Below are 68869 nucleotides of genomic sequence, written 5' to 3'. Positions count from 1 at the left end.
CATTACCCTTCCTGCAAACAAGCTGTTTTTTGTATAGACCAAAGCTAATAATTATGTTGCTTTTGTCCCGGCCACAGGACTGAGATATTGTTTATAACAGAATCTAAGTCGATCTTCTTGGATTTTCCAGGGATTTAATCATATCATCTATGAGAAGTAATATTGTACTTCCTTGACATTTTTAAAGACATTTTCTTTTTTATTTCTTTATTTTTTTTTAATTTTATTTTTAAGTCATCTCTACACCCAACATGGGGCTCAAACTTACAACCAAGAGATCAACAGTTGCACGCCCCACCGACTGAACCAGCCAGGTGCCCCTACAATTTTTATACCTCATGTTTTTTTTCTTCTCCAATTGCAAAAATATTAAGTACCGGTGATCACAGAAGACAAGCTTCCCGAGACTTGACTTCAGCAGGTAGGCTTCCCTGCCCCCCAGCATGGGGATGGCTTGGGGCTTGTACAGATGTATGGTTTCATGTTGAGAAAGTTTGGTCAAGAATGCACGTGGGTTCAGGCCTTCATGTTGTAACTGGAGTCATACTTACCGTCCGGCCATAAACAGTGATAACATTGAGCCACCCCGTGAGGCCATTACTTACAGGAATTGAACAACAGGCAGAGTAAGTTTGTGACCCTCAAGAGAAAGGAAATATGTGAAGTGAGCCCCATGTTTGCCCTGTTTTTTTAAATCTTGAGTTCCTTCCAAGCTACAGAGAGGTGGAGCCAGACAGTTCGGCCCCCTCACAGGCTGAGGAAGCAAGATCGGAGCTTGTTGCTGCTGGAGGGGGCAGTGGGCAGAGGACAGAGCTGGACAGGAGGGAGCGATGTGCCAGTTCCCTTGGGAGGGGCTCCCCCACACCCCGCCATCCTCCCCCACCAGCTGGACATCCTGCAGTTCAAGTCGGTTTGGAGCATGCTGAGACAGCCTCAGATCCCACAGGACTGTCCCCTGCAGACACCAGTTGCAACTCCAGGCCGTCCCCTGTGCTTCTGACCAACTGGCTGTAATCGGAGCTTCCCATGACCCCCACACCCCTTGGGTTCGATTAATTTGCTAAGTAGCTCACAGAACTCAGGAAACCAGCTTTTTAGAAAAGATATTCCAGGACGTGGGTCAACAGCCAAGTGAAGAGACACACAGAGGTCTTGTGAGGAGCTTCCGTCTCCATGAAGTCGGGGCGTGGCACATGTGGCACATGGATGTTTCGTGGTTCACCTACCCAGAAGCTCTCCGAAACACACCCTTTTGGGTTTTCTGTAGGTTTCATTACGTGGGTCTGCTTGATTAAATCCTGGTGATAGATTCAGCCCCTCCCCTCTCCCCGGAGGTCAGGGGTGGGAGGAAGCAGACAGCCCCTAATCACGTGGTTGTTCCCCTGGCAACCAGTCCCCATCCTCAGTGGTTTCCAAAGTCACCTCATTAACATAACAGAAGGCACCTTAGTAGTCAGATCACAGGGAATTCCAACAGCCCCAGGAGCCCTGTGCCAGGAATGGGGAGGAGCCAAATGTAATTTCTCGTTGTAAATCACAATACACAGCACGTGGGCATGGGGGTTCTCCTCAGCCCCCTGCCTGGGCCCCCGGCTGTCTTGTGCAGGGAAGGCCTCCAGAAAGCCCCACAGAGGTGGTGCTGTGGGCTGAGAGTGCTGGCGCAAGGCTGGGCGACGCTGTGTTCTTGCCCAGCTGGGGCACAGCGTCCTCCCCGGGCACCTCGGGCAATCCGGTGAGACCCCAGCAAGCCAGGCTTTAGGAATAAGAACCACACTGCAAAGTAGAGCCCAAACCTACGACTCAGAGCAAACCTGAAACAGACCGACCCTTCAAAGCACCCAGCCAAGCCTAACAGGACCAGGCAGTCCTCCAGGACTTGAACCGCCACCCAGAACAAAGCAATATTGTCTAAAAGAAGGCGGCATCTCTGAGACCCCTCTCAACGTAACAACCACAATGTCTAGCACGTAATAAACTCTTACCAGACAGAGAAGAAGCGGGAAAGGTGATCCATAAGCAAGGGCGGGAAGTCCATAGAAACAGATGCTCAGGTGGTCAGATTTGCAGACCAGAGCTTTAGAACAGCCGCTGGAGATGTGTCCAAGGATTTAAAGGTGCAAACGAACCCCGAGGGGAGGGGACAGGACATTGGTCACATCTCATTGAATTGCGTACTTTACATCTGTCCGCTGGAACACTGCTCTCCACTCAAGGGAACCTGGGGTCCTGGAGAAATGTCTGATGTGGGGTTGGTCAGGGGAAGTGTACGGGGGGCCCAGAGCCCCTTATTTGTAGAGAGTAAGGAAGTGCCCAAAGAATGAGGGGGATGGGGCAGCACAGGTCCGTGTGGATGTCCTGCTTGGGATGGCTGTCTCGGAGTGGATGGGGCAATATCCCTGTCGCGGGTGCTACATAATCACACATCTCAGGGTGTTGGGGTCGGGTCAGCAGCTCAAATGGTGCAGGAAAAACGCTTGAAACTTTTCTGTAGGTTTAACCCTGTTTTCAGGGGCGCCCAGTTGCCTCAGTCGGTGCAGTGAGTGACTCTTGATCTTGGGGTCATGCGTTCAAGCCCCACCTTTGGTGTAGAGAGCACTTACAACTTGAAAAATCTGAACCAACTAAATAAATAAGAAATTGTTCTAAAAATTTGAAAGAGCTGCCCATTTGACTATATGTAAATTTTACTTCAATAAAGGAAAATACGTGTTAAATTCTATCAGAGGCCTCTTCGAACACCTGAGGAGATGTTCACCACTTCTGTCTTGGGATTTATTAACACGATGAGTTATATTGACACGTGGTCTGTTAATGAACCACACCCTCACACGCACGAATAAACCCCGCTCGGTTTAGAGTGTGATTCTTTTCATGTGCTCTTTGATCCTGTTTACTAACATTTTGGTGCTGGGATTAATGAGATGGGTCTGTAATTTTACATTATTATGTTATACACTTGGAGTTCTGATACCACTATTATTCAAGAAATATTTTAAGGTAGGAAATTTCCCTTAGTTTTCTATGTTCTGTAATACTTTATGGAGTATTAGAGTCATCCTTTCCTTGAAATGTAAAGTCTTCTTACAAAACTGTCTAGTACTGATGGCCTTGTTTGAAAAATGGTCTGTGTTACTTGGTGCACTTAGATTTAAAAAAAAAATTTTTTTTAAGTAGGCTCTGCACGCAGCATGGAGCCCAACACAGGGCTTGAACTCACGACCCTGAGACCAAGACCTGAGCTGGGATCGAGTCCTTGGCTTAACCGCTGAGCCCCCAGGCGCCCTGGTGTCCTTAGATTTTTAACTCTCCTTGGGCCTCTGTTGTAATTATGATTATTAATTGTCATATTTTCTTAGAAAATCATCCGTTCCAACGTTTATGTACTTGCGTGGCGTTCATCAGAGCAGTTTCTTCACGGGGAAAGCAAATTCTGTCTCTGATGGACTCTCTTCTCCTGGTGAGGACTTCTGAGTGTTCCTCTACTTTGTTGTGATTTGTGTCCCCAGAGAATTCGCTCTTAGGATTATCTGCTACTTCCAACCACGTTCTCATTTTCAAATCCATTCATTTGTGCCTTTGTCTTTACTTCTGACTCTTCAAAAAAGTTTGCCCATCATCAGCCCCGCAATCAGCATGCCCGTCTCGATGCCAGCTCCCTCCTCCCCCCACCTGGAGAGGACAGACCCCCCCCCCCCCGCCACCCCAGGATGCCAGCGCCTGCCTTGCCTGTGCCCCTCGGGGCCTTGCTGACGGCAGCGAGCTCGGGGTCTTCGTGGGACCCCCGTCGGGAGAGCAGTGACCTCTTCCTCCCTTCCCTGCATCGTCGGCCCCTCCAGCCTCAGCCTCAGCCGCCCGGTGCCTGTTGGGGTCAGGTTTCAGTCAACCACCCTAGAAGAAAGTGAGCGCCCTCCAGCTTCTGAGTCCAAACCATGGAACTCGGAATCCCTTGTAACTGCACGCACCTCAAAACTGTCTGATCGGTAAGCGGCTCTTGCCTCGCTGGCGTGGGACCCACAGGCATGACCCCCCGCCTCCCTGGTCACCTGACTAGGTGTCACAGAAGCGACAAACCTTGCAAACCTTTTGATGTGTCCCAAATCAGGTTCATACTTCTCCGCCCGGGACGTGCTGGGATCTGGCGCTGACTGTAGGTCTGGAAGCAGAGAGGGGTGGTAGACGGGGGCCATGGGGAACATCAGCACCTGCCCGCAGAGCAACCACACCAGGGGAGGCCCACGAAGGTCTTCGAAGGAGGCAGGGAGAGGCGGTGCCGGCTCAGCGCCGTTATCCTGAATCCCCCCCCCATGTCCGCCTCCCAAATCCGGGGTCCAGCTGCAACCCGTCTGCGCCCCAGCCTTCCCAGGGAGACCCGGGGCCGTCAGGCCGCCCCAGGTAACACTGTATCTTGTTTGGGAGCACGGACACGACGGCCTTGAGAGACGGAGATTCTCGGGGTGCTCTGGGGCGTGCTTGTTCTCCAACCCTGCCTTGAGCGCAGAATTCAAACACCCCAAGTGCATCATGTCATTTTCCTTCATCTGCAGCGTGTGTGGCCCTGAGCCCGTCCCCCCGTCCTGCCTGCTTGCTCGCATCGCCAACGCACGCCCTTCGCTCCAGTCACTGGCGCACTGTGTGCCTGGGCCCCGAATGATCCACCATCCGAAGTGCCTGGATTCCCACGTCTTCCTGCCGTCACGTGGACCCTCCCGGGATCGCCCCTGGACGGTCTGTCTGCGGTCACGGCCGGCACCAGCGCTGTAGGAGGCGGGAGTCCGTGGTGGCGGACCAGACTCTTCTGCAGGCAGAGAGGGAGGGAGTGAGTGTGCAGGGACAGCGGAAGCTCGGACCTGGGCCGAGCCTCAGACACGGCTCTCACAGGCCCCGGCGGTGTGGCCTGCTCTGGTGGCATCCACAGGGCCGCAAACCCCTCGTGGCTCCTCTGGGCCGGAGGGCCCGCTCCCCACATGCAGACGAGCCTTGAGACCGGCTCTGGCTGAAGGACCCGTCGAGGTGCCGTCAGTTTCTGCCCTCACACCCAGGGCAGCGGGCACCGCGGGGCCCAGCCTCGGCTGGCCGAGGAGCCTGGACAAGGACCCAAGACCGGTCAGCCGCCAGGTCCGTGGGTGAGGCCGTCAGAACCGGCCAGACCTCAGTGGGCCGGCTAGTCCCACAGACGCCCTCTGGGAAGCTGACCCCAGAGGGACCCCCTCCAGGGAAGGACGCATTCCTGGGTGCCCACGGGGGCCACGTGTCCCACCATACCCTCCAGCCAGCCAGACACGGATGAAACGCGCACTGTCCTATCCACCAGCTTGACTTTGTGCCCAACTCTGGAGGGAAGGAAAGGGCGCGAAGTGCGCAGCCCCCGGAGCCACAGAGATAAAGGCCAACGGATTCGACAACCTGTGACCACGGAAGAGCCACAGGCACGCTCGGACACGCTGTCCGCCACGCCTATCCCAAACCGATGGACAGGTCTGACCGTGGACCGTGAACACTTACGTTCAGCAGAAGGAACCACAGTTAACCCTGAACTTGGAGAAATACTTACAACATACGTCGTGGAAGAATCAACAGATTTAAGCACGTAAAAATGAGAAATATCTCGTAGCAAAAGGTACCACGCACAAACCCGCTGGGGCAACCCGCTCCACCAGCTCAGGGTCCACAGGCGGTCACACGTTTCTGTTCCCCTGGAGCCCCACCCACTCACACTGCGGAGACCTCTCTTCCCTCTGGCGACTTTCCACGGGAGCACAGCCTCAGCGCAGAGCGGCTGGCCTGTCCCACCGACGTCGCGAACGTGCTCGCTCCTGCCCCGATGCCCGCACAGCGACACCGCCGCCCTCCGAAGCCCGGGGGCTGGCATCAGCGGGGCCGAGGCGCCTGGAGAGCGCTGCAGGAGCCTGGGGAGCTGGCTGCGGCGGGGGACGTGAGAGGCCGTGTACGCCCGCACGCTGACGTGCTGGGTGTTTTGAAGGGTAACATGGCTAAGCCGTGAGGCCAGAAGGAGGGAGGTTAGTGACCGTGCATGTGTCGGCGTGGAGCCCGCAGGGGCGGGGCTGTCGGACCCACGTCCACACGGGCGCTGGAGCTGGGTTCCCGTCCGAAGCAGGCCGTGAGGGTCCAAGAGAGGACACAGGTGCCAAGCGCAGGTCTTTCCAAGGTAACGCACGGCCCTGAGAATGCTGTTTGCTCTGAACAGATTTGTGCCTGTTTGTCCATGTATCAGCTCATTCAGAGACCAGATCCACACTGAGGACAGCAGCGCCCTCCCAGGGCCTCGTGCAGGCAGCCCGGGGTGCTGCGGATGCCCGGTCAGCCCTGTGCTGGCCACGGGCCCTTGGCCGCTCCGTGACCGCTCCACCCCTTGTTCCTAACCTGCAGGGTGGGAACGGTAACGGTACCCCAACACGGCCGCCGTGAGTCATGGGGTCGGGGCACGAGGAAATGAGTCCCTCTGCGAGAGGGTTTGGAAGGAGGCCCTGCCAACAGTGAATGCCACCAAGCGTCTGCAATGTGACTAAACAAGGCTGGCCTGTTCCCTCGTCCCCGAGCGCTGGGCTCTGAGTCGGCCCCGTCTGGGAGGAGGGACTGAGGCTGCAAAGGGGCCAGAGTGCAGGAGGGGCGGACAGGCCCCCCAGCCCAGCCCTCCTCTCTGCACCACCTTGGGCAGTGCAGACTCGCGGGCCTCCTGCCCGGAGACTCTGACAGGGCAGCAGATGTCAAAGACTGCAACCTGACCCCGCGATGTCCCCCTCCTCGGGTGAGCACCCTGGGCGTCCCAGGGGCTTATGCCAGTATCCCCTTGAGACGGTGTCCCCCAGGCACGCTGGGGTCTGAGTTCAGAGTCTAGACAAACAAGGGGGGCTGGGGGCCTCAGGAGAGGTCATCACAGGGCAGTTGTGAAGCAGAGGGACAGCCACAGGACCACCCCCACCTCCGACACCAACCGCAGCCTGGGGTGCCCGAGACCACGGTCGGATTCGCTAGCTCACTACCAGGGCTGGCGGAACTCACAAGCGCGGAGACCCTCCAGGTTAGGGTTCACCGCGGGAACAGACACCCGCTAACGCCCAGGGGGAGGCGCAGGCCAAGGTTCCGACGGGTCCACAAGCCACGCTGTGCCATCCTCCCCGCGGAGTCAGGAACAGCGTTACCTGCCCGATGCGGACGTGTGCGGGTCTGCAGTACTGCCCGCCAGGGGTGCCCACCCGCGTGCTGGTCCAGGGTCTTTGCTGGCGCTCCGAGGTCCACTGGCCCTTGGAGCCACACTGGTACCACGCCACCCAAGGCCCCCACCTGAATCCCACTGTCAGACCAGCTGGTGTGGCCCAGACCCTCAGATGAAAGAAAGACCATCGTATCAGGCAGGACATTGCAAGGGCCTAGTGACCCACTGGGGGTCGAGGGCAAGGCCGGGCCTGCCTGGGCAGCGTTAACTCCTCTCCTACACACGGGTCAGTCAAAGGAAGGCTGGGCTACACAGGCAGGGAGGAGGGGCTGCTTCGGCTGGGCAGGAGCGGGCGGTGGGGGCTCAGATTTATTCAAGCCCACCTAGCGCTCCCACCCAAGCCCCAGGCCCCCGAGCTAACACGCACAAACGCCACCAGCTGAGGCTCCCAGTTCCGCCTCCGGGTACATGTGCCACCGGGCGCTGTGGTAAAAAGGCAGAGAGCAGCGAGTGTCGGCCACAGGGGGACAAACCGCAGCGGGACCCCCGTTGCCAGAAGGAACGCAAGATGGTGCAGCGGTCGGGCTGTGTCTTAACACATCCGACGCGGATTTCCCACACGACCGCTCGGCTCCTCTCCAGGCCTCCTCCCGAGAGAAACGGAAACACAGCCACTCAAACACTTGTGCGCAAGTATTCACAGCAGCTTGACTCCTCCCGGCTAAACACTGGAAACAACCCAGATGTCCACACCGTGAACGCACACGTGAAGCGTGATATGTCCGTGCCGTGGGATACGATGGGCATCTTGAAGGGATGACGTTCTGATACGTGGTGTATGGTGACCACACAGGAAGGGAAGGAGGCCGGACACCGGAGACCATGGGTGGCACGGAAAGGTCCAGGAAAGGCAAGTCTACAGAGACAGAGGTAGGTCAGCGGTGGCCCAGGGCCGGGTCGGGACAGGGCGCGACCGCCAGTGGGCACGAGCTTGCTTTCTACAACCAGGCTGGGTAGTGACTGCACCATTCTAAATTTATGAGAAATGATTGAACTGCACACTGAGAACAGTAGAAAGTAGGCCTCACTAAAGCTGTTAAAAAGGAAGAACCCGGAAGGAAGTTGGAGTTTCTCTGCTCTGACCTGCCTGCTTGGCTGCAGCGGGGACAAGCCTGGGCTGTCCGCTGGGTGACGGGACCTGCGGCCCAGCCAGTCCCAACACCATGGCGGACGACCCACCACCTCCCAGACGTGGGAGGGACTGTCCCAGCCGGCAGGCCTCTGGTGACCTGCCCGGGGAGCCCTGACCTCAGGAGCTTGAGCCCCGGTGGGTGGCAGCTCTTTACGTGGCTGCAGCTGACGGATACTCCACTGACAGAGGCAGGGAAGAATGCCTGGCGGGGGGGGGCCTCCCACCCCGTCGTCCGCTGGCATGAGGTCCTGACGACTTCAGCACCCAGTCGGGCGGAAGAACCAAGCCCAGGCCACAGGGAGGAGGCCGGCTCCACGTTCAGGGTTTGGTGGCTGACACCTCCCCCTGCCCTCCCCTGCCCGCTGCACCTGAGCAAGCCTGTGAAATCCGTGCAGCCTGTCCCTGGGCGCCAGCACGCTGCACTCACCAGCCCTGCCCCAACCCCCCAAAATAGGCAGAGCAGCCAACACCCGCTTCGCTCAGGCTGTGCGGACCAGCCATGCCGCCTGCCCTCCTTGGGAAGCGTTGCTGTGAGCTGCGGGTGTCCCAGACCCCTCGGTGGGGGCGTGCTGTCGGTCTTGGGCTGACCTAGCCCTGGGGGTCTTCTCTTGGAAGCAGTCAGCCCTCTGTGGTGCTCTGTGCCTCTCACACAGAAAGGGTCTCATTCTGAGAATGTGGACAGAACACAAAGCCCCCGGGACCCCGCAGGGCTGGTGCCGCCTGCCACAGCAGCCGCCACAGTCAGAGCTGGCCCGTCAGCCTCGGCCGTCCAGTCCCAGCGCCTCCAGGTGCCCAGCCCGGCTGCAGCCTGCTTCCAGGGACGGGGGCTGGGGCTGTGCCCTCAGACGCTGGTCCCTGTGCCCTGGGGGATGGCCAGAAGGGCCGGCATGGGGCTGGCCCCAGAGTCCCCGTCCCATCTGCCCCCAGCCATCCAGGCAGAAAGACCAACTCAGCACAGGAGAGAAGCGACAGCCCCAGATGTCCCTGCATCAGCTTCTGTGCTGAAGGACAGGTGACCCTGGGTTTTATCTTCTCTCTGCAAACACATTGGATCTAGGACGAGAGCTCCCATGAGCTCGTTTACAAAAACACTTGGTGGGTGTCTGGGGGGCTCAGTTGGTGGAGCGTCTGCCTTCGGCTCAGGTCATGATCCCAGGGTCCTGGGATCGAGTCCCGTGTCGGGCTCCCTGTTCAGCGGGGGGTCTGCTTCTCCCTCTACTCATGATCATTCTCTCAAGTAAATAAATCAAATTTTTAAAATAAATAAATAAACACTTGGTACTGAAATTTAACGACAACCACAAAATTGAAGGAGTCCAGGGGTGAGGCCCCGGCTCACCTGGTGGTCAGACTGGGCACGCCTCTACGGCCCAGCAAAGCAGACAACACAACACGCTTTCATTAAAGATAGCCTGATACCTCTATTCATCCAAGAAATATTTATGGGGTGTCTATGACATACCAGCTCCTGGTTCACACCTGAGGGCAGATCTTAGAGAAACAGCCCAAGTGCCCGCCCTTCCAGAGCGTGGGTTCAGAGGAGGAGGCCACAAACAAGTGGTCAAACTCAGCTATGAGCTCTGTGCGGTGCTGTGTGTGTGGTGAGATCTAAGCAGCATCCGGGGGCGGGGTGCTGTGGCCACGAGAAAGCTTGAAGGAGGAAGGGAGCTGGCAAGTGCAAAGGCCCTGTGCAGGCTGTTAGCAGCACACTGGTGTCGCTTCCGTGGAGAGAAGGAGGGGGAGCAGAGAGCGCCCGTGGACCACTGGAAGGACTTGGGCTTTTCTCTGGATAGGATAGAGAGCCACCCGAGGGTTTTAACATTTCTGAAGAAGGAGGGGGAGGAGGAGGAGGGGTGGCAGGGGAGGGAGAGGAAGAGAAGGAGGGAGAGAGCAGGGGACCCAGTGTCCTTGGACGGGTGACCGGTTGAAAGGACCCCAGTACGTCTGGGCGAAGCAACAGCACTGAGCACCAAAGACGGATGGGCCACTGACTGCCCAACCACTCAGATGGACATTACAGACATTACGCTATGTGAAAAAAAGGCCAATCTCAAAACATATGGTGGAATTCCAACGTCTGTAACATTCCTGAGATGACCACGCCGCGAGGTGGAGGACAGATCAGTAAGCAGGGTGGGGGAGGGAGGGTGTGAGTGGGGAGGGGCCGCAGGATGGCGTTCTTGGTGTTGGTGGTGGTAACCTTGGCTGCATCTCAATGGTGACGGTGTTCAGGTGAGTCTAACCGACGATAAGCTGTCACGGAATGCCACGTCAGTGAGCACCTGCACACCCCAGTGAGGTCTGAGATGCAGGCGATTGCGACATGCCCGCCAGCGGTCGGTATGGGTGACCCCTGACCCACGACAATGACCTAAGACAATGTCGCCACTAGTGGGGGAGGGGGGACGATGTGGAAGCAAGACCTCTCTCTCTCACTTTCTGCAACTTCTTGTGAGTTTATAATTATTTCAAAACAAAAAGTCAAAAAACAAAACCCAATCCCAGCAGGGTTTGGTTTTTTTTTTTTTTTTCCAGTAGAAATTGACAAACCGATGCTAAAATTCATGTAGAAATGCAAAGGACACAGAATGGTCAAAACAACTTCGGAAAAGGAGAACAGAGGGGGACAGCTCAACCTACCTGATTTCCAGACGTCTTATTATAATGTTACACTAATCCAAAAAATGTGGCTTTAGCGTAAAGGTAGACAAAATGCTCACCTGATTTTTCACAAAGGCGTAAGGGTGACACACTGGAGAAAGGATTGTCTTTCTCCTAAGCGGTGCAGGAGTGGCTGGCCACCCGTGTGCAGGAAGGTGAGCCTCAACTACATGTCTCATCACACGCACAACAGTGACCCAGTATGGATCATGGGGCTAAGGGCAAAACCCGGGACGACACAAGTTCTGGTCAAAACCAGGAGAAAACCTTTCCGATCTGGGGTTAGATGAAGATTTCTTAGTTACAACGTCAAAAGAATGATTATCTCTAAAAGAAGAAGTTAAATCAGACTTCATCAACATTAAGAACATCGGCTCTCATCAAAGAAATTAAATCTCGCCATTTACAATGACATGGATGGAACCAGAGCGGATTACACTGAGCAAAATAAGTCAATCAGAGAAAGACAATTAACGTATGATTTCACTTGTGGAACTTAAGAAGCAAAACAGATGAACATAGGGGAGGGAGGGAAAAATAAGATAAGATGAAATCAGAGAGGGAGACAAACCATAAGAGACTCTTAACTCTAAGAAACAAACTGAGAGCCCTTAGGGGAGGGGGGTGGGGGGACGGGGTAAGTGGGTGATGGGCATTAAGAAGGGCACGTGATGTAATGAGCCCTGGGTGTTATACGTAACTGACAAATCACTAAATTACCTCTGAAACTAATAACGCACTATATGTTAAGTAATTTAATTTAAATTTAAAAAATTAAAACTTAAATAAAAAACCTTAAAAAAAAAAAAGAACATCGGCTCTTCAGAAGACTCTGTTAGAAGAAAGACCATTCACAGACTGGGAGAAGTAAGTTGCTCATTGTATATCTGATGAAGAACTTATATAGAAAGCATTCTCAAAACTCAACAGTAAAAAAAACAGACAACCCAATAAAAAATGGGCAACGATTTGAACAGACATTTCACCCAAGAAAGTGTACAGGTGACAACCTGTGACAAGATGCGGAGCGTGGTTTGACCCCGGTGAGCCACGGCTCCCGCCCCACCAGGACGGCAGACCTCACAAGCGTTGGTGAGGATGTGGAGACGCCCGAGCCGTCAGACCATGGGAAAACAGCACGGCAGTTTCGGTAAAGCCATAGCGGAATGCTCACGTGACCCAACAATCGTACTCGTAGGGAGACTCCCGAGAGAAATGAAAACACACATCCTACAGAGATTCGCGCACAGCCGATAGTTGTGAGGGTCCACACTGGCACCGATGAGCACGCCCGCTGCTGGTTGTGAACGCGCTAACACTCGGCAGCGTGTCCACACACTGGAACACTAGTCAGTGATGAGAAGGAACGAGCGATTGACTCATACAGTGGGATGGATCTCAAAATAACTAAACTGAGTGAAAGAAGCCAAATGGAGAAAGAGGGCATCCTGAAGGACTGTGTGTCTGTAAGATGCTGGGTCTTGCAAACCCATCTAGGTGGAAGGAGGCTCCTGAGGGGCTCTCTGGGTCTGGGGGCTTACAGAGGCCACCAGGACCCTTTGAGGATGACGGCTATGTGCACTGTCTCCACTGTCATGGTGGCTTGGCAGGTGTATACCCTCGGCAGCACACACGGTGTGCACCGAGAGCACGTGCCATTTATTGTATGGCAAATGTAGCCTGATGAGGCTGTGCTTAAGAGTAAGGAATGTGTGATGGTCCCTGTACATTTTCATCCATAAATGAGCATGTCCTTTGTTCCTTGGAGAACCCATGACTCCGACAGCAGAACTGGGCAGGTCAAAAGCCTCTGGGGCGTCAGTGTTCCTGGATCCTGAGCAAACGATCAGCCCATGTTCAACACAGCTGCGTTCTGGGCCATGTCTCCATTTGGGGCGCGTCGAGGGAGGAGACCTGCTCTTCTGCGTCCAGTAAGGCCTGTGGAGCATCCAGCCACCCTCCTACGCCCTGCGAAGGCCCATGGTTATGGAGGTGCCAGGCCTTGCCACGTGACCCAGGGCCCATGGACCCAGTGGATCACGCTCGCATTCCAGGCGGCGCTCTGAGACTTGCCAGCAGCCCCCGTCCCCTCGTCACCACGCAGCGCCGGCGCTCATGTGGGTGAGGCTCGTTTACTTCTCCCCAAAAGTGAGCACGAAAAAGATGGGGAAAATGTGCTTAAATGCCCTTCTGGGGAGCTGGGTTACTTAAGATCTTATGCAAGTTTACCATCAGAAACTAAAAGAGAGAAGATACAAGGACTTGGAGAAAGGAAAGGGACCTGAACACGGTTTTCTGTGTTTGAGGTTCCCCGCCATGCACGACCCAGTGGGGTGAGTGACTTGTCGAACCGCGACACCCCAGTCCTGAAACCAATGTAACACCGTATGTGAATGACCCTGGAACTAGAATTGTGTGAAAGGGTGAGCTACCCTGGGAGTCTGGGCTTGCTGGATGGTAGCAGCTTCACCGAGATATAACCCACATGCCCTACAAGTCACCACGTAGACTGGACGGCTGAGTGGGGTTTGGCAGATCCCCAGAGCCGTGCCACCACCGCCACCGGCCTTAGACGCTTTCATCACCCGCAAAGAAATCCTGTACCCGTTAGCAGTCACTCTCCCTCTCTCCACCCCCCCGGCCCCTGGCGGCCACTGCTGTTCCTGTTTCCGTGAACTTTCCTCTGCTGCACGTTTCGTGTAAAGAGAACCTACAACACGCTGCCTTCTGTGTGTACTTTCTCTCACTGGGCGCCTGTCAGCGCTCACCCATGTCACGGTGCGTGTGAGAAGACTGCTGCTTTTCATGGCTGAAATACCAGCGCACTGCTGCAGGAGATCGCACGCGGTTTATCCGTTCATCGGCTGGCGGTCGTTTGCAGTTTCAGGTGTGGGCTATTACGAATAACGCTGCTGTCAACATTTACATGTAAGTTTTTTGCTTGCATATATGTTTTAATTTCTCCTGTGGAGACACCTAAGGATGGAACCTCCAGGTCACATAGTAGCTCCGTATTTAACCCTTGTAGAGACGTGCGGCAGCCCCGCGTCACATTCTCACCAACAGTGTGCAAGGGCTCCCATTTCTCCACTTCCTCGCCCACCTTGTTCTCCGTCTTCTTTATTATAGCTGTCCTAACGAGCGTGGGGTCCGTCTCAGGGCGGTTTTGATTTGCATTTCCCCGATGGTGAGGGGTGCTGGGTGTCTGTTCATGAACTCATTCGCCACCATAGGTCTTCTTTGGAGAAATGTCTGCTCAGATGCTCTGCCCATTTTTCAACTGTGTTGTTTGTCTTTTTATCATTGAATGGTAAGAGTTCTTTATATATTGTAGTCTAAGTCTCTTCCCCAACATGGGATTTGCAAATATTGAATCCATTCTGTGGTTCATCTTTTCATTTTCTTGAGGACATCGTTTGAAGCACAAAACTTTCTAACTTTGATGAAGTCCCATTTATCTGCCCTTTCCTTTTGTCGTTTGTGCTTTGCTGTCGTCGTAGCTGTAAAACTCTGCCTAACCTAAGAGCACAAAGTGTGCGCCAGTGTTCTCTGCTTCTTCATTGCTTCAGCTCCTGCATTTATGTCTCTGGTCTGTTCTGAGCTAATTTTTGTGCGTGGTGTGAGAGGTAGGGATCCAGCCTCACTCTTTGACGTGTGGACGTCCAGTTGCCCCAGTACCATGGATCGAAAAGACTGCTCTTTCCCCCGCTGCATTGTCCTGGCACCTGTCTCGAAAACCAGCTGACTGTAAGCGTCAGAGTGGATGTTGGATGCTCACCCCCTCTGTTTGTCCTCCCGCCAACACCACATGGTCCTCCTCATTGTCACTTTGTGGTGAGTCTTGAAATGGGGAAGCGTGAGTCTTTCTACTTCATTCTTCTTCTTCAGGATTGTTTTGACCAGTTGGGGTCCTGTGCAATTCTATGTACATTTTAGGATCCACTAGTCAATTTCTGATGGAAAAAAATATCTGGGATTTTGATAGAGATTGTGTTGAATCTACAGGTCCCCTTGGGGAGTGTTGTCCTTTTCAAAACACGAAGACTTCCAGTCCACGAACATGGAGTGTCTACCATTTAGGTCACCTTTATCTTCCTTTGGGGAACACCCATTATTCTTAAATTGTTAGTTTTCTCTCTTGGAGTCAATTTCAACCCTCTTGGATTCTCTTCTGACCACTCTTTGGGCCCCGGTTTTGTGGCTTTGCGGCTGTAGGCAATGCTTTGCTGCTGTTACTTGCTTGTTGTGTCTGCTTTGCTCCACCACCACGAATGTGTGAATGTCGACGGACTGTACATACTTAAAGCTGGTCTTTCTGCCCCAGCTTGCCGGTCCAGCTTCCCCTCCAACTTTGTCCTCCTTCCTCCTCCCCGGACCCCAGCCCCACCTTCACCACGTCACACCCCTGGAACGTGTGCGCCCTTCTCTGTTTTGTCTCTGAGCCCGTGAGGTCACACATAATACACGTGAATGTGTATGCACGTGTGACACAGACGGTCATGATTCTTCTAGAATAACACGGATCGTGTCAACGTTACTAGTCATTAGAGAAAGGCCGATCAAAGCACTCACACTCCATAGGGTAGCCACTGCCAGAAACCATGAAAACCGTGGAGTAATCAGTGTTGATGAGGCTGTGGAGAAACCGGAACCCGAACGCACTGTTGGTGGGAACATTAAATGGTGCAGCCGCGGTGAGAACCAGTACGGAGTTTCCTCAAAGAAATTAGAAATAGAGTAGGCACACATCCAGCATCCCACTCTGGGTGTTGATCTGAAAGAATATCTGTCTGTCTTGAAGCGATATCTGTACTCGCACATTCACAGCAGCATTGTTCCCAAGAGGCAAGGGCTACAAGCGGCCGAAATGTCTCTGGACAGACAGGCGGGTAAACACAGCATGGCGCATACACTTACGATGGGCTAGTTTTCAGCCACAAAAACCGAGGAAGTCTGACACCTGCTACCACGTGGATGGACCTTAACGCAACCATCCCCGACGAAATGCACCAGCCACGGGAGGACAGATGCCGTGTGGTCCCATTGGCCTGAGGTACCTCCAGAGGTCCAACCGACGGTGGGCGGTGGGGGCCGGGGCTGTGGGAGGGATGCGGGTGGTTTCGCGGGACAGTGTTGCAGACTTGCAGGACGAAAAAGTTTCACAACACGTGAATACACTTAACACTACCGACCTGTGTGCTTAAAAATAGTTAAGATGGGAGCGTCTGGGTGGCGCAGTCGTTAAGCGTCTGCCTTCGGCTCAGGGTGTGATCCAGCATTCTGGGATCCAGCCCCACATCAGGCTCCTCCGCTGGGAGCCTGCTTCTTCCTCTCCCACTCCCCCTGCCTGTGTTCCCTCTCTCGCTGGCTGTCTCTCTCTTTGTCACATAAATAAATAAAATCTTTAAAAAATAAAAATAAAAAAATAGTTAAGATGGGAATTTTCCAGTATGTGGGTTTTTTTTTTTTTAACGCAATCGAAATGTTTGAAAAGTAAGTTGTGAGGATGCAGGACAGTGTGATGCGCTTAACGCCATTGAACCGCACGCTTAGAAACGGTTCAGCTGGTGAAGCCCTCACGTGGCGCCACAGTGGAAGCAGGAGCTCTTTTCTGGGTCTTTCCAACTCAACCATCCAGTGGGGAAATCTCAGCAGGCCCGCTGACCATGGCAGCGCTGTCCGTGGCCTGGCGGGGGTGGGGTCTGGCTGTGTCCCCACAGGCCACGCAGCCACAAGCACCCTGGCCCGTCACTGGGTGCTCCCATGTGGCTGCCCCAAAGACCTCGCACTCCGGAAACACCAGGGGATGTGCGGTGAGGGGGCGGCTCTCCCTGGCGGCCTCAGGGCCTCACCTGCCTCCTCCCGCGTCTGTGCGTCCTCCCGCCCCACCCCTGCGAGGCGCCGGCCGCCGGTCAGCCTCTGACAGATTCAAGCTGCTGTTTCACAGTTGCCTACGTCAGCATGTCACAGACCCTTCCAGAAGGCGACAGCTCTCCCCGCTGTGTTAGCTTCCCACGGCGGACGCGACAGACCGCCACAGGCTCAGTGTATTCTCCTCCCAGTCTGGGGGGCAGGGTCCCAGCACGGGTCCCACCAGGCTACGACCAAGGGGTCAGCAGGGCGCTGTTCCTTGCTGGCGGCTCTGGGGAACACCAGGTTCCTCGCTCCGACCCTGCTGGAGGCACCCACGATCTCCTCCTGCATCTTCCAGAACTGGCCGTGCTGCGTTTCCCTGGCCATTCGTGCCCGGCCTGTCCCCCTCACCGCAGCCAGGAGACGTTTCTCTAAGGCTTCGCGTGGCCCCGCGCGGCCCAGGCTGTCCTCCCCGGCGCGGCCGCGCGCTGACGTGGATGGGTCCCAGGAGTCAGAACGTGGAGCTGCCCACCGCACTCTTTTCTTTGTTGCTCTTTGAATTTGCTGCCTAGAGAATCCTTCATTCGTAGTCTTCACCCGCTTTTCTGCTGGACGTTTGTCTTTTCCTTGTTCGATTGTAAAAGGCCTCTGAGGAGGGCAGAGACTTCATCAGCCTTCCTGCTTGTATTCAAGCCCTCGTGAGTTCCACTGCGTGCGAGATCGAGCCACTTATTAAGTGATCCATCCGCCAAATTCCACTGGACCCAGGTGAACACCGGCCTCCCCCACGGGCAGCGCTGGCACCACGTTGCGGGCAGCCTGGACTGGACCGTCCGTCGCGCTCTCCTGAGTTACGGCCTTTGCAGCCGCTCGTCCGGCCCTGCCTTGGCGGGTTTGGTGCACGTGCAGCTGGTTCATTCCGTCCCCTTGCTCACGTGGGGGGCATCCCATGATTGGGGGCTTTCCTGTGCGTGCCCCACGGATGAGCCTGGGGCCCCCGTCTGTGCTCAGGACCCTGAACAGCACTGCCTTCTGTTGACCCTGCCTCCAGGCTGGCACGCTTCTCCTGGCAGCCATGTCCCTCCCTCCAGTGGTGCCCGACAGACGGCGCAGGGGGACGAGGAGGTGGTGGTCCCTCTCCCCGCTCTTTCTCAGCCTGTTCCCTCTGCCAGGGCCTCTGGGGAAGGGCAAGGCCTTTGCTCGGCACTCTGTGGGGCTCTCCAGCTGCGCGTGCCAGTCACTGTCAGCCACGATGGCTCTCCGGGAGCACATTCTGAGCTCCTTGGAGCCCCCACCCCAGACACCACCGACTCAGGCTCGCCATTCTCTCTGCTGGCCCCTGGGTCAGCTGGGCCCAGTGTCCTCCCACAAGGTCCTCCGCCTGGCAGGCCAAGCGTCCCTCCATGATGCCTGCCTCCCCCTCCTCCCTGTCCTCACCCGGTGGGTGTCAGCAGAGCAGACTACTGCTGCCGGCCACTGTCCCCAGTCTCCTGGTCCTACGGCCCAGCTGCTCCCTGGCCCCTCACCTGACCCCACGCTGTGGGGATGCCCCTGTGCCCTCTCACTGTCCCCCGGGCATCTGGGCCTGACACGTCTGCAGCCAGGCCCCAGAGGGGGGGCTCCCCTCCAGACGCCCTCCCCGCTCCCCGCACAGGGCCCAGCAGGGACGACACCCACTCCTCTCCCTGCTCCCAAGAGCTCCCCACAGGAGGCCTCTCGGGGTCGGCTGGACCCCTCTCTCTGGAGGCCCACTGCTCCCACTCTGGGGCTCCTGCCGATGGGGAGTCCCACCCACGCCTGGGATGGCCTCCCCTCCTCTGCAGGTGCGCAGGACAGGTGGCTGGGTAGAAGGGCACTCTGGGTGCTTCCCTGGCTCTGCAGCTGCCGTCTTGGGCTCGTCCGATGCCCTGTCCCCTTAGCTTAGCGTCCGTCTGTCCTTTCATGGGTGAGTATTCCCCTCCCGCCCCCCGGCCTAGGTGTCCCGTCCACACTGGCAGCAGCGGGGGCTTGGCACCGGCCCTCCCCTCCCAGGAGCCTGCAGCGCCGGGTGTGGCCGAGTCAGAGTGACTGCAACCTCACGGGAGACCCCGAGCCGCAGCCGCCCCGCTAGGCTCTCCCAGATCCCTGACCCTGAGAAATGGCGGGAGATGAAGAAGGTTTGCGTTCGAGCCCCTGCGATCGGCGTGACTTGTCACACTGCAGCAGGCGGCCAGTACTGCCGCTAACGACAAGTCTGAGAGCCCCGCGTGTCCACGGAGTGGCCGTGTGCCCCAGGCCTCGGCTGACGGCCAGCCCCACTCACCAGGTGCGTCCGCGCCAGCCTCCGTGGGACGGCTGTGCAAGGCTCCCACCCGGGGTGAGGCGGGTCCCCGCGCGCTGGTCCCATGGCCAGAGCCACTGCCTTGTGAGGCCAGCGCGCACCAGCACCGCCCACTGCACGGCCCGTTTTACTTTATCCCGTTCTCAGTTGGCTCGGCTCCCTGGATCCTCGCAGAGCTCCCTTCTCCAGGAGCTGGAGAGCGTCTGCGGGACTCGTGGGGGGAGCGGGCGGGGTCTTTATTTAGCTCAGGGAAATGTGTTCCTTCATTTTAGACAAGCGCTTCTCCCATCTGCTCCTCACTCTCCTCCGGGAGCTCCTGTGACCCACCTCGTGCTGCCTCCACCTCCACCCCAAGAACTGTATCTCTTCCCTTGTGATCTCCCAGTCGCCAAGCGGCTTCAGCGCCGGCCACCTGTTCCTGCCCTCCACCGTCAGACTGCTGGGAGATCGTGTTTTCACTGCAGAAAGCCAATGGTGCCAGCCTCCTCCGAAGCTCTCTCCTTGATCATCAGCTCTGTGGCCGTGCTCTCCTGTGGCTCTGTCTCGTGGGGCAGGGGCTGGGGGTCCTGACCCGGCCACCGGCACACCACCGAGCCAGGCGGCTGTGGTCCGCTCCTCCGGGCTCCGGGGCCCTGGCGTGCAGAGACCTGTGGACGTGGAAACACAGCAGCCCCCACCCAGTGCTGGCGGGAGGACACGGCCGGCCCAGCACTGGAGGGAACCTGGAGGGGGGCAGCAAGGCCCAGGATGTGAGGCCGGGGACACACCCCCATACCCTGCTCCTGTTCAGAGCCTGTCTCCTGACCTGGTCCACGTGCCTGGCAGCCACGCTGGCCTCCTCGTTGGCCTCAAGCCCCTCGGAATGTCCTCTGTGGTTGGGAGAGGGGCAAGCCAGCTTGGGTCTCGGGACAGCCGGAGTCGGGCCACCATGAGGCCACTGCCACCTGTAGCCTGGCCCGCAGGGGTTAATGGGCCTAGGCGCCCCAGGGACGTGTGTGGAATCCCCCCCCCCACCGCTGCCACTCCCCAAGGGCCGGTTTCTTCGGAGACTGGAGACTCGGCTGTCAGAGCGGTCGCCAAGCAGAGCCAGCTGGTGCAGTCCCCGGGGCCAAGCGCCAAGGACGCGGCAGGCAGCACCAGGGCGGCGGGTGCAGGAGCCTCTAGTCCTGGTCTCCAAGCTGCTCAGCACCCACAGCAGGCCATCTGCCAGGGCACTGGGTCAGCCCGCTGGGGTGGGACGTGCCCATCTGTCCCGGCACTGCTCCCTGCTCGCATCACGTGGGGTGGGAGGACGAGGAAGAGGACCACCGGACTCCAGCCCAGGGGAAGCAAGCATCTCCAGGGCCGTGTGCACGGATGCCAGCTCTGCCCACGCCGTGGACGTACATCAATGATCACTGTGGACAGGCCACTCTAACCCAGTGGGCGCAGCGGGTCTCTCTGTGTCCCCTGCTCTCGGAGAGAGTGCCTGCTGCCTGAGGCTGCCGCAGCCTCCACACCTCTCCCAGCACAGCCTGGCCAGGCACCCACTGGGGCCTCAGACCTACCCCAGCCCCAGTGCACACCTGAAGCCCATTCCCCTCCAAATCCTGCCCTAATCCCATCACCATTTTCTCTGGACTGCACAGGGTCTGGATCTTAGACGCAAACAAGGGGGGCACAAAGACTCTGCTGGGCCCATGTGGCCTCCCCGGCCCCTGGCTGGAACCATGTCCAAAGGCCCTGGACGGGCTGTCAACCCAGGGGGGTCCTGGCCCTCAGTGCCCATGCCGTTGACCCTTGTGCCCCCAAAGCCCCCTGTCCACCAGGTCTGGGAAGGCCCAGACCTCTCTTTAGTGACACACACCCCCAGAGGCAGTGGAGAGCTTCCCCGGCCGAGCCCTCCGGTTCTCGCTGAGGCCACACGGTCGTGGAGGGACCCGGCCCGCTCATGGCCCGGCCAGCACATACGGCGCTGCTGCCTCCTTCCCTTCGACGTTCTGCCCAGGCTGCCGCCCGCAGGACTTCATGCCGCTGCCCCACCGGCTGGTCCGGCCGCTACCCACAGGCCCTGGCTGCGCTTCGTTTCTTCCCCGACCCCTCCCAGATGCAGCCTTGAGCCGCCAGCATTCCCCGCTGGCCCCGTGTGAGCACGGTGAGCCCGTACGGCTTGGCCCTGGGTCCAAGCCCTGGACCGCCCCTGATGTGCGGCAGGCCAACTCTGACAGCTCTGCTCCCCGTGTGCGTGGGTTTGCACTGTGTGCGCTGGTCCCTGACCTTGAAAAGTGGCTTCCGACACATTTAGAGATCTAGGACAAAAGCCCTTATTTCTGCCAGGCACCAAGGGGCCTGAGTGACGTGTCTGAACGGGTCTGGCCCAAACCGAGCCTTCTCAGAGGCAGACATGGAATGAGCCCCTGGAGATAAGCAGGATGAGGGCTTGCTGCTGCCCCGCCCCCATCTGGACGGCAGGGTTGCCTGCAGACCCGGCCTCACGGCAGCGGAGGAACTGACCGGACGACGCAGGAGCGCCTTCAGGAGACGGCTCCTCATGCGGCCTCTGGAGAGCCCATGCGGGGACGGCTGCAGGACAGGCGTCCTGAGCCACATCTCTGCACAGCAAACGTGTGCTGCTCCCAGCCCACGCCCAGGCTGTCTGCAATCGTGTCCTTCTGTTTCTTATAAACATTGGTCTTGGCCTTGCTCCGTGACTTAGTGACCACCTGCCCCCTCGAGGGAGAGCGAACGGCGTGTGCACGGCCCAAGGTGGACGTCTCAGTCAGCCTGCCGCAGCCGCCCCCGATTCGTCACACCAGCCAGGCCCAACAGTGGCTTCCAGCCTTGTGTTTTCCTTCTCTCAAGGCTTGACTTGGTAATTTCTTGGAACCTTGATAGCTTTTAATTAATAAGCAACTTTAAGCTGTTTGAAAAGCTTTCTTTTTTTTTTTTTTTTTAGCAGTTTTTATGACAGTAAGCAAAGCACCTCCTTCCCCCTACTTCCAGGAAAGTTCCCGCCGAGCCCGTGTCAATCACACAGGATAGTTACACGCTCACGGCCTCAGGCCCCCAGGGGGCCCCCAGGGCCCGCTGGCCATCTCCCCACCTGTGGCCACCATGGCCATGTGGCCCAGCACGCGGCCTGCACCCCAGCCTCCCTGCGCCCGGCTCTCCACCGTGGAGCCTCCATCCCACCCGCCTCCAGATAACAAGGAACAGCACCAAAAAGAGCAAGGAAGGCCAAAACGTTTAAGTTATTAAATCAAATATACAGAGTGATTCATTTAATATGTACATATTTACAAAAACGCACTTTCACGAGAAGGGGGCCGGGGCCGGCAGGTGGGCAGCGGCCTGGAGCCCACGGCAAACGCTGACAGTTGCGAGGGGAGGGTCTGTGTGAAGGCACTTGTCACGAGCTTCGATACTGCCCTCGTCCCGGGGAGAACAGAGCAGTCGGGAAGGGCACTTCCGGAAACACAGTTGAAAAGATCTCTACGGCCAGTGCTCCAGGCAGGAGCCGGCGAGGACGGCGGGCGGAAGGCCAGGGTCTGCCCGCGGGCCTCAGGCAGTGCCGAACACTGCGGGCTCCTGCGAGGACCTCAAGCCCCACTGACCACCACAGGTGCCACTGACAGCCACGGGCCATGCCACACACCACAGGTCCCACTGACAGCTTCAGGCCACACCGACGACCATGGGCCATGCCAAAAGCCACAGGTGGTCCCACCGACAGCCATGGGCCACACTGGCAGCCACAGGTCCCACCAAATGCCACGGGCCACACTGACAGTCATGGGTCCCATGGGCTCTTTGGCCTGGAGCCACTGAGAATGCCAAATGAGGAATAATAAGGAAGATTCTGTAAACAGTGCACCACTTCTGGTGACGACAAACGATCTGGTGAGGACACAGACACCCTCTGCTCTCTCCTGCCACACAGCGAGTGCGACACACAGAAACGTTACAAAAATAGCAACTATCCGAGAATACTCCATTGTGTTCCGCCTGACAGTCCTCGAATAATTTATACAACGTTAAAGAAACGTAGAAAATAAACATTTGTTTTTGGTTTTTGGTGTTTTTTTACACAAAATAAAGAAACTATGCACACGGCCTCAGCCTCCTGCGGTCTGGCGGGTGGTGTGGTGCCCGGTGAAGGGTCCTGGGTCCCGGCCCAGCTGCCAGCCCCTGCCCTACTCCTTGCCAGCGTGGCGTAAGTCCTTGACGCTCCTGACGGCACGGTTGTCCACTTTGGGGCCCGAGGCCCAGCAGGCCGGCCTCCCGGGCGAACAGCTGGGGTCTTTGGTGAATTTGTGCGAGAGGAACTTCTCGGCCTCCAGGCAGTCTCCCTCACCGGGGCCGGGCTCCTCCTCCTCCTCCCCCCCGCGGCCCGCAGGCCCGGGCAGCGCCTCGCCCACCCTGCGCGGTGGCGGCGTGAAGTTCTTGCACGGGTAAAGCACGTCTTTGTGGCCCCCACACAGGCCGCCAGCACCCAGCCGCTCGATGGGGTTGCGGATGGGGTTCAGAGGGGCCCACTGGTTGTTGGCACTCTCCTCCCGCGGCAGCCGGCTCCTCTCCCGCTCTTTCCTGCGTTTGCGGGTCCACCATACACAGATGACCACACACGCCAGACACAGCACGCTGAAGACGCCGCACAGCACGGGCACGAGCAGACCTGGCGGGGGCATGAGAGGGCTGGCAGCGCGCAGCGGCTGCCTGAGGGGAGGGACCCGGGCAAGCGGCTGGCGCAGCAGGTGCAGGGGGCGGCCAGCAGGGGGCAGGGCCGAGGAACAGACAGCTCCCCCACCCCTGCTTAGCCTGGCCCCGCCCCCTGAACCACGGGTGCCTGAAGGGCTCCCACTAGGCCCCCAGGCCCCCTGCTCACCCACGGAAGAGCCACCCACGACGACCGTCTCCACTTTGACCTCGGTGACAGCCAAGAGCAGCGAGCTGTTGCCCCGCTGGGTGATGGCGGCCACGATGGCGTGGGCCGTGCTCTGGATCAGGCTGCTGTCGGGCAAGTCCCTCGCGGGGCTGAAGGACTACAGCAGAAGACAGCATGAGAGGCCCCCACTCACCGCAGGAGCCAGCACGGCCTGCCTGCCCCATGCCCAGACCAGGGAACACCGAGGCTCCCGGCCAGCTGCAGAGAGGGATGCAGGTGGCTGCGGGCTCAGGGCCCCCAACCCCATGGTTCAGGCCCGGCCCGCCCTTTCTCCTGACCCCCTTACATCTGGGATGAGCGTGGCTGTCCCTCCCATATAGACGCCTGGCCCCAGCTGGCCACGCCCACAGGCCCCAGGGCTCTGTATACACGACTGCCCCCAGTGCCTGCCTCTGGCTCAGCAGCCCCCGACACCCCAACGGGAGCAAGCAGCCGGCGCCCTGAGAAACCACCCTGCCTTTCCCCCCTTCTCTCTCCCTGTACTTCCCCAGGGCCCAGCCTCGCAACGCTCAGAGTTACCAGTTCACACCTGATACCTAGCCAGGGCCCAGAACAAGGCCCTGAGCACACCCGCTCAGCCACGGGCCCGGGCCAGTGCCCAGGCCTGGACCCCACGTCCCAGGGCACCCTTCCGGCATAGACATGGAGGGATCCAACACAGGCAGAGCAGGGGGCCTGGTGAGACCTAGACTCCCGCCTGGCCCAAGCACCCAGCCTGCCTCTCCGCCTCAGCCCCACAGCTCGGAGTCAGGGTTCCAGATGAAGGCTCCCCCCCGCACAGTACCAACCCTGGGCCCGCTGCCTCCCTTGTCCCTGTTCAGAAGGAACCCCGCTGCTATACTCCCACTGTCCACCCTGGACCCTGGACACTGGCCTTCCCTCTCTGTGCTTCCTCCGGGCCTCAACTGCTGCCCAGGGGCTCCCACAGCTCAAGACCCATGCCCAGAGCCCTGGCCTCCGTGCCTCAGACCCCAGACCTGAGAAGGGATGAGAGCCAAGCCCAGTGTCCCAGCCACCACTCCATCAACACTGCTTCCAAAATCCCCGTGCCCGATAGCAGCCCCTGGTCGGCAGCTCCGGTGACCTGTTCTGCAGCTGAGCCCGGCCTCCTAGGACCTCCCCCTCCTGGCACCTCCACCCATAATCTCCCTCCACGCACGTGGGGCACCGCCCCTCACCCGCAGATAAGTGTTCTCTTTCTCCACCAGCTGCCCCAGACCCTTCCTTCGTTTCAGCAGATGGGACAGATGACCCAACCCTGCACCCTTGCTCCCCATCCGTCGAGAAGCTGACCCCACTGACGGCCCATCACCATCTCCACTGGCCCAGAGCTGCCTCCTCGTCCTCCCTGCCCAGTCCCAGACAGTCCGATGCCCCTCGGGCCCTCCGACCTCTGCCTTCCTCCCCCTGCCAGCCTGGCTGCACGTGCCGGCCCCACTGAGCTGTACGAGTGCCCAGCCCAGCCCCACCAGCCCCCGGTGAGGGCACGTCCCCCAATGTACAACCACAGCGGAACAAAGTCCTGGGTCCGTGGGTCACCCTGCGCCCCCAGGCACCTGGGGACAAGCCTGGCCCGGGCCTCTGTCCCCAGCACCTCCCAAGAACGTAGACAGAATGGGACTCCCGAAAAGGGGAAGCAGGTAAGAGCGACCACCCGTTTGCCCAGTGCTCACCACAGCCACCTCTACTGCACTGGCCCCTGAGGACGGCCGGTCACAGAGCAGCACAAGCAGGCGGTCCCGGGCCACCGCCCTTGTGGCCGGCAGGGCGCGGATCCCAGAGCAGATGGCGCCCACAGTGGTGCCCTGGGCGGGGATAAGGAGCACATGTGCAGGACCCTGGGAGCCACGGACCTGAGGTTGCCCATCCTTCCCCTGGTCCCATGGGCATGTGGCAGGTCACATCTCACGGCCCACGAGACACAGGGCAGGGACGCAGGGGGCCCAAGAGGGAGCTGACTTCCTAGTGCAACCCAGCACCCCCCACCCAAGAAACAGACCGCCCGCAGAAGTCAGGTTGGGTGGGGCCTGCAGGCGTCCCCACTGCCCTGTGCTCACTCTCCTGCCAGGGGCAGCTCCACCTGCAGGCCCAAGCGGGGGGAGGGGGCCTCAGCTAGTCCCCAGCCCTCCTTTCTGGACTCGGAGGGCTCAACCCTCCCTCCTGCCGACCCTGCGAGGCCAGGGCCCCTGAGCAGTCCCCTGGGCCATCTGAGTGGCCAGTCTGAGAAAGGATGGTGGCGTCAGCGTTCTGCAGACGCTCCGTAAGCCCAGCTTCTGGGACCACTCACCTGGGGCACTTGGTCGCGGTTGAAGCGCAAGGTCAGGCGGGCACAGTTGTTGTCCAGGTGGCTAGAGCGCGGCAAGCACAGGGTGCCGGGGAGCAGGGGCTCCTCAGTGCCACACTCCCCCCAGGCCGCACAGGGCGGCTGCAGGCACTGGCCTGGGGCCTTCTCTTGGCACCGCTGCCCTGGCGGGCACTGGGCACTCAGGGTGTCGGGTCGGCCGGCCAGCAAGCAAGGCTTGTGCCCACACCACACCTGGGTCAGGCACGCACACGGGACAGACGCAGAGACACGCAGAAGAAGACCCACAGACACACACGGGCACCACGCAGGAGAGAAAGGCGCGGGTGGGGTCAGCAAGGCCCAGGGTGCCCTGCCCCACCACGGTCTCCCAGGACAAACTCAGAGCCAGAGTGGACCCCCACCAGAGCAGGGGTGGCCCGAAGAAGGACGAGGCCAAGGAGGGCCCCTGCTGGCAGCTCTGGGAGCCTCAGCAGGGCCGGTTTCCCCAACTACACAATGAAAGCGAGGGCCTGCTTGTGGCCCTCTGGTCCCACAGGCCAGGGGACAGCAGGCTAGTCGGGGAGGCTCCGGGTGGCCCTCCTACCTTGCTGCAGTCCCGGCGACCGTCCACACAGCGGCAGCTATTACAATCCTCCACCCAGGAGCTCCCATGCGCGAAGGGCATGCCCTGCGACCAGCAGGGCCTCCCGAAACCAATCACTGTGGGGAGAAAAAGGGGGGTCATCTGCAGGCTGGCCCTGGAGGCCAGGTCCTCCCCGTGGCCCCGCCGGCACGGTGCCCCCCACCTACCATCCTGGCACCGCGGGCCGGCCCGGCCTGGCGGGCAGCTGCAGTGATAGCCGTTGATCTCGTCCACACAGGTGGCCCCGTAGGCACAAGGCGAGGACTGGCACTCGTCAATGTCTGCAGAGAAAGCGGCCCAGCTCAGGAGGCAGCGAGGGGGCCAGTGCCCACACACACAGGGCCCGGGAGGACGCTCAGACAGGAGAGGAGACCCGTGCAAACTGGTGGAGCCCCCGCCAGCCCGGGCCTCGGTGTGCCCCTTGGGGCCTCTGGGCCGGACGGCACCGGCTCTGTCAGCGGTCCAGGGCATTGATGAGCACCTGCCCCGTCCTCCTGCACACACCACACGATGGGCACGAGCCTCCGGGGACCCCTGCCCTCACAGGGCAGCCCCCAGCTGAGCAAACTGCTGGCGAGGCCCGGACGTGCAGGCGGGCTGGGAGGAGCCCCCAGGGCTGGGCCCCGCGGCACCCCCCTCCCCGCCCAGGCCCCCCGGGCCCCTCACTGATGCGGCAGTCGGGACCCGCGAAGCCAGGAGCACACTCGCAGCGAAACCAGTTGATGCCATCGACGCAGACGCCGCCATTGTAGCTGCAGGGCAGAGAGCAGGTCTCAGGGAGGCCCCCCCGCAGGCCGAGCTCCCCGGGGTCAGCCGGCCTCCGGGGCGCCACTCACCAAGGCAGGGGGTTGCAGTCGTTCGTATCTGCGTGAGCAGAGAGAGGAAGATCAGCACTGCATCCACCTGCCCAGCACCCCCTGTGCCAGGCCTGGGGGCACCGTCCACGCCAGCCCACGGGCACCGGGTGGGCCAGGCCTGGGGGCACCGTCCACGCCTGCCCATGGACACCAGGTGGGGACGCTGAGGGTGGTGGGGCCAGGGGCAGCTAGCTCCAGAGGACGTGTCCCGGGGGCGGGGGCCTATCCTGGAGATCTCGGTCCATTGGGGGGGTGGTGAGGGGTGTGCAGGAGCGCCGCTGCACAGGGAGTGCCTGGCACACTGATATAGGCCAGGACTCACCAGGAGCAGGGGTGAGGCTACAGGGCTGGGGGTGGAGGAGTCAAAAGTGACACCGCAGGTCCCGGGGTACAGCTGGGCTTTGGTGGACAGGTGCAAGGAATAGGTCTAGGGAGCCAGGTAAGGAGGCCCGGGCTCCCACCCCACAGGCCTCCCCCCACTCCCCACGGCCTCCCTCTGCAGCCCCCCACCCACAAGCTCACTGTGCGTGCAGGTGCGGCCCTCCCAGCCGTCCCGACAGATGCAGGAGAACGAGTCCCCGCTGCCCACGCACGTGCCCCCGTTCACGCAGGGGTTGGGCAGGCAGCTGCTATTCCTGGCTGTGAAGGGGGAAGGGGAGAAGACGGCCTTGTTGTCTGCCCGCGGCAGGCGTGGGGCCTCAGCTCGAGACCCTGAGGCGCCAGGGCAGACGGGGCCAGGGGCAGGCGGCCAGTCGGGCGGTCCGGGGGAGCGCGGCACCTGCCACCCCCGCCCCCGCCCTGTGCGCCCGCTCACCCACCGATGTTACAGGTGCTGCCCTTCCAGCCCGGGGGGCAGGCGCAGCGGAACGTGTCCCCACTGTCGTAGCACGTGCCGCCGTTGCTGCAGGTGTAGGCGTCACACTGGAACTCGCCTGTGGGCACACGGCCGCTCAGTGCGCATGCCCGCGGCGGCGAGCGGCCCAGGCGCGCCAGGGGCCCAGGGGCACTCACGCGAGTGGCAGGTCTTGCCCTTCCAGCCGTCGTCACACGCGCAGTAGAAGTCATTGACCAGGTCGTAGCAGCGGCCGCGGCTGTGGCAGGGATCGGGGAGGCAGTCGTTGGGATCTGGGGGCGAGGACGCCGGTCAGCGGGGGTCGCCGGCGCTCAGGGAGGGCTTGGGGGGTGGAGGTGGGGGGTGGCAGCAGGAGAGAGATAGAGGGGCAGGGCAGGATGGGGCGGCGGGCAGAGACACCTGCAGGGCACCGCCCCAGCCCAGCTCCCTTCTGGGTACCAACCACCCAAAGTTGGGGACCCACTGGGCGCGGGGACCAAAGGGGCAGTGCAGGCCCACTCACTGGTGTCGCAGAGCTCGCCCTCCCAGCCGCTGGGGCAGAAGCAGCGGAAGGCGTCCACCTCGTCGATGCACGTGCCCCCGTTGCGGCATGGCTGCCCCAGACAGTCGTCGATGTCTGCAGGAGGCGGCGGTGAGCGGGGGGGGGGGGGGGGGGGGGGGGGGGGGGTCCCAGGCGGCCCGCCCCGCCCCGCCCCCGCGCGGCCCCTGGCCACTCACTCTCATGGCAGTAGGCTCCTGTGAAACCGCTGTCGCACACGCAGGAGAAGTTGCCCCCGGGCAGACTGACGCAGTGTCCGTGCGGGCCGCACACGCCCGAAGGTGCCACGCCGCCGGCCGCTCTGGGCCCGGCCTCAAACCCGCAGCCGTCGATCACTGCGGCACACGGGGCGGGGTAAGCACGCCCGACGGCTGCCGGCCCCGCCCCCGCCCCACAGGCCCCGCCCCCCACTGGTGCCGGCCCCGCCCACCTCTGCAGGCCCCGCCCGGGCACAGCTCCCTGGGCACAGAGCAGTTTCTTGCCACCCACGTCGTCGGGGCATGCGCAGTAATAATCGCCCTCCAGGTTGTAGCAGCGGGCACCATTCTGGCAGGGGCTGGGCTCGCAGAAGTCTATGTCTACCTGTGGGGCGGGGGAGCATCTGTGAGGGCCCAGACCCCGGCCAGAGGGACCGGAAGACAGCCACGCCTGGTGTCCCTCCGAGGAATCCCGGAGGCCCAGGCCCCGCTCAGCCCGCACACCCAGGCCTCTGCTGCCAGAGCCTGCAGGACCGCCCATCCGAGACTGTCCAGGCCCATCAGCTGGACGGAAACACCTGCAGGCCACCGGGCCCCTCCCGCCACCCTCTGCTCCGAGGCGGCCCACTTCCTCTGCCTCACCAGGCAGCATCCGGCTTTCGCCCCTCCTGCTGGCAGGAAGGCCAGCTCCTGACCCCCTCCCCAGCCACCACAGCCACCCTGAGCCCAGCCTGTGGGGCTTTCCCAAAAGCGTCCCTGCCCAGTTCCACAGCCCCGGGAGGAACTTCTCCCAAGGGCCCCTGGAAGCCACCAGTCAGGAGTGCTGCCCGTGGGGCCCCTGGAGCCCAAAGGCCCGGGCAGGTCAGAGGAAGGTGGAGTCGCGAGGTGCCAAGGACCATCACCTACCCCTACTGGGACACACGTGTGACAGTGCGGCCCCACACACCCTTGGGCACCCCGTCCCACCCCAGGGCCCTCTTTCACGCTGCTCACATGCTCTACCGTACTAGGACCATTCCAGCCACAGTGGGAGGTCGACAGACAGGGCACCTGGGCAGCCAGCGGATCTGCCCGGGCTCCTGGCCCATGCCATCAGGAGGCACTTGTCATGACAAGAAGTGACCCTGTGACCCTCCCCCTGCTCCCGCCCACCCAGGGCTCTCAGGCCCGGTCTCCATCCAGAATCGGGCCCAGGGTACTCTGCATGGCCAGTGCCGACTGCAGCCTGTCCCGCTCACTGGGGCAGAGCCCCGGCCTCACCTCGCACAGTGGCCCGGAGGTGCCCTTGGGGCAGTGGCAGCGGAAGCCGTCCGCCAGGTCCTCGCAGAGGCCACCGTGGCAGGGGTGGCTGGCACACGAGTTCAGCTGCAGCTCACAGTGCCGGCCACCGAAGCCCCGAGGGCACACACACTGGTAGCCGGTCGTCAGGTCCTGGTGCAGGGTGAGGAAAGGCAGGGGGGTGTGAGCCCCAGAGGCCACCTTCCCCCAGGGCAGCTCCAGCACCCACGGCCCTCCCACGTGTGTTGTGTACAGGGGCGGGGAGGCTGCGACTCACCTTGCAGGTGCCACCATGCTGACACTGCCCACGACAGTCGTTGACGTCTGGGGACAAGGGGCAGGGTCACGGACGGGGTCCTTGAGCTCCCCAGCCCCGCCCACCTGCCGCCCACCCGCCCATACTGACTGATGTGGCAGTTGACGCCCTTCCAGCCCGGAATGCAATCACAGTAATAGCCACCAATCAGGTTTTTGCAAGAAAAAGCGTTAAGGCACGGCTTCCCTTCACATTCATTGGCGTCTGTGAAGGAGACAAGGGGAAGCGATGGGGCTCGGCCCCGCCTGCCCCCATGCCTAGCGCCCGCAGCCCCAGCAACACCAGCAGCAGCCGCCGCATGCACAGAGCACGGTCCATGCACACACAGGCCCCATGAGACCCTTACCCAGCTGGCAGGTGGCCCCCACCCACTGCTCGGGGCAGATGCACTCAAAGCCATCCACCTGGTCCACGCAGGTGCCTCCTGCCGCGCACGGGTTGGAGGCGCACTCATCGATGTCTGGGGAGGGACCGAGGGAGAGGCGTGGGAGCATGGGCCATGTGGGGAGGCGGATCCGTGGGGGGCGGCAGGGCCATGTGCCTGTCACTCCTCCCCTGACTACAAGGCCCACAGCTACGTTTGTGGAGTCAACCACTCTGCCTGATCCCCACTCCCAGACCCCCCTCAGATACCAGGCTGGAGCCCCCCACTCATGTGACTGAGTACTCACCAAGCGCACAGGTGGGCCCGCTCCAGCCTGATGGGCAGTGGCATTCAAACCCGGAGGGCACCTCGTGACAAGAGCCCCCATTGGCACATGGGTTGGAGGCACAGGCGTGCTCAGCTGCATTGGGAACCAGAGACAGGGGTGGGGTTGGGGGTGTGGCAGCCCCAGCTCCCCACCTTTCCACGAGGGCTCCCCCCACCCCCCAAGGCCCGAGGGTGGGGGCCAGGCAGTGCCCACTGCACCAAGAGGCCAGAGACACGGGGCCCTGCCAGGCTCCCTGGGCACCAGCCCAAAGCCAGTAGCTGGCTGCCGACATACCCCGCTCACAGTTCTTGCCCGAGTAGCCCTCGGGGCAGGCGCAGCGGTACTGGTCGGGCTCGGCGTTGATGCACGTGCCCCCGTTGGTGCAAGGGTGGTGGCTGCCACAGTAGTTCAGGTCTGGGGACAAGGACAGGGTCCTCAGATGCCAGGCCCACCCCTCGCTCCCCACCTTCCCCAGAGGGCATCGTCCTTCAGGCCCGCCCGCCACCAGCTACCTTTGTTGCAGAGCAGACCACCCCAGTTGGTCTCACAGTTGCACTGCCAGGGGTCCACGCAGCTACCGTGCACACAGCCAGGGTACGGGACACACTCATCACAGAACCGCCCCTGCCAGCCGTAGCTGCACCTGCAGGGGGCCCGGGAGCGTGAGGCCTGGTGGGGGGAGGGTGGACTCCAGGAGCTGTGGCTGCCGTGAGGGTGGCTCAGGACGCAGGCGCAGAGTCACGTGGGCCACCCCTAGGGCTGGCGGCCTCAGCCTTTGAAGCGGAGCAGGCCCCGGGCCAGGCGGGGGTGACGGCCCCGCCAGCCAGCCCGCACCCGCACGGGCACTTCCCGGCCGCTGGCCTCGGATGGCCGGCCACAGCTGCCCAGCCACTCCTCCCTGAGCTATTTTGGGACTCACCCCTGAGCAGGGCCCCAAGAGCAAGCGCTGAGAAAGGAAGGCCCTGCCGGGACCCTGGGAATGAACGGGCCAGCTCCAGCTCGCCAGGTGCCGCCAGGGCTGGGCAGCACCCGGGGCTGGGCAGGCCGGCAGGACATCAGGAGAGGGCTCCAGGCTCAGCCCCGGCTCTGAGACCTCGGGTGCTGTGTGTGACCTCACCTGGAGCTCAAGGACAGTAACTGCTCTCTCCCCATGGAGCCCTATCAGGGGCCCACCTCACAGATGGGGACACAGAGGCCCACAGGCTCACCAATCCGGCCATGCAAGAGGCCCAACGCAGGGCTGTTCCTGACCCAGGAAGAATCACCCTCTCCCTGGCAAATGGCCTGGAGAGGCCTCTTGGCTCCAAGGCCACGACCCCAAGGTCTGGCCCTGCCTGCAGCTGTGAGCCCGGACTCTCTGGGAAGTCCTTCAGGAGGAGAGGCAGTTGGCTGGGGAAAAAGGGCACCCGGGCCACTAATGGAAGTCCCACTCCAGGTGGGGCCAGCCTGCCAGGGCCCAGAGCTCAGCCTGATTCGGGGACACTGCTGTCCGGCCAAACAGCCCATCGTCCTGCAGCGGACACCCTGGGGACCCGCAGGCTGCCCTCCAGGCCCTGGACAGTCCCCCCGGGGGCCCCCTTCCTAGAACTGGAAGGTGATGAGGAATGGGACTGTCATCTAGGACCGCCATCTAGGCAATGTCCCTTCCATGCCGGCACCTGGCACGTGAGTTCATTTTTCTAAGGAAGGAGCCATGGCCCTTCCTGGGCTGTCCCAAGCCCCATGGCCAAGGGCTGTTGACAAGCTCCACGGGCAGGCCACAGGGAAGCCCAGGCTGGAAAACTGGGCCCCATCATCCAGCCCCAGATGTGCCAGGAGGGCTCACGCATGCAAGGGCCGCACATCCCCACCAGGAACCCTCCTTCCAGGTGATGTGAGGAGACCAAGTCTGGCGGCAGACCGAGACACGCCTTGGGTCACCCACCAGGAAGCCACAAGGCCAAGCACAGTGCCTAGACCCCCGCAGGTCCCAAGGATGTGCTCTCAGCCCTGGGTGGGGCAGCCCTCACCAGGCCCCGCCTCCCCAGCTTCCCTGGCCTGTGGCTCCAGAAGCCCAGGGAGGAGGCGGCAGGAAGGCACAGCCATCTCCGCAGCATCCGGTGGGGGGTGTCCTGTACTGAAACCTGAGCCCTGAGCCACCAGCGGCAGCTGGGCCTCGCCCGCCGCGGAGGGTGGGGATGCACCTATGGGCCCCACAGCCCACACCAGCAGGGGAAGGGGGAGGGGGAGATCCACCTCTCCCACCTTCCTCGCACCCCGGCCACTCAGTCACTGGCCATCGGCTGCAGGCCCAGCATCAGTGTGGTGCGTGGCACTAGGGGGCAGGCCAGAGTACGCCGGCCTGAGAGCGGCCACGCTCACTGCCCGTGGACCGGTCTGCCCAGAGTCCCCAGGCTCACGCCCATCACACAAATCAGAGGGCAGGGCCACAAGGGAGGGTGCTGCTCCAGGCACCCAGCCAGCCTGGTACCCACCTCTGCCACCCAGGATAAGACGCCTGGGGGTGCTGCCCCCCAAGACATGAAGCCACCCCGGGCCAGGCTCCCGCTAGATGCCCCCTCATCCCTGCTGTGCTCCCTGCACGATCAAGAGGCCCACTCAGCTTGTCTGAGGTACGGCAGTATGGTGGCTGGGTCAGGGACCCCCTCCCCCACCGCCAACCTCTGGCCTTGCTGAGGGCTGCCCTGGGGCTGGCCAGGCTGCTCTTCGTGCCACCTCCCAGGCCAAAGCCACCACAGGACATGCAGAGGGGTCGCCACCCCTCCCTTCCTGTCTCCCGAGCCAGCGAGCTCCCAAACCAACTGGCTGTCCCTGGGCAAGCTGCTTCACTTCTCTGGGCTCAGTGTCCTTGCTGCAAGATCCCCACGACAGCAAACCCACCCCCAGAGTGAGGTCCTGGGATCAATGAGCCCGTGGCTGGAGCAGGGCCTCCCTCGCCCCTCCCTGCTTGGCCGACAGGCTGCAGCCCCTCCTATGGACTACCTGAGAGCACCCACCTGGTCCCCAGCCCCAGGCCATCCTGGTGCATCCCTGGAGCCCACCCTTGCTTCCACACTGTATCCCTGCCATGCTCGAAGCCCCTCACCTGCTCCAAGCCGGGTGCCTGCAGCTGCCTCGCTCCCCTGCTCCCCCCACCGGCAACAAGCTCACCCACAGCTCCCACCCCCACCCCCCTGCCGAGCCCCCCCCACCCCCGCTCAAGGTCTCCAATGGTTTCCCCTGCCTGCAGGAGACTGCCAGACCTCTCACTCTCCTGGTGACTCTACGACCCCCAGTCCATCCCATGTCATCTCCCGGTGCCCTGGACCCCTCAGCTCATCCTGTGTGTTGGCTCCATGACCTCTCCTTTCCATCTGCCCCCCGCCTGGGGCTCTAAACCCCGCCTGCATGCCTCCGGCTCCCCACCCGTCCCGTGTCTCGGGTCACACTGACCCCTCTGCTTTGGCAGTGTCTCCCAGGACCAAGGAGACATGACCCCCAATATCACCTCCCCTCCTCTGCCCTGCCTGCTCTGCCTGAGGTGGCAGCTGTGCTGTTCAGCAGCCCCAGCAGGAAGACTTGGGGTCCTCCCTGCCCCCCAGCTCTTCTTCCCAGCCCTCACTCAAATCCACTCCAGGATGCCTGTGGGTCCCGCCCACCTCCCCATCTCCTGCTGGTCATCGCCCACCACTTCCCAGCCCTGCGGCAGCCTCCACACTGGGCTCTTCCCACATAGCAGCTGCCCTGGTCCTTCCAACTGCCTCACCCCACCCCAGCCCCTCCAGCGCCCCTCTTCTTTCCCAGGTCCCACTCCCACACTCGGCCTCTCTCTGTCCCCACCCATGGTGTGAGCCCCAGTGCCCTCCGTGCCTCTTGTGTGCTGGGCACCCGTCTTTGGGTGGCTCCTGGCCCCAAAGTTAGGTGGGACGGCCCCTTGCCACTATCCTGAAGGAGCTACCTGCGTCGGCACCACCCAGCCCCAGGACAGGCATCGCCCCGTGCTGACTCTCCGCGCCCGGGTCTCTGCCATCTGGCTCAGCCACCACACCCCGGTGCCATGTGCGGGGGGGGGGGGGGGTCCCGCCAGGGCAGGAGGGGGCGGGCGGCGCACTCACCTGCACTCCCCCGGCACGGCACAGCCCCCGTGCAGCAGGTTACATCCTTGTTTGCACACGGCTGCGAACAGAGGGGACCGCGTGAGGCCTGCGTGCGGCCCCGGCGAGGTGGGCCAGGCACCCCACGCGCCGCCCGGACGCTCACCCTCTTTGCACTCCTTGCCCATCCAGCCGTCCATGCAGGCCTTGTTGCCATACTGGTCGCAGGTGTAGTGGCCGAAGAAGTCGTTGCGCGGCCGGCAGAACTTGTTGCAGGTGGCGCTGTAGTAGTTCTCGTCGCAGCGCACGCGGATCCGCAGCTCCAGGTGCGCCACGTGGCCGCTGAAGTGCAGGCTCTTCCAGCGGTCCTCGGGGTTGATCATGCCCGCGTGCGACACCCGCTCGATCAGCAGCTCCTCTTGGGGGGGCGGCAGAGTCAGCCCGGCCGAGGCCGCCCTTCCCACGGGGGCGGCGGGAGCAGCCCGCGGAGAAGGGCCGCCATGGCTGGGGAGGGCGGGCGGGAGAGCGGGGGCAGCAGGGACACTGGCCAGGCCACCACGCCCCCCTCCCTGCGTGGGGGAGCCGCGGGCACCGCAGCTCCGCGGGGTCACGCTCGCGAGGCTGCCCTCCCTTTCCCTCTGCTGCGACTCCCTGTCCAGGGGGTCGCCCCCAGCCGCAAGCACGATGGCCCTGTCCCGAGACAAGCCTTCTCTCGCCCCCAGACACGCGTCGGTCCGGGGCTCTAACAGCCTGGCCTCGCTTCAAAGAAAGACACTAGGGGTGAGAGGACAGGCTGACCCCCACGGGCACACAGGCTCATGAAACTGTTCCCAACTCTTCTGTACCGTTTGGGATTTTCCACGATAAAAGGCTCAGAAATGGTGGGCGCTTCACCCGCCTGCGGCCCTAAGCAGAAGCCTAGGGAGAACGCCCGCTCCGGCCCTCTCCTGGCACGGCCTCACACCCTGCACCTGCCCCTCCAAACCCTATCTGGCCAAGGTGCCCGGCCAGCCCGTCCCTCCGCCCACCCAGTCCCCTCTGACCACTGTCCCCAGCCTGGCCCCTCCAGGCCCCAGCGTCATCATCGGCGGGGCGCGGGGCTCAGCCTGCCTCGGCACCCACATGACACTGCCCTCAAACACAGTGCACCCATCCCCACGGTGGCCCCTCTGTCTGGCCAGCTCCTCGGGCTGTCCCAACCCCCACCCCCAACGCAAGCCCTATGCCTCTACCTCCAGAGTGGCCAGAGCCCCACTCACCCGGCCGGCTGCCCCAGGCCCAGCACCCCGCAGCCTCCTGGACTCACTGCGGCCTCCACAGCGGCCCCCAGCCCAGCCCTCCAGCCCAGCTTGCAGGTGGCAGCCCGAGCAAGCCAGCCTCCGGGAAAAAGCCAGTGTCCTCACGGGGGCCCACACAGCCTCCGCCACCTGACCCTGGCCTCACTGACCTCGTCACGCCCCCCGCCACGCAAGCCCATGCTGCCACAAACACCTGCTCACTCCTGCTGCCTGCACCGCTCCTCCTGCTTGGTCCACGGAGACACCCTCGGCCCTGTCACCACGGGGCCCGAGGACCCCCAAGCACAGGCTGGCCCGCCAGCACGGGAGCCTCGGGGAAGGACCATCAAGCCCCACATTCCAGGACAGGCAGGCAGAGAAAGAGCCACAGAGGCCCAGAGAGCCTCTCGGGCGCCCAGTCCACCATGCACCCGACAGGGCCCCAGGAGCACACGCTCATCAGGAGAGCAGCACAGATGAAGCCACAACTGGGGTGAGGACACATGCACAGCTCTGCAGGTCACACACACGCTGAGCTTCCTGGCAGCCACGGCAAAGAGGGAAACAGCACACTAGATCCTTGGGGGTGGGGGCAGCCTTCCTGGGATCTGGGCCCTTGTCCCCAGCAGGCAAAGGGCGAGGAATCTGGCCCCATGCATCTCTGTGGCTATAGGGGGTCCGCCTCCCAGTGCCCTGAGGGGGGCCTGCAGGCAGCAACCCACCCCAGCCTCCCAGCTCCCAGCTCCCAGCAAACTCACCATCTGGGGTGGTGTCATTGTCCCAGTCCCAGGCCTCCACAATGAGGGTGAAGGAGCGCTGCAGACACAGGAGCGGGCAGTTAGGTACCGGGGCCCCTGCCTGCCCCCGTGCCCCCACGCTGCCCCTGGGTCGGTGAGGGCTCCCCCTCCTCCTTCGCATCCACCCCGCCTCAGCCCTCTGTCCTGAGGAGCAGCCTCAGACCCCAAAATGACCCAGAGGAGGGAGGCTGTGCCCCCGGGTCACAAAGGCTCTGGGGACTTGAGCTCCTGCGGCCCCAGTGGCCCACACATAGCTGGACCGGCTTGAGTCGGCGTGGAGGGGAGGCAGAATTGACTCCGGCAGAGCAGGGGGCTGAGGGCCGGCACAGCCCAAGTGAGCGGCCACAGACCAGGGTCCCCCGGGCAGCCCGGAACTGCAGGATGGCCAGTGGGAGCACCCCTGGGCACCTCCCTGGGGCCTGGAAAACAGGAGGGCCTGCTGCTAGCAGAGACCCAAGAGGACCAACGCTCTGTCACCACCCCAGCTGCCCCTCCACGGGCACCCAGGGACGGAGGGCGGAAGGCACAGCCACCACGAGCCCCTGACCGGCCCGCGCTCCCGGGCTGCCCCCAGGCTATGCAGGTGCATAGTTCAACAGCACGCACCCCACAAACCTGCCTCCTCAAGAACAGAACGGGCAGGGAGGGGCCCTGGCTGCACAGACGGGGAAACTGAGGCCCAGAGACTGCCCATGGTTGCCACGCCCCACTCCCTCCTCCAGGACAATGCGATGGGGTGATGCCACCAAGCAACCTCAGGACCCAGCCTCCCCACGAGAGTAACCAGAGCCACCAAGCGGCCCCGCCCTTGTCACACGGGGCACGAGCTCCAGCGGGAGGGGCAGGCCCAGCTCGCCTGGCGGGGACCTTCCGTGGCTCCCCTGTGTGCCACTCAGCCCTTTCAGACTGGCCATGAGCACGCTTGCCCCCTGTCCATCCGGCCCTGGCTGCCCTGGGTTGGGGGCCCATGGCACTGGGCCACCTGTGTAGCCACAGGCTGGCTGGCTTCCCACCCAAGGGGGGGGCCGCCTGGCAAGCCCAGCCTCATCCCCGCCCTTGGCGCCCCCCGTCTTCCGGCCCTTGCAGTATGGCTGTGCCGGGAAACCACGCTTCACAGCCAAGGGCCATCGCCCAGGGCCACTCCGCCACCCCCACAGCCTCCTGCTGATGCCCAAACCCAGGCCTTTGGTTCCGGCCCTTGGTATGCTCCAGTCGCAGACAGGCCCCGGCCTCCCCGTACTCCCGCCGCGCGCCCACTGCCCGCCACACCCAACCACACCACGACCTCTGGGTATCCGGGCCACAGCCTCCCTTAGGGACCCTCTCCCTGTCCCCACCCCCGGCCTGCAAGTGTCCCTCCCGCGAGACAGCCCCGGGGCACACTGGCCCCTCCTCAGCTACGCTAGCCTTACCTGCACTGCTGACCCTGCCCTGAGCACAGCCTCCCAGATGCCCCAGGAAGACCCACAGGACCTCACTCCCATGCAGGAGCACACGGGAATGCAGGGGCCATCTCCACACTTCTAGAACATTCCCTGCCATGTCGGGCTGTCACCAGGCTCTCAGTCCCACTTCTTGAGTCTCCCGTAAATGCACTCCCCACGGCCACTACCAGGCCAGCTCCCTGCAGCCAGTGGGGGCTCCACACCCCCATCCACGGGAGCCCCGAAGACCCCCAGGGCTCTGTGTCTTCCCCACGGTTCCCGTCCTCCTTGCAGCCCCCCAGCCCCTGCTCTGCCTCCAACTCAGCCTGCCCACCCTGTCCCTGGGCCTTTGAACACACAGCTCCCTCCCGGCCAAAAAACGCCACCCTCAGGCCGGCCTTCCCCTGGCCACTCCCCCTCCTGGTGACAGCTGGAGCGCACAGCTCCTTCCTCCGGCCCACTTCCTCCATTCACTCGCAGCAAGCACCAGGGGCGGGTGACTCAGCGGGGACCCAGGGTGAGGTGCTGGTCTAAACAGGGGTCAGAGCAGGCTTCAGACAGGGAGCCCTGAGGCTGAGAAAGAACTTGGGCCGGCGTGGCAGGCCCGTGGCAGAGGTAGCTGGGTCTGACGGCGCCCGGTCACCCACGCTGAGCAAAGCGGGTGGCTGCTGGCGGGTCAGTGAGGCCCGAGACTGGCCGGCGGCAGGGCTCTAGCAGCCACTCCGGCCCCTGTGCAGATTGGGCATGAGAGGACAGGCCGGGGCTCAAGTCCACCAGCAGGACGAGTACCTCAGGTGACCAGGGAGCTCCTCCTGGCTCCCAGGAAACCCCACGCCAGCCACTCAGGTAGGATTACCGCCGCCTTCGTCCGCGCCTGGGGCTCCGGTTACCCCTCCCACAGGGTGCACACCCGCCCGCCCGCCCACAAGGGCCCCAGCGCCCGCCAGCTGGGCTCCCCACACACAGACAGCAGGAAGTCATCCAGAGAGAACCTGAGCCGGCAGGTGCACCTCCCCCAGCACTGGGCCCCCAGCCCCTTCTCCTCCCACAGGGCCGGCCTCCAAGACTCAGTTTCCCCAACGCAAATGGCAACCGCTCACCCCTGTGCTTCCTGACTCGCTTGCCGCCTGCCATGGGCCAGGATAGGGTTTTGTCAACCCCAAATCCCCAGAGGGCAGGGGAAGCAATAGGCCCGGAGGCCTCTTCGGTGTCCTGCGACTCCAGGGGTGGCGCAGGGCATCCCTAGCAAGCGCTCAGAGGAGCCCCAGTCCCTCCTCCCAGGCCAGCCTCACTGAGCCACCTGCCTGCCTGGCCCTGAGAGGCCTGCCCAGCAAGCTGGCCTGAGTCCCTGAAGGCCCAGCCACACCTCTTCCGGAAAGACTGCCCTGACCCACCACCACGTAGGTGGACCCCCAGCCTGACCACCTGACTACCTTCTCCCCAACCCAGACCCCCAAGGCCAGGTCCGAACGCTTCGTCTGACCCTCAGACTGGGCAGGCAGTGCAGCAGCAGACCTGGGACTTGTGCACACCCGCCCAGGGCCTGGGGCACACCATGGCCGAGAAGGCCCAGCACAGCCCAGGGGCCCACTGCCCAAGTCCACGGGCTCCAACCTGGTTTCCTCCCACAGCATCCCGCATCAGCAACCCAGCCCCCCGCGGAGCAGAGCGTGGTGCCGGGCGCCAGGAGCTCTAAGCACAAGGAGCTCTAAGCACAGATACATTTCCTGAAACCTGAGCCTTGGAGAAGCCCGGGCCTCTGCCGCCATTGTCCCCAGGGAGAGGGGGAGGGGGCCACCTCCCCCCAAGGCTCAGGAGGAGGAATGTTTCACATGTCCACCCCACACAGGAGCCCAGACACCCGCACTCCACACCAGAGAGCAGCCAGGGCCTTGCTGCGCGCACCCACGCTCAGCCCAGGGTCTCCCTGCGCCTTGTCACATGGACCTTGTAGGGTCCCTGTAGCAAAGCCCACAATCTGCACATACTAAACACACCTTCCTCACCCGGGGTCCTGGGGACGGGGACCCCAGCTCACCCGGGGTCCTAGGGATGGGGACCCCAGCTCACCTGAGGTCTGGGGACGGGGACCCCAGCTCACCCAGGGTCTGGGGATTGGGGCTCCCAGCTCAGGCCTGGAGATTAGAGATGCTTGTCACCCAGCCTGGCTCCCCTGAGAACCCCCCTCATTGGGCCAGCCTGCCCCCCTGCCCACTCCATCTAGATTACCACAGAACAGATGAAGGAAGTCCTATAAAAACCACAGTCCCTCCCATGAAACCCCTACCACAAACCCTCCAGCATCCCTGCCGTACTGCAGCCTTGCTCCCCCCAAAGCCTAAGGACAAAGCGTCCAGTCCATTTCTGAGCCCTCCACTGGCTGGGGCAGCCCTTCCAGCTCTGCCCTGCTATCCCCACACCAAAGCCTCACACAAGACTCCTGACACCAAGCAGGGGATGAGGTGCAGAGTGGGGTGTGGCCTGCTGAGCCCCAGCCAAGCAGGACTCCCAGCCCCCCCGGGATGGCGTGGGAAGGTTGCATGCAGTGGGCCCCAGTGTGCTCCAGGGGTAGGTTGGGGTAGTAGAGTGGGGGCCAAGGCCCATACCAGCCCCAAGCTCCTTAGGAGGGGCAGGGAGCACAGGCAGGATGGTGTCTCACACCAGCAAAGGCAGCTCAGGGGCCCCACAGACCCCAGTCTGGCCCATCTTGGGCTGGAAACTCTCAGCTGACAAGCTCCCGTGACCACTGGCCACAAAAGAGTCAGGCCCCGTGTTCATAACCCACCAGATCCTCTCTAACTGGCCAAACACCCTCCACATACCCCTGAGCACACCACGGCCCCTTAGGGACTCTGGCCTTGTGCAAGGCGCCAGTGGAAGGCCAGGGAGTCAGCCTGGGGGCTTCCACAAGCCCAAGGCTGCACCCTGCAGCCCTGTCCCCCTTCATGAGCTCCCTTTATGGCCCCATTTCACAGGTGGGAAAGCCGGGCCCCAGAACCTGCCATGCCCCAAGATCTCAGGTGGCTGCACTGTCAGGGTCTGTCCACATACACACAGCCCTCTCCTTGAACTCATAGTGCACACGACAAGGGACACCTATGGGTGGGGTCCCGGGGTCCTGGGTACTAGAGCCTGGCCCAATAGGAAGGGGTGCACCTCCCGCTGGCCCCTCCCTCAGGATGGGGCCCTGGCTGCCACACCACCCCTCCATCAGACAGCCCTCGGAGTTCACCACCCATAAGGCCCCTCCAAACCCTCCACTGTCTACTCACCACACCCAGAGGAAGCACACACGCACACACTCACGCATGACCACACGTGGTCTCCATCCTGTCAGCGAGGCACCTGGGCCAACAAGGGGTCGCTGAATTCCTGGGGGCATGCGGCATCTGTGAGGTGGCTCAGGAGAGGGGCAGCGGCCCCCACTCCCGGGCTGCCTCCTGGCGGCTTTACCCTGACCTCCCCGCATCCAAAATCCCGGGCCTGCTCCTCTCCAAATACGGAGCCTGACCCCAACCGGGAACCACACACCATGGACAGCACGGCCCGTGCAGTCAGGTCAGGGTGAGGTTCAGGACCGGCCAAGGGCAACTTGAGGGGGTGAGGGGTGCGGAGCCCACACTAGCTCCCCGTCCTCCTGCCTCCAGGGGCGTGGACAGGGTGCAGGAGGGGCCGCTTCCCACGCCCTCCCGCCGGTGCCCACCCTTCCACCTCCGGCCACTTTCCAGGTCCTCCTCACACCCCCTACTCCCGGGCGCAAGCTGGTCCTGGGCCGCAGCCCTCCCCACCCCATGAAGCCCAAATGCGGTTTCAAACGCGCCCTGGCTCACGGGACGGAGCTGGACTTGCAGCAAACCAAGGCGGCATGGCCGCGGGGAGCGGAAATACCAGGGCGCTGGCATCACAAACCAGCCAGGCACCCAGCAGCCAGGATGCGCTGCCGGCGGGGAGCAGAGACAGAAGCTGCCCCCAAACACGCAGCCGCCCCACGGCCGGTGCAGCCTGAGATAGAGCCCCTCCTGGGGAGGCAGCTCGGAGCCGGAGCAGGACAGGTAGGCCATCCCAGGGGCTGCTGCCCAGACTCCAGGGCTCCCAGGAAGACGAGGGCCTGCCCTGTCCCGTTCCAGCCCTGGCCAGCCCATGAGGCCAAGAGCTGTGAGGGGCACGCGGTGGCCCCGGCACATTCCTCCCAGGCCTCCCTGCCCCCACCCCTGCTGCTGCCAACTCGAGCAGAAAACACACCCTCAGGTAGCGATTTGGAGCCATGCTGGCTCAGGCCCAAGTGCAGATGACAGGCTGTGGGCTCTGCTCAGACCTGCCTGCTGCGCTGCTGTGGGGGCGAGGGGGCTGAGCTTATCGTAACTGCCGGGGGCCCTCCCAGGCCTGCCCCTGCCTTCTCCAGCAGGGATGCACTTCCCACCCAAGGCCCCGAGGTCAGGGGAGACCCCAGAGGCCAGCCAGGCAAGCAGGGGCAGCGCCCTGGCTAGAGGGGACCCTGGCCATCCTCCTTATAGGTGGGAGCTCCGAAAAGAGCAAGGATGGGGTAGTGGGCAAGGCTGCCTGGCCTAAGCTTAGGAAAAGGTGTCAGCACAAGACTCAGAGCCAACCTTGGCCAGCTTGGCCTCGACTCCCAGCCTCTCCCCAGACCAGGATACCAGGTGGACACGTTCCCTATGCTCCCCACCGGCTGGTCCAGCCAAAAGTCGGTTAGAAGGCTGGGCCGTCAATCACACCCTGGCATCCTATTCCAGCCCCTCCCTGCTCACAGACCCTCTCCCTGTCCCTGGCCAGTCCTGCACATTGGGGTACCTCTCCGGGGTCTTCTCTCATTCCTGCCCCACCCAGGCCTGCCGCAGAAACCTGGAGTGTGGGGGAGGGGGGCAGGCTCTGCTTCAGAAAGTGGACCCCCTCAGGCATCGGGAGGCCTTGGCTGGCCCACCCGGCTCCCCAGGGCAGCCCACAGGACTAGGCCACATCCCTCCCAGCCTTCCCAAGTCCATGGTTCCTGCCTGCCTGGCACCCCCCTCAAAAAAAGAACAAACAAAACCAAAAGCCCACAAACGGATGATACCACAAAAGAGCACACCAGGGCCCACTGTCTCGTCCCTGGGGCGGGGCGGAGGGGGGGGTGTCCTGGGACAGCAGAAGGGGGTGCGCCAACACTCGCACATTGGATCCTCCGGGGCCCAGGTCCCCGGGCGCTAGCCCCAGTGGCCCCCCACCTCCACCCTCGGGCATCCAGGAAACAGCAGGGCGGGCGAAGGCTGGCCACGGGCCCGGGGCGGCTCCGCCAGGGCCTGCCCCAGACCAGCCCCAGCACGCGCGGCGCACATGCCTCCGCGGCCTGCCCGGGCCGGGGCGCCGCGCCTCGCCTCGCCTCCCCCATCCCCAAGACAGACACGCGCAAGAAGACGCAGGCACACGCCGCAGGCCGCCGCGCACACTGGCCGCGGCCACCACCCCCCCCGCCCCGCCCCTGGCGCGACCCCCGCACGCCCACGTGGCCAGGCGCGGACCGAGCCCCACGGAGCACGCGCCCCAGGCCGGCCCGCCGCGCGGCGCCCCCTGCCGGCCCCGCCCCGTCCGGGTGCGCGCAGTCTGCACGCAGGGCCCGGCCGCAGGTGCCGGAGCGGCGGCGGGCACCGAGGGAGGAGGGGGCTGGGGCGGGGAAGGGGGGCACGTACCGGCCAGGCGAACTGGAAAGGGATGACGACGAGACCGGGGTCCTGGTTGCCTCCGGCCCGGGCCCGCGCCCGCGCCCGGTCCCCCGCGGCGCCCGCCGGCGGCAGGTAGAAGGAGTTGCCGCCCAGCACGGGCGTGGCGCCGTGGCCGTAGCTGCAGGGCCCCGTGGGCGTCACCTTGGCCTGGTATTCCTTGAGGCACACGCGCACGTACGTGTCGCACTCGTCGTGGCCGCAGCCCCCCGCGCGCGTCGTCCGGCCGTCGCCGTCACAGCAGGCGCCGCTCAGCAGCTCCCCGTTCACGTTCCGCAGCGCGCTCAGCTGCAGCTCGAAATAGCCCATGGGCCGTGCCGCCTAAAAATAAGGCAGAGGGAGAGCGCGTGGAGGCGCGGGCCGGGGTCGGGGAGCCGGGGCGCGGGGGTGGGGGGCCCTCCCGGAGCCCCCGCCGCGGCGCGCAGCCTCGAGGGCTGCTAACTGCGGCGCCCGCAGCGGTGCCGCCCGGCCCCGAGGGGCGGCCCGGTGCGCCCCGTCCGCGCCCCCCGCTCACCTGCACGCAGAGCGCCAGCAGCAGCAGCAGCCTCCGGGGCAGGCGCCCCCGGCCCTGCGCCCGCATCGCCGCCCCGGGCCCCCCCGCCGCGCCCGCTGCCCCGGCCCGCGCCGGCTCCCCCAGCGCCCGCCTGCCCGCCCTCCGAGCGCCGGCGGCAGCGGCGGCAGCGGCAGCAGCAGAGGCGGCGGCGGCGGCGGCGTCGGCGGCGGCGGCGGCGGGCGGGGTCGGGGCGGCGATGCGGGTGCCGGCCTGGACGCGGGCCTGGGCGGCGGGCGCGCGGGGCGGCGGCGGCTCGGGCTCGCAGGCGGCCGCTCTCCGGCCCGGCTTCCTCCCTCGCGGCGGCGGCGGCGGCGGCGGCGGCGGTGGCGGCGGCGGCGGCGGGTCCCGGCCTCGGCTCTGCGCGCCCGCGCTCCCGGCGCCCGCAGCCAACAAGTTCGGGACGAGACTGACAGCTCGCTCGCCCATTCGTCACCCGCGTACCTGCATATGCATGAGGGGGCGGGGCCGCGCCGCGGGGTGGGGCTGGGGGCCGGGGGCGCCCGGCTTTAAAGGCGGCGGAGGGCGCTCCTGCCCGCGCCCAGACCCGGCGCGCGCTTCGCCGGGCCCCTGGGCGGCGGGGGTTCCGTCACGCCTCCAACAAGGCCGGCGTGCGGGGGCCGGCGCCGCCAAGCGGCCTCCCCTCGCCCGAGCCCCGCCGGGTGTCAGGAGCCGGGGGTGGGGCGCCCCTGAGGTCACCGCCGAGGTCCCCTCCCATCAGTGCGCCGCCGCCGCGCTCCTCACCGTCCCAGGGGAGAAGCCGCCTCCGGCACAAATTAGGGCTCGGCCCCCACGCGGGGCGGGCGCGGCCTGGGACCCTTCCTTGGGGAATGTCCCCCTCCGCGCCGCCCCTACCGACTCCACGCCCGCCGCAGGGGGCGCTGCTCCTCGCCGACACCCCTGCCCTCCCGCCGCGCGGCTCGCGGGTCGGGCCGCCAGGCAACAGATGCTCCGCAGCGTAAGCTGGGCGCCCCGGTCCGCGCTGGCGCAGGGGTCTCCAGGCCACGCTCTTGCGGAACGCCGGGGTCGGAGACTGGGCTTGGGCGGGGACACGGGGGAACGACCGGGGAATGAAAGACGGTGGAGCACGCTCAAAGGACGAGGTGAGAGCTACCCGAAGAGGCTCCTCCTGCTGTCCTGGTCACCAGGTCCCCACGTCCCGCCCCTCCGTCATCACCGTGCTGCCCTCTGCCGGGTAACCTCGCGCCGCCCCCCCGCCCGGGGTCAATACCAAGGGCTCCTTGTCTGCAAACACCAGCTGCCCTCCAGCAAGCAGGGTCCCTTCCAGGGCTGGCGGTCGCCCGTGCAGTTAGGGATCCCGAGGTCCGCAGGGGTCTGGCCCCACCCCCACGATAACTGAGCTGTCATCTCTCCTCTGGCTCCTCGCGCAAGTCTGTCGTGGGCCCCTTGGCTGGGGGCTGGGAGTAGTGTCCTTGCCTGGAGCTAGCAGCCGCTATGGCTGGGAGCGGCGGTCGGCGGGGTGGGACACGGAAGGCTTCCTGGGAGAGGCGGCCTTGAAGGGGGCCAGGCGCGGGGGTGGCGGGCCTGGCAGAAGGGGCTCGGGAGCGCAAGCGCTGCCCTCTCTCTCACCAGGGTGTGCGGCCAGCTGCCCAAGGGGCCCCGATGTTCTGAGAATGCCCCCCCCCAACGGGGGGTGCATGGGCCGCTGGTGCTAAGCAGCCCCTCCAGGATCCAGGCATCAGAGCCGCTGGAAGGCCCTGAAGGGATGGGCCTGGCCTGCTCGGAGTGACCATCCCTCCCTACCTGAGCGCCTCTGTCTGTTGGGATGAGGGGGCAGGACACAAGCCAGGCCCGCCACACACAGCGACCCCCGCCAAATAAGGGAATGCGAGCTGTGTTCAGAGCCCTCCAGTTACTGCCCGCAGGGGGGTGCGGGGGGGTCACTGTGGGGATGCTTCCTTCTCTCTGCCCCGGCCCAGAAGCAGGTACCCATGTCCTCCAGGCCCCAACACAAGTGAGGAGATCCCCCGCACCCCCCACACACACACACATACACAGCTCCATGAGATGAGGGCTCCATCCCTGTCCATGCCCACCTCCCCACTAGCCAGGGAAGCCCTGGGTGCCTCTGCCATCATTCAGCCAAGTGGGGAACCCTTGGGGGGCCCTGATCCAGGGTGCACAGAGCTTGAATGACAAACTGTAGGGGTGAGGCAGACAGGGCAAACTGCGCAGGGGGCCTGCTAAGACCCAAAGGCAGGCAAGGGTTAGCCGGGTGAGGAGCTGGGAACAGCACATGCAAAGGCCCTGGGGTGTGGAAGCCTGACCCCCCGTGAAGGCCTGTGAGAAAGACACCGTGGCAGAGGCCAAGCAGGTGAGGGGCGTGGGTGCAGCTGCTGGCGGTAGTGAGTGCAGGGCTGCTCTGGGCCTCTCCACTGGTCTTCATGCTGAGACCAAGGGGGAACGCCGAGAGCAGCCGTGCCGGGTGGGCTGCACACTAGTGACGTACATTTTCACAGAGATCCCCGGCTGCAGGGAGAGGGGCAGCAGGGGTCAAGGGCAGGGCACAGTGCCAGTGAGAGGGGGCCAGTGACCCAGCCGGGGCCTGGCAGCGGAGGGACCGAGCAGGGGGAATTCCTAACGAAGTGAGAGGCGGGATCCAGAGAACAATCCCCTGGTGTGCCCCTCCCTCAGCCACCTCAAAGCTTCCTGCATGGCCAGCTGTGGGAGGGAAGGACAGCCCAGAGACGCTGTGCCGCCAGCCCCACAAGCTGCTGTGTTTCAGCAGCAGCTCCCCCGCCCCCCAGAGCTGTCTCAGCTTGGAGGCAGCAGGAAGGGATGCTCACTCCATCTCGAGATCCAAGCTCAGCCTCTCCAGGGATACAGCCTCCCCAGGGCCCTTCCTGCTGGCCAGCCCCGCCTGGGGTGTGCAGAGAGCCCCCACCTGCACTGCAACGCTAGGGAGACAATGGCCTGGCCCCATCCGCCTCCCTCCAGGCCTTTTGGGCGCAGGACCTGGTCCTCCTGGCCCAGAGCATCTGGGTGTGCATCAGGGCAGTACCAGGGAGCCAGCAGACCCAGGATACCTATTGGGGGCTGGCTCCCCGCTCCCTTGTTTATGGTGCCACCCGGAGAGCACAGAAGCCCCCCTCTCACTCACTGTCCCCTTTCTCCTCCTGTTCCCTGGGAGCCACAGCCCAGACTTGATACCCAGGAGAGGTTCAAGTCAGGAAGGTGGCCACTTCAGGCAAGGGGTAGGCCTTGGAGGCTATTGGGAGAGGGGGAAGTCCTCCACTTTGGGGTCCCCCCCATAGGGATTTCTGCAGCCCTTGGGCTGGAGGGCTGGGAATCTGATGGGGGCCAGGGCTCCTGCTTCCGCCCATGCTGGGCCAGGCTGCCCTGCCTCTTCCAGGAAGACCCCATCCCTGCTCTGGGCCCCACTGGGTCACGACACCCGTCTCTCACCCAGCTCCGCTGCTCCCTAGCCTGGGGGCTCCCTCTCTGAGCTCCCCAGTAAGAGGGGCTCTCAGGCATGTTCTGAGGTGGGTGGGCCACTTGAGCTTGACAAGGCATAGATGGGGTAGAGACCCTCAGGCTGTCAGGGGGTCTTCAGGACCAGGCTGGGGTACAGGCTGCCGGGAGTTTGGACAGAGCCGCCTTGGCTCAGGAGTGAGCTGCGCTTCCGCCCGTGTTCTGTGGTGCTAAATATAGCGGCCAGGGAGGGGAGTTTCCGGTTACAGCCCCCCCCCCCAGCCCCCAGTGCCGGGAAATTGATGCCAGCTCCATTAGGCCCAGCGGCAGTGCCTGCTGACCTGCCCCGCCAGGCTGCAGAGCAGAATGGGGGGGCTGGACTGCACCCAAGTCCAGGCGCTCTGTCCCTCATCCCCCACCCTGCCAGTTCAGAGCCTCCAGCTTGCTTCCCACGGCACAGGGAGCCACCAGCGCCACCCACACCTGCCAGGGGCCCCTGTGAGGCCGTGGGCAATGCCTACAGGTCAGCCAGGAAGGATGGTGGGGCTCTGGAGGTGGGCACCAGGGAGGCCGCGAAGGAGGGAGGCAGGGTGGGGTGGTTCTAGGCTGGGCAGAGTTCTGGCCCTGCGAATTGTTCTCCAGATGCAGTGCCACCCCGCTGGGCTCCTCTGCATAGCGTGGACCTGGCCTGCTCAGGACCCCACTGCAGCCCAGCCCTGCCAGCTCTTTGGGCACACACCGCATGCCTCAGGGCCTCTCCTCGGCAGCATGTCCCTCACCTGGCTGGGCTCCCAGGAGGCCCCACCTGGGTCGCAGCCAGCATTTGCATACAGGTGGTGCTGCTTGAGTGGGCCCCTTGGGCACAGCCTCCATCGCCAGGCCCAGGGGCTGTCTGCACTGTGCCGGTCCCCACTGGGCTGAGCCACAAGCACTCTCCAGGCCAGCAGGAAGGGACGTACCCTCTGTGCACGCTCAGAAAAAAACACCTGCCTGTATGGGGTCAGCCTGGGGCCAGGGCAGGGGGATTACAGGGGGCCAGGTGGACCTCTGCCCAAGTGAGGTGCCCCTACCCGACAATGGGGTCGCAGTGAGAGCCAAAGGCATGGCCTTCCTCAGCATCTTCCACCAATCCCAGGGGATACAGCGGCTCAGAGCACTACGTGAGGTTTGCAGCAAAGCTCCTGGCCACTCCAGTCCCCATCTGCCTGTGACAGCATCAGCCCCTGGACACCTGCCCTCTCCAAGCCACCACAACCCATCACCCACAGCATCGCCCATGGGGCTAACTGGAGGACTTGGAAGGCTCAGGGAAAGGGTCAGGCTGGCCCTCCCTCCAAGAGCTTCCCCAGCCCTCAGGTCGGGCCCCCATCCTGCAAAGGCCCCAGCTCGCAGCATACTCTCCACAATGGGCTCCAATCCACCTGTGACCTATGGAGGCCTTACTGGGTGTATAGCTGAGTGGGCACCAAGCCCTCCTGTGACCCCAAGTGTTTAAGGGTCACACAGGCAGATCCCATAGTCCCTGACCCGTCAGACAGGCCAGTGCACAGGGCAGGGGTCCTTTTAGCCCTGTAGGCCCACACGCAGGCCGGCAGGCAGAGCAAGATCTCAGCACAAACTCCCAATGGCCCAGGGGATGCAGGGGCTACTGGGGGCACTAGGACCAGATCTGGAGCAGCTCTGGCTTTGGGCTCCTGGAGAGGGGCTCTAGCCCAGCCGCAGAGGGAGCGTGTGCCCCCAAGAATGCACAGCCTGCACTTCTGTCCCACCCCCTCCTCCTGAGGGGTGGCTCAGCCACCACACCATGGCCATACGGCCACCCCATAGCCCACCATGCAGACCTCCCTGAGTGCCTGGCCCCGCCAAGCCCCCATCCCCACCTCTCCTGCCCCAAGAGGTGGCCTGGCCTGGCACCATCCTCCCTGTCTCTCCCCGGGCCCCCACCTAAAGCCTGACCTTAGCCCTCTGCCAGCCCCCAGCCGCTCACAGCCGTCCCTGCCCTGCCTGCAGCCACAGGCTTCTCAGTGGCACTGAGAGGCTCTCATCGAGGGCCACCCTCCCTCAGGGCCCATCTGGGAAAGATCCACTGTCCCTCCACCTCCCCTGCCCACCCCTGGTCACAGCTCGGAGCCAGTGGACACAGACTAGAGCTACACAAGCCTTTATTTGATCTGCAGGGCAACTGGCCAGAACCAGCCTTGGTCTTGAGCCCCTGGAGTCTCACTGGGCACCCAGGCCAGGGGCCACGCAGCTGAAGAACCATGAGATGCCAAAGATGACACCGAGGGTCTTGGGGACATCCGGGTCATCTGCGAAGGCCTGGGCACCATCCAGGGGCAGGTGCACAACCTCAATGAGCTCGCCCTCCTCTGCCAGGCCTCCTCCCGGGCCGCCCCGCTGGGCATCTGTCACCTCTGCGTAGAACATAGTCTGGCTGGAGCCAGTGAGTCCCACACCAGACCTATGGGTTGAGACAGCATCTACTGAACTGGCCACACAGGCCTCACGGGCCACCCCTGCCCCTTCCAGCCTCCCTTCTAGCCACTCCTGGCCAGGGAGACCCATCTGGCAGGCAGGACGCCAGGACACACCACCCTGAGTCCCCCGACAGGTTCCCACCACCCCAAGTGTGGCAGAAACCCGGCAACATGTTGGCTATCACTTCTGTGGTTCTTAAGTCACGTGGCAAAGGTGGAAGGATTCTGTAACCGAGGGCCTTAATCACTTGACTTTCAGTTCATCTAGAGATTATTCTGGTGGGCCTGACCTAATTAGGTGAGCTCTTCAGAGAAGATTTAGATGTCAGAGACGTAGGAAGTCAGAGAGACGCCGTCCTACAGGCCTTGTAGACGAAGCAAGCTGCCATGTGAGGGGGCCACGTGGTCCAGGCCTGCAGGTGGCCTCAGGGAGCGGACAGTGGTCCCCGGCCAACAGCCAGCCAGGAAGTGGGGCCCTCAGCCACACAGCCATAAGGAGCTGTATTCTGCCACAACCACGTGAGCTGAGAAGGGGACCCTGAGCCCCAGATGAGTCCACGGCCCCAGCCAATGCCCTGGCTGCAGACCGGCCAGCCCCTGAGCATTGGGCCCTGTCCCCAGGAAGCAGACTGCGGACCCCCAGCCACTGCGAGGCTGTAAATGGGGTTGACTGAAGCCGTGAGGTCTCTGCGGTGTCAGGCGGGAGCAACCTCGTACAGGTTGAGGCCCCTCTGCTCCCATGAGCCCCTCAGCCAGGGCCTCCCTTCCCACCACAGACCCTGGCCTGCACCCAGGGCTCTGGGCTGGCTGGAAGCAAAGACCCACATGGCAACCGTGTGGCCCAGCCTGGGACAGCCCCCAACGCCAGCCCCTCTGGGACGCCACTTCCAGGCTGGGGACGGCTTGTGCTAAGGCAGCCAGGGCATGGAGGGGTGAGAGGGAGTCCCCTCCTTCGGTGGCTGGTGGCCAGAGGGGGCTAGTGGCCACCAGGAGGGGGACAGGCAGCCAGGTGCAGCACCGCGGCCCAGAGTGGCACCAGTGGAAGGCCAGAATGGGCAGCGGGATGGGATGTCTGTGAGGACAGGGCAGTGGCGGGGCCCCTCTGCATCCCGGAAGCCGCGGAGAAGAGGCAAGCACGAGTGTGCAGGGGGAGGGGAGACCCGAGGGGGTCTGAGGCCAGCCAGAGATGTGCAGGGCGCAGGCTGCTCCTGACAGCGGCCCAGCACACAGGGGGGCTTCCGTGCCTCCCTCCCCAGGAGGGGGAGCCCCATCCAGACTCACCCAGCTGCTTCCTCCACCCCCAGCCCCTTATCTGCCACAGTCCCTCCTGACGGCCTGTTTCCGGCGGTGGCCACGGCCCGCGCCTTTGATGGAAGCGCCAGTCTGTGGGGTTTCCAGGCCCAGTTTCCGCCGGCTCGTGAAGGAGATGGGCACGGCTCTGACCCGGAGCAAGAAGAACGTGCCCAGCCCCATCCTCCACTGGGCGATCTCAGAGGAATGCCTGGGCCTTGTCACCTTGGACGGGCAGGTGAGTGGCCTGGCTCACCCCCACACACAGAGGAAGCATGAGCTATGCTGTCTGTCCAGCCCCTGGCAGACCCCCAGGCAGAGCTGCCCTGACCTCGACTCCGGCCCCTTCGGTCCTGCCTCCCCACAGCCACACCTTGTCTGCAAAATACAAGGCTTCACAGCTGCTCACTGCCCAGAGCCCTCCCGGTCTCCCCAGCACCCTTGGGATCAGACTATGGCCCCGAGGCCCGGCTTGTGGAAACGCTACGCTGGGGGCTGTCCACCCACGTGCCCCAGAGCAAGTGAGGCTGTGTGGAGCCTCTGCCAGGACCCTCCCCAGGCTCACCTCACCTGGGGTCGCCCCCCCCGGGGTGCCTCCCACCGGCTCAACCCCGGCCCACATCAGGACCCTCAGGCGCTCTTGGCCCCCAGCACCAAGGACACCTGTGGAGAGCAGACCTGCCCCTCAGACCACGGAGCTCAACCATTTGGCACCTGTGTCGGATGCGGCAGCTCCAGGCCCTGGCTCCTCCCCTTCCTCGGCCTGGAGGTCAGCTCCAGCCCCTCAGCCCCTAGGCCAGGGAGACACCCTGACAGAGCCCTTGGGCTGCGGAGGCAGAGGGCCTGGCCCAACGCTGAGTGGCCCTGCGCCGGGCTGCGAAGCAGAGTTCCCCACCAGCCCCCTCCCCAGGGGAGCAGGCCCCCGCCCCTCTAGAGAAGGCTGCCAGGGGCCCCTGCTTCATGTCATGGGGGGGGTGTCGTCCCGCTCCCACACTTCACCAGGCTCAGGGACCCGTGACAGCGTCCCTGGGGCAGGGGATGCATGGGCTTCACCCCAACGTCCCGTCCTGGAAGGACGGCCCCATGGGGAACATGGGTGGGGGACCCCCGGGCTTTGGTGGGGACTGGCCACACCCCTTCCCCTCCCCAGCCGTGCTGCAGCCCCTGCCCCCAGCCTCATTCCTGAGCCTCCGTGTGACAGCAGATCTGTGAGTCACCCCCACCCCCAGCGCCCGGTGCTTAATCCCACAGGAAGTAGAGGCATCTGTCGGCAGCAGCTGCCACCCAGAGCAGGCCCCACGAGGCTAGGGGCCGAAGGGTGGGGGCTGGCATGCTCCACAACTGGCCCCAAGAGCCCTGGGTTCCGGCCTGGATCACGTCTGAGGTGTGTTCTGTCCAACCATCCCCCGACACCATGTTGGGAAACAAGGAGGAACTGCCCCGCTTGCACGACCCTGGGGACAGGGCGCTCACGGCCTCCCAGCCTGTCGCATCCCTGGGGCGGTGCCGACAAGATGCCCTTCCCCAGCTTTGCAGGCCTGTGGCCCGACCCCACTCACTTGTAGGTGGCGACCCGGCGCAGGTCGGAGGGAGCCAGGCGGTAGCCACACTCCTCCCAAGCCTCCGTGCAGGCCACTTCCTCCAGCGAGAGCCCGGGCTGGTCCACGAGGCCCGCACACAGCTCGTATGTCACCCCCACCGAGCCAGGCAGTGCCACCTGCAGCTGCCGGGGTCCATCCTGGTCCACAGCTGCCAGGGACCCTGGGAAGCGGCGTTCCACCTCGCCCACGTACACGGCTGGTCGGGGAAGTGCGGACCATGGTCACAGCCAGGTAGTGGGTGCAAGACTCCCTCACTGGGCCTTAGTTTCTTCCCCCGGGAGCCCCCTCCCCCAATCTACATTCTGACCCCAGGGCCCCAGGAGCCTGTCCCCTCCCCCACTGCCCACTCTGTGGGCCTCACCTGGCCGGAACTGCTTCACCAACACCAGGCTCTGCTGGGAAGAGTTGAACATGAGAATGGCCACACTGCAGGGGGGTGGACGGAGCTCAGCAAAGAAGCAACTCCCTCACCTCACCTCCCCAGGGCCCCTGGCTCCCAGCCCCCCATTCCCAGCATGCTCAGCCCACCTCCTTTCCCCAAAGGTCTGGGAAAATTGGTCCCTTACTCAGATGGGGAGACTGAGGCCCAGGCAGGGCCAGAGCGTGCCAGGGTCCCACAGTCAGGCCAGGACGCAGGCCTACTTATTCCGACTGGCAGAACGGGGGAACAGGGGTGGGGAAGGACATGCTGGGCAGCTGGACAGGTCGGGGGTGGCAGCAGCTGAGGCCAGCTGACTGACGGGACATGTGGTCCCTGCTGGCCAGCTGCCTACCAGCCACACTCCTCGCGCCTCACTGCCATCCGGCCCACACACCTGATGCTCAGGGGAGGACGAGGGCACCCAGATGGCCTCTTCCAGGTCCAAGAGGGCCCGCCTGCCACTACGGTCCAGGCAGCCTGAGCCGGGAACCAGAGGGGACACCCAGAGAACACGAGGGGTACAGCAAAGCAGAGGCAGGGGGGTCCCCAGTGTCCCAGTGGGCATCGGCCTGGGGCTTCCCCAGCAGCCAGGCCAGGCTGGGCTCTCACCTGTCATGTGTCTTCATGAAGTCCCATGACTTCTGGGTGCCATTCTGAAAGAGGCAGGGCAGCGGTCAGTGGGGCCAGAGGGCTGCCGGCATGGGAGCAAGTGTCCTGGGAATTTGGGCAGGCCAGACAGACCCACCATACCAGTCCCTGCCCAGGCGGCCCACCAAGGCCTGGGCCCATCACGGTCCGATCCGGGAGCTGCAGCAGGTAGGGGAGGGAGGTCAAAGACAGCCTGATGCTTTCCAGGGGCGGGGCCGGAAACCAGAGCACAGGGTGGGAAGGCATCTGAGGCCCAGCATGACCTGCCACCTAGCACAGGCTGAGCTCAAGGCGCTGCAGAAACACACAGTCACCAAGTGCGGGCGGGACCGTGCGGGGCATGGGGGAAGGGCGGGACTGGCGGTGGTGGGGAGCAGAGATCCCGTTTTCAGGGCGGAAGCTCCCTCAGGCCAATGGACAGCGGCAGACAGGAAGGCAGGAGGGCAGGCCGGCTCCTGAGTGCACCAGCACCAGGAGCAGCTGGGGTGGGGGTGCCCCAGCCTGGCGGGGGAATTGCCCTGCCGGACATGGTGATGCGGTGATGGCGACTGGACAGGGGATGACCCCTCCCCCGGCCTGTCTCTCATGCATCCTGTCGCCCTGCTGTTCTGTCGCTTGCCTCCATCATCCTGCTCCCCAAACCTGGGCACCACCCCTGATGGGCTCCCAGGGCAATGAGTGAGTGAAGGAGGCAGTGAGAGGCAGGGGCTGGACCAGGCCTGCCGGGGGAGCCAGAAGGGGCATTCGTGAGGTTCCGACAGGCGGGGTGTATGAAGGGCCCAGAATCCTGCCAGCCGGACACCACTAGGCAAGGCAGGCTTCCATCCTTGGGGCTAGAGTGGACATGGACAGTGACTATTCCACCCGGTCCTGCCTCCTCCCCTAGGGGTCTCTGCCAGAGAGGCTGGACCCAGGGCCCTGGGGCCCTGCCCTGTGGCTGCCCATCGCGTGTCCTTAGCCCATGTGCCCTCAGCCATTGGGTCAGCCCTAAGGCACTGCAGAGCTGCAGGCCCCGCCCTTGGGGCTCTGTCCAGGCCTTGAAGTGGACAGGGACCTGAGCACCAGAGACACAGAACATGCAGCCAGGGCTGCAGAAGAGGGAGGACTTCCTGGAAGAGGCGACACCGTACCAGGCCTCACAGAAGTGAGGGAAGGGCATTCCAAGCAGAGGGGCTTCACAAGCAGAGGCCCGCATGCTGGTCCAAGGGGAGCTGAGCAAATGAGTCTGAGCTCTGCGGGAAGCAGAAGTCCCTGGAGGAGTGGCAGGGGCCTTTGTTTCCAAGGGGATGGTCGGGCTGCCTGGGAGGCCATGGGGAGGCACCACCCCCAGGAGGCAAGCCCGGGCCTGCCTGCAATCTGGCCACCCCGGGGCCGGCCACCCACCCAGGACGCACTCCAGAGAAGGCCTGCCCCCCCAGCCCCAGGCCCGCCAAGTGCCTGCTGTGCCTCCTGCCTCCCTTGGGATAAGTACCACCTCCCGCAAGTCCCGGGGACCCTCCCAACTCAAGATCAAAATGTCAGACCCTTAGGTCCGGCCGGGACAGGGTGCAAGCGATGGGCCAGAAAGGCCAGTGAGGCCCAGCCAGTCCTGCCCACAGGACCGCCAGACCAGCTAGTTGGGTCCCAGGCCCCGCTAATCTTCCAAGGTGGGGGGTGACCTGCCTCTAGTCTGTCTGGCCACCATGCCTCCCCGGCCAGGGATGCAGATGCCCCCCGGTGGCATGCACGGCCCAGGCCCATGTCCCACAGCCCCTGAAGGAAAGCTGCCTTGGCTCCACTCTGGTCACCTAACCCATCGGTGGAGCCCCACTGACAGGCTACTGCGCTTCAGCTCGGGGGAAGAGAGAACGGCAGGTGTGTGCCTGGACCACCTGTGCCCTACCCACTGCCCCCCCCCCCCCCGCCGAGCCCCAGCCCCTTGGGGGCCGCACAGCCACCATCAGGCACTCCCACCCAAAGTCAATGCCAAGGAGAAGGGCCGCGACTTCCGTGTCCCCACAGTTTGTCAGCTGACCCCTGCTTCTGTCCCAGGCCAGCACTGCCAACCTGCCCATCCGCATGGTTTCCCTGTGCCCCTGGAGCCAAGGGCTACGTGGACAGGACGAGTGAGGGCTGCGGGGGCCTCTGTCAGGCTGGCTAAGAAGGCTTCACGGGGCTGGTGAGAGGAAGGGCCGTGGAGCCGACAGGGAAGAGAAGCCGCCCAGGGGGGACCGGGAAGAGGAGCACCGAAGACCCGGAGCACCGTCCTGACAGAGAAGCGGGAGGGCAGTCTGCCTGCTGAAGGCCGGGAGATAATCCAACAGCAGGCAATGCGCTGGGGGCGGGTGGAGCCGCCAAGCAGAGGGTGGGGGGCCCAAACCACAGGGCTGGTTCTCACCCGCCCAAGAAATATTTCTTGTGAACTTGCTCTATGCACGGTGCCCAAGGAGTCAGCGAGGTCCTGCTCTCGCTGGCGACGGGGGGGGATGGGCAGGCGGAGAGGGCTGCCTGCGTGCTGGGCAGGTGGGGGCTCTGAGGAGGTGTCCTCGGAAGGAAGCCCACCTGGAGAGGCTCCCCAGTGCCCTGCCAGATCCCCCTCCTGCGTCCTCAGGCCACAAGCCTACCTCCGCTGCCGAGAATAAAAACCCCCACCTCCAGGAAGCTTTCCCTGACCCCCGGGACACCCCATACGTCCCACTGCAAAAAGTGCCGGGGCCCTGCAAAGCCTCCTCGGAGGGATGGGTAGTCCCCAGAGGTGTCCCGATTCGGGCGCTCACCCGGTCTGGGAACCGGACTAGCACCAGACCCGCACGCTGAGCTGGTAAGCTCCACGAGGGGGCGGGGCCGAGGGCGGAGTCCCAGGCTGTGGGCGGGGCTCCGCGGGGCCCGGGCCGCCGGAGGGGCGGCGGAAGGCGCGCGCGGGCGGGGCGGGCTCACCTGGCGGTAGTGCAGCGTGAACGGCCGCAGGTAGAGCGAGGCCGCGCAGCGGCCCACGGCCACCCCCTCGATGCGCTCCATGGCAGCGCGCAGGGCAGCCCGGCCCGGGCCGGACGCGGGCAGAGTCCGCACCGGCCTCGGGCTGCCGGGCGCGTGACCAGGCTCTGAGCATGCCCAGTGCGCGCGGGCGGGGCAGGAGGGCGCAGGGGCGGGGCGGGGAGCGCAGGGCGCGCGGGCAGCACCTGCCGAGTCCCCGCGCCGGTGGGGCGCTCCGGGATCCGCCCCCGGTGTGAGCGGAGCTGGGGCTAGCCGGTGGGTCCAGGCTGCGGGCTGGCGGGCGCGGGGGCGTGGCTGGAGGGGACCCGCCGGACAAGCAATTGCTTGTGCTCGGGGACTCGGGGCTTCGCGGTCCAGCCCTGGCAGGAGGACCCGAGCGGCTGTCCCAGCCCCCCGGGTTGACCGGGGCCCTGAGACTAGGTGATGCGAGGGGAGGTCAGTACCCAGGGGAGGAGAGGCTGGGCCCTGATGGGAGCAGTAATCAGTCGCGGGTGCCGGGTGGAGCCTGCAACAGAAGGAAGGAAGGGGTCGGTCGGTGGCTGCGCGCAGCGCCACTGCGCGGGCGGTGGTGCGGGACAGTGTAGACACCTCCGGGGAGCCTGAGGGCCAGGAAGACAGCAGCTCTGGAAGGCCCGGGAAGGGGGCGGGAACAGGGCCGAGGCAGAGCCAGGCCCTCCGCTCTGGGTTCTTGGGAGGACTGTCCACCTGGCCCACTTGGGAGGCCCTGCCAGTCCCAGTCTCTGGAGCTGTGCCTCCTTCACCCCCGGGGCGTGCTGTTATCACCACCCTCAGGAAGGCCGACCCTGCCGACACCCCTCCCGAGCCCCCTCCCGAGCCGTGGAAAGGCCCCAACAACTGGACTCCCTCCTTGGGTGTGGATCTGAGGACGCCTTCCAAATGCAGCCGCTGCCTCCCCAGGGGCCTCTAAGAACGGTGGGGAAGGGGAGCTGAGCCCTGCACCAGCTCTCTGAACTATGGCCCCACAGCTCATAGCCAGGCGGGACTGGCCACGTGGTCTCGAAGCTGACTCCCCTGTCTCCTTATCTAGTGCTGTGTAGTGTAACAGGAGGCCCCAGATTTTGTGGCTCTAAGCACCCATTTGTTGCTAAGTCTCTTGGTGCAGGGGTGGCCCTGGCTCGGCTGGGCAGCTCTGCCTTGGGGTTTCCCTGCACGTGTGGTCAGGGGACAGCGGGGACTGAGATCTTCAGGAGGCTCCGTGGGCTTGCACGTCCAGGACGCCTTCATTGCCCGTGTCTGGCAGCTCAGCTGGGCACCCAGAGCAGCTGGGGCTGGCTGGCCATCTCACCGCGCGGGTCCTTCCAGTGCGGCATGGCGATCTCAGAGCAGTGGGGTGCTCCCATGACAGGAGCTCCCCCTGCACAGGGTCACCAGCCCAGTCTTCCCACGACCCGCCTCAGATGTCAAGCACTGCTACTTGGCTGCATCCTGTGTCAGAAGGAAGGTCATGGGGCTGCCCGAGGAAGGAGCCTCACGGGGTTCTGCGGCACCAGGAAAGCATGGTTCCTGGGGCTGCTGTCAGAGAGTCGCCATCACACCCCTCAATAAACCTAGGGGTTTGTGCTTCCCAGCCTTCGTCGGCCACCCCGTGTCCTTCGGACTGGAGAGGCTTACACCAGGGCCCATCCCAGAGGCCGGCCCCACCCCACCCGGCAGCCAGGTGGGCCTGTCCTCCATGCACAGGGGACCCAGGAGCTCATCCTGCCTTCAACCAGGACAAATCCCAGAGCTCGCATAGCGCAGCCAGACAGAGGAGGGGCCACGGGGAGCCAGGAGCGTCTGGGAAGAAGAGGCGGCCTCTGCACCAAGCATCGTTTTCCCTGATTGGAGGGAAAGTAACATTTTCATGATGCAAGCAGAGATGGCTAGTAGTGTAAGCAGCAGAATCTATGTCCCTTCAAGCTGTTAGCAAGGTGCTGCTCCTAGGGGAAGCAGTCTGGCGGTTCCTCCAAAAGGTAGCCACCCAGTTGCCGTGTGAGCCGCTAAGTACATCCTAGGTGTGCAGCCAGGACTGGAGAGGACTCCGCCGACTCCTGCACTGGCCGCCCTGCCGACCTCAGCTGCGGGGAGCAGCCCGAGCCTCCACCGGCCGGCAAGCAGGTCACCCGTGCAGTCAGCCATATGAGAGAGTATCATTCAGCCACAAAAAGGCCCACAATTCAGATAATTCAGAAGCAAGAACATTCTGTGCTGACCATGGCCCCCCAGCCCGTCTCCCCATGTTCCCCCCTGTCCGGGACGTGGCCAGCGCAGGCTAACCGTGAACCTGGGGTCAGGATCCTGGGGGCACGGGCAAGTCTCTTGGGTGAGGTGTGAGTACGGCCATTTCTCTGGAGTGCCTACCGCATGCCAGGTGGCCTGGAACCAGGGAGTCCCTGGTAAGAGGGACTGGGGCAAGTATCCCACGCAGTGCAGGAGGGGCCGAGGCTGTGGGATGGACTAGCTGAGGAGGCGACCGTCCCGGAGACCTGGAGGAAGAGGAAGGGCCAGTGCCGGTGGGCTGAGCTGGGGTGGAGCCCCTGCATCCGTGCCCCGTGCTGCAGCGACCTACAACCATGGACATGCTGGCTGAAGACCGCTTACATTTATCATCCTGCGGCTCTGGGGGCAGGAGTCCGACACGGGCCCCCCTGGGTTACGACCAAGCTGGCAGCGGCACCGCATTCCCTCTGGGGGCTCCAGGACAGAACCCGTCCTGGCCTTTTCCAGCCTCTAGAGGAGCCCACACAGTGGGGCTCTCTCCTGACCCTGCTCCCATCATCGCGTCTCATCATCGTCCTCCTCCTCATAAGGACGCTTGTGATGACCTCGGGCCCACCCCAGTAATCCAATCTCCCCATCTCACATCTGTGCCCCAAGAGGTTCCACAGCTGCAGGTCTGGGCGTCAGGGCGTGGGCCAGGGGGCACCGCAGCCCGGCAGGACCCTGTGTCGAGAGGCCCTGGGACACTTCAGTGCTGCCGGAGCGCGGGAGGGACCCGCTTCTCTGCAGTGGGCAGGAGCTCGCGGGACCCCTGGGAGGCTTCTGCTGGCTGCTGCCTTCCCGCTCTGGGTGGGAGCTGGGGCTCACCTGCTGAGGCCAGGATGGGAGGGAGGGGGGCTGCACGGCGGTCCCCACGGGGCAGGGGGCTGGCAGCCTCGATGGCCTGGCCAGCAGGGCTTCGTCAGGGACCAGGCTGGAGGGTGCTCTCAAGCAGTATCCAGCAACCTGGGCAGATAGACAGGTGGACCCCGGCTTCCCCCAAGGTTCAGCCTTCTCCTAGTGGGGCTGGGGGGCAGCTGTGAGTCCAGAGAGGTGAGGATACTGGTCAGGGCATCCTGATATGAGAGACTCTGGGGATGGAGGGTGGTGCCGGCCGGGAGGGCAGAGGCGTGGCGGGCCAGCAGGAACGGTGAGGTCGGGGCAGGGTGTGGAAAGCAGCTGCAGGACTCACGTCTGGAGCGGATGCTTGTCCTGGTTCCCTCCAGGTGTCTGTGCTCGTGGGGCTGTCTCTTGATCATGGGTTGAAGGCATCGTCCTCTGCCGTGTGATATGTGTAATGCCTTGGTTGGGGCAAGCTCAGCCACAGGCGGCAGGAGAGCCACCTGAAGGAGCCCACACAGCACGGGGCTGACCATGTCACGGGGGCAGTCTGGAAGGAGGAGGCCCGGAGCTGTCCCCTGAGCGCTCCACCATGCACAGCAGGTCAGCCCCACTCCACCTCACGGTCACAGAGTGGCTACTGTGGCCCCAGCATTGCCTACAGACCCAGTGGCATCAGGAAAGGGGTGCAGTTTTGCAACTGGAAGGAAACCCTTGCCCTGAAGGCCCCACTGGGAGAACGAGTGACCATTCTCCTGGCAGGTCTGGGCCAGGGCGCGCACTGCCTTCCCCAGGCACATACCATGGAGGTGAGGAAGAGGTGTGGTAGTGCAGAGTGGACCCACTACCTCAGCGGCACAGTCGGGAGAGCTCAGCTCTTGTCGGCTTCCTGTGAGCACGTGCGCACGCACGCGCCCCCTCTTGCTCTCCCAGGGTTCCTGCTACATCAGCGCTGGGTGTGGGGTTCCTTTATGAGAGTGCGCACTTTGCAGCTTATGTTTCCTTCCACACCTATCCTCTGGTTTCTTCATCGCGTCTTTTTCCTTCTTCCGTGATGGCTCGCTTTACCCATCCGCGTGGCTGGGCCGCAGGCACACAGGGATTTGGTGGAACATGACTCCGGTGTTTCTGGATGAGCTGGGCATCTGACTCCGTGAACCCAGGAAAGCAGATGCCGGCCCGGTGGGGGTGGGCCTCGTCCGATCAGTTGAGGACAGGAGCAGACCATCAAGGCAGAGGGAGAGAGAATCCACTCCCCGTGCCTGTCGTCCTGCTGGGACATGGGTCTGCTCGGCCTGGGGGCTCACAGTGGAGCCCACGGCTGCTCTCCTGGGTCTGCAGCTCACTACCCGCACGGCTGCTCTCCTGGGTCTGCAGCTCACTACCCGCCGGCCGTGGACCTTGCGGCCTGCACGAGCGCTGGGTGACCGGTCCCTCAGAGCGACCTCTGTGCACACGCACATACGTGTATCTGTCTGCTTCTCTGGAGGACGCGGGTCAACGTGCCCGATCACCCTGTGATGGGTCTTGTGTGGCGGCCATCCTGCACTGGTGCCCCTTCTCCAGGACCCAGGGGGCCCTCGTCTCCAGATAACTTCCGTCCCAGTGTCACTGACCCGTGTCTTCCTCCTCCCTGGTCCTTGTTGTCATTTTGCTGGCCTTCTTCAACTGAGAAATGTCTCATGAAAACCCAGTGGTTGGGACCCTCCTCTGATCGTGGTCTGGCTAGGTGGCCCATCCTGGCTTGACCACGGGGCTGCCCGTTGCTTCTGGCATCATGGTAACAGCTGGGCCAATCCCTGACCCTTTGTGGGGGCCTGTGTCCCTCTGGCTGTGTCTGGGTCCTGAAATTCCATTATGTCCCATCTTGGCTGGGTTTCCAGACTCTCAGCCAGTGACACTTTTGGTCCGTAAACATGTCCGTGTGTCCCTGTGTCTGGCGTTTCCCCCTTCTCCTTCTGGTGTCTCCAAGGAGGTCCTCCGAGGACGGTGCCCCGTCCTGTTCCCTTTCATGCAGGGCCATGGGGGGCCCCATGTGCGTCTGGGCAGGTGTGTCCTTCACGGGGGTTGCAGTGCTGCTGTCCAGCAAGCCCCTGGGGTTTTAGGATCGGGGCCTTTTCTCCAGAGGGGAGACCTCTGGCCTCTGGCCTGAAGCACACAGACGGAGCGACGCTGAGCCTGCCTGCGGCTCTCAGCTGAGGCTCCCCGGAGAACCCCAGAGCCGCAGAGCGCCGGGGCCATTCGGCGTCCTCTCCCGCCTCTGCCGACTCCCGTGCCAACGCCGCATGGCGTCCCTGCTGCACCTGGAGGCACGTGCTCGTATCTGACGGTACAGTTCCACCTCTTTGCTTTTTCTTTTTCCCCTCTTCAAAATTACCCTCCTTATCATTAACCTTCGCTCTTCCTTACTCTTCTTAGAGCGAGTGTGGTAAAACCAACAGCAGGAATTTGAATCTCAATGGGCGCTGGCTCTGCCGGTCACCTGGGAGAACCTCAGGCCTGGGAGGCTCGGCAGGCGCCCAGAGCAAGCCTCCGCCTGCATTCAGATCTGCCCGCCTCTGGGTTTTCTCCAGAACCGAGTGCCTCTGCGTGGGCGGGCTTGGCCCCGCGCTGTCCCCCTGCGCTGTGAGCGCCACCCTACTCGGTACCCTCCACCATTAGTGCTGTGGGAAGGCACACCGCTGGTTTTCACGGTTCCGTGTGTTGTGCGTGCAGAAGAACAGAAAAGATCAGTTTGAAGGAACACAGCTTAGTAGACATTCCAGAGCCCACCAGCTACGAAACACGCTGGTCGCTGCTGGGGGCGCTGCTCCCCGCCAAGTAGCCTCCAGACGCTGCGGGCTGCCCCTCACGGTTAGCGCTGGTGCGTGTCCCCAAGCTGCAACCTCTTTGGTTTTGACAAACTGCTCAGCTGAAGCCCCAGGAGAAGAGCGTCGGGGGCCGGGGCTGGCCTCAGCCTCCCGGGGAGTTCAGGAGCCGGGGGGCACACTGACGATCTGGGGACACCCAGGCCCCCACAGTCAGGGCGTTAGGCAGGACCCGGAGGATGGGCTGCCCTGTGTTTCTGCTTCTAACCCCAGCGGGGTCCTCCCGCCCTCCGGCTAGGTCAGGCGCGTGTCAGAGACGCTCCTGGGGAAGCCGTGTCCTCAGCTGTCTGATCTGGGGGGGCCAGGGCTCAGAGGGCGCAGCGGCCCAGCAGACCGCTCCCCCTGCTCCCCTGGGGGCTCCCTTGCTCTGGCTCCCCCGAGAGACTGCGGCTGGCTCTCCGGCGCGGTTTACACTCTCATTTTCACGGAGCAGGTCCTCCAGAGCTTGCGTGCGCCTGGCAGATACAGTGTGGCTCCCGCGTGTCTTCTTTTCCCTTCACACTCAGTGACGGCCGGGCCGGGTATGGAATTCCAGATCAGAGCCCCTTTCTGTGGCGCGGGGTGGGGCGGGGGGGCTTCATTCCCTGCCTGCCTCCGCTGTGGCCACTTCTGCTTCTCAAAGCGTCCTGAGGCCTCTTTGGGGACCAAACATGTCGATGTGGTGAACGCCCCATTTGTGCCAGGAAACCGTGCTTCTCTCTATCGATGGCGTTATCCAGACGCTTCACATCTTTGCTGGTGGAAGCTGGAGCCGTCCGTGCGCAGAGAGTTGCTGGAGTGGGACACTGGTCATCTGTGGCTTTCTGTCTTCTGAAGCTATGTTTTGGTTGCATATATGTTCCGTTTTTCTGATTTGTAGTCATCTCACAAGTGCTGGCATTCCTCTTTGTCCCTGGTGATGCTATTACTTTAAAATGGTTGTCATGGGGGCGCCTGGGTGGCTCAGTGGGTTAAGTGTCTGCCTTCGGCTCAGGTCAGGATCTCAGGGTCCCGGGATAGAGCCCCGCATTGGGCTTCTTGCTCAGCGGGGAGCCTACTTCTCCCTCTGCCTCTGCCCCTCCCCTGCTCATGCTCTCTCTCTCTCTCTGACAAATAAATAAAATCTTTAAAAAATAAATTAAAATTAAATAAAATGGTCATAATGGTTAACTTTATGTTAGGTATATTTTACCACAATAAAAAAATACAGTAAAACAAGAGCCTGAGACCACGCCCCTCCCTGCAGGAGAACACACGGCTGAGGGAGGCAGGGCGCTGACAGCAGACGTGGGCTGGCGGACGACAGGCGGGTTTCTTCGAGTGGGAGGGAGAACCTGAGGATACGGAGGTTCGAGGGGCACATCAGGCTGTCACAGCGCGGCGGCCGTGTGCGGGCCCCCGTCAGGCCAGCCGGCCCGGAGACTGCAGCCCTGACCGGGCGCCAGAGCGGCGATGGCGTTAGTCACTTTCCGGGAAACAGTCTCTGAGCCTCACGGACTGAAATATGAAGCGATACCCAGGGTTTGCTTCAGAGCCAGCGGGCGGGAGGAGGCGCGTGGGGGCGTGAGGAGGAAAGGTGGGGGCCGGGGGCAGGAAGGATGGAGGAGTGGGGTCCACATGACCTGCGCTGGCGAGAGATGGGGGTGCGTGGGGCCACATCGCCGAACGCCATGCCCACGCCACCTGTGCGCCCTGGAGGCCCGCTGCACCTGAGTCCTACGTCTGCAATTTCAGCCAATCTGTGGACTTTGTTTCCCTGAAGATTCCCCTTCTCTATTCGGTCCTTCGGGGAAACCCCTCCCTCCACCTCTACCCTGACAGGACTGCCGGCTCTGCAGCCCTCCCTGTCCCGGGAGAAGCCTCGCCGTGACCTCCCCTGGTTCCTTCTCCTCCAGGGACACGTCATGTCTGAGCCCTGGGCTCCCGCCTCTGGCTTCCCGTGTCCCCGTCTGTGGTCTGTCTGTCTGCCCAGAACCTCTGGGCCACGGTGCTCCTTTCTTCTCTCAAGCTGGGCACCTCCTTGGCCTGGCCACCCTGGCCCCACCATGGAGTTTGCCCAGCTGGGACTGAAGTGCTTGGGGCCGGGGGCTGGGGCCTCTTTCTACGCACCCCGAGGCCACTCCCCACCCCTCCTGCTTGTCACCACTCTTCCTAAGGCCCTGACACCCAGCTCCGGCCTGGTTCCTGGCCACGCAGCTCCCCACACCCTCCAGCCTAAGCCCCTGCCCGTCTCCCACTGCTCCCACCTCTAGCCCGGGGCCCCTGCACCCCCATGCTCCCAGGCTCCTCACAGGAATGCTGCCATGCACAGCCCTGCCTGGTGCTTCTCAGGCTCGTGGCCGACCAGCTGAGATGTAAGCTGCAGCCCCAGCCCTTTACCCCATGTTACCCCATGTACCCCATGTGGGACCTGATGTTGGCCCAAGGGCAGCACTGGGGCAGAGTGGCAGGGGGTGGGGTCATGTGAGGGCAGCCTGCCCCTCCACTGTCCCCCAGGGGCCCAGCCCGACCCTGTCCCGCAGCTGTGGCACAGTACCCCTCAGGACAGCGGGGCTCATGCAGGCCAGAGCCAGGCTGACCTGGGGACAGTAGGATAGCAGGCCCTGGCCAGATCTTGAAGGCTCCGGGGGCGCAGCGTGGGTTTGGGGTGGCCCACCTGGGGAGAGGGAGGCAGGGTTGGGGTGGAGCCCGGGCAGGACCCCAAGGCCTACAGGCAAGCAGAGAGCACGTGGGTGGTGTGTGGAACCCTGGCCCTGACCTCACTCTGGCCCCAACACAGTGCAGACCTGGGCTCTGGGACACACACGGCCTCATGGGCGTGCCCATGTCTCCCCGAGGCTGGTGGCTGCACGGTGGCCCCACATTCCCAGCCTCTAGGCGCCCCTGGGTCTCGAAGGGAAACAGTTCGGCCAGAAGCCCCCAGAACGCCCAAGCCACATCGCGGCCTGGGCCCACCCGGAAAGCATGGAAAACGCGATCCGGGAACAATGCCCTTCGTGTGACAGACTTTCCCCTCTGTGGGAGAAAATAGAGCCAGTAGAATGGCGATTTCCTGCATTTGTGCCTGGGCCCAAGGGCTGATTCACACGGAGACCTCCCACAAAGAGAAGCCCCTAGCCAAGTCTGGTCCAGCGGTGCTGCTGGAGCCTCGCACCCCCAGACCCCGGGGCAGACAAGGTCCAGCAGCCGTCCGTCCTCTGGGCTCAGCCCACCCCCAGCTGCTTGAACGTGCAGAGGGGCTGCAGCTAGACAGGCAGCCACAGGGCTGGGCGATGCTGTGGGGGGCTTCCCGGAGGAGGGAGACCTGGGCGGAGGGCTAACAGCTGTGCGGAGCCAGGCACCAGGCGCGTGAGCGTGAGGAGAGCTTCTTGGGGGACAGGGGGTCCCCGCTTCCCAGAAGTGAGGGACGGGATGCCTGTGGGCTGTAGTGAGGGCAGGCTATGGGGACGGGCAGAGGGGGACGGGGTCGAGGGAGGCACGGTGATGGCGCTGCCTGGGCCTCCTTCTGAACTCTGGGTGAGGGGGTGGGGTGGCCTGGGGGGCAGCCTGGATATGGGGAGGCTGAACGGTGATGGCCAGTGAGGCCCAGGATGCAGGGGCTGAACCTGAAGGTGCCACGGGGTCCTGGGCAGCCACCGTCCTGAAGGGCCCGGGCAGTCGGACCCAGACCCTAGGGGATGTAGGACCTGCTCGTAGGGTGGGGACAGTCCCTCGTGGCAGCAGGAGCAGCCCCAGGGCAGCCCTTGGGGTCTTTCCCTTATAGAGAAGAAGTATGAGGCCAGGACCTTGGGGCAGGAGATTTGACCCCTGTACCCCCGGCAGGGGAGGGGTGCGGACTGGGTGGCCAAGTGCAGGGTGTCCAGGACAGACACCGGGCCAGGCTCACGCTGAATTGTTCTCCTTCGGAAACGCGATAAGGATGCTTCTCCATCCACCTCTACCCGTGACGGAGGCTGCAAGCTCTTCAGAGGGTCCTTGGCTGTGACCTTACAGCGCTGATGTGTGGGGCAGGGCTCTCAGCCTGTCAGGCCAGAGAAAGAGAGAGCGCACAGGGGCTGGGGAGGGCTGAGGCAGAGAGAAGGGCCCAAGCAGACTCTCTGCTGAGCCCAGAGCCTGACACTGTGCTCCATCCCACGACCCTGAGATCATGACCTGAGCCAAAATCCAGGGTCAGACGCTCAACCGACTGCACTGCCCAGGTGCTCCGGCTATGTTTTAACCTTTCTGTCGTCCCCAGGGCCGAAAGCCCCATGTGACCTCGAGGATCCCCTCCCTGTGGATGCTCACTTCTTGGTCTTCCCGGGCAAGCCCCTAGCAAACCACCCTCTTGCCTCTCCTGAGGCTTTAGCCGCGCCCACACCAACACCCACCGAGGCCAGACCAGTCCTCCCCTGGCTTCTGGGGTCCTGCCTGGGCACACCTTTGTTCCATCCCCTGCCCTTCCCCTTCAGGGCCCCCACAGTAC

At 63.4% G+C, this 68869-nt stretch overlaps 2 protein-coding genes across 2 annotated transcripts; both read right to left on the bottom strand.

The window, feature by feature from the left end:
- Positions 1-22412: 22412 nt before the first annotated feature.
- JAG2 (jagged canonical Notch ligand 2) lies at positions 22413-45663 on the bottom strand. Its single transcript, XM_026515117.4, is given in 27 exon segments — positions 22413-23854; positions 24065-24221; positions 25798-25929; positions 26412-26660; positions 27013-27128; positions 27219-27332; positions 27718-27803; positions 27888-27915; positions 28431-28547; positions 28727-28840; positions 28920-29033; positions 29264-29377; positions 29479-29634; positions 29730-29775; positions 29777-29881; positions 30757-30927; positions 31052-31098; positions 31181-31294; positions 31437-31550; positions 31762-31875; positions 32077-32196; positions 32295-32425; positions 35877-35937; positions 36022-36273; positions 37891-37948; positions 45038-45388; positions 45582-45663. Coding segments are annotated over 27 exon segments (3729 nt in total). The 5' UTR covers positions 45648-45663; the 3' UTR covers positions 22413-23372.
- Positions 45664-51194: 5531 nt separating this feature from the next.
- On the bottom strand, positions 51195-58555 carry NUDT14 (nudix hydrolase 14). The gene is made up of 5 exons (XM_026515149.4): positions 58403-58555; positions 55448-55491; positions 54779-54843; positions 54376-54613; positions 51195-51510 (listed from the first exon to the last, which is right to left on the bottom strand). Exons 1-5 carry the CDS (start codon positions 58481-58483, stop codon positions 51270-51272), a joined length of 669 nt encoding a protein of 222 aa, XP_026370934.1. The 5' UTR covers positions 58484-58555; the 3' UTR covers positions 51195-51269.
- Positions 58556-68869: the final 10314 nt, after the last annotated feature.

Source organism: Ursus arctos, unplaced genomic scaffold (assembly GCF_023065955.2).
Source record: "Ursus arctos isolate Adak ecotype North America unplaced genomic scaffold, UrsArc2.0 scaffold_25, whole genome shotgun sequence".
Lineage (NCBI taxonomy): Eukaryota > Metazoa > Chordata > Mammalia > Carnivora > Ursidae > Ursus > Ursus arctos.
The sequence above is the reverse complement of the archived record's forward strand: the minus strand, read 5'-3'. Positions and strand labels throughout refer to the sequence as shown.

What these genes read in the sequence shown, in the direction of transcription:
- NUDT14 (XM_026515149.4), bottom strand. Translation starts at nt 58,483, where the DNA reads ATGGAGCGCATCGAGGGGGTGGCCGTGGGCCGCTGCGCGGCCTCGCTC. An exon ending in TCACGCTGCACTACCGCCAG is followed by an intron (nt 55,492 to 58,402) that starts GTGAGCCCGCCC and finishes TGCCTCTTTCAG; the next exon opens with AATGGCACCCAGAAGTCATG. An exon ending in TTCATGAAGACACATGACAG is followed by an intron (nt 54,844 to 55,447) that starts GTGAGAGCCCAG and finishes ACCCCCCTGCAG; the next exon opens with TGTGGCCATTCTCATGTTCA.